Source organism: Pelophylax lessonae (assembly GCF_965119305.1).
Source record: "Pelophylax lessonae genome assembly, chromosome: 4".
Lineage (NCBI taxonomy): Eukaryota > Metazoa > Chordata > Amphibia > Anura > Ranidae > Pelophylax > Pelophylax lessonae.
The window spans coordinates 509,210,322-509,270,538 of NC_138771.1; the positions used below are offsets into that span (position 1 = coordinate 509,210,322).

At 43.9% G+C, this 60,217-nt stretch overlaps 1 protein-coding gene across 1 annotated transcript; it reads right to left on the bottom strand.

Moving 5' to 3' along the window:
• Positions 1 to 952: 952 nt before the first annotated feature.
• PRDM4 (PR/SET domain 4) lies at positions 953 to 39,887 on the bottom strand. Its single transcript, XM_082257178.1, has 12 exons — positions 39,717 to 39,887; positions 34,626 to 34,815; positions 28,642 to 28,775; positions 24,328 to 24,513; positions 18,113 to 18,886; positions 12,806 to 12,955; positions 12,546 to 12,664; positions 9,672 to 9,757; positions 9,457 to 9,584; positions 8,224 to 8,547; positions 6,169 to 6,337; positions 953 to 1,428 (listed from the first exon to the last, which is right to left on the bottom strand). Coding segments are annotated over exons 2-12 (2,358 nt in total). The 5' UTR covers positions 34,628 to 34,815; positions 39,717 to 39,887; the 3' UTR covers positions 953 to 1,142.
• Between the last annotated feature and the right edge of the window lie 20,330 nt (positions 39,888 to 60,217).

Here is a 60,217-nt window from a genome sequence, read left to right on the forward strand (position 1 = left end):
AGTGTTTCCTCTCTATCACATCTGAGCAGCCCGTGTGACTATAGAGTCACACATGTGGGCATACACACAGTGTTAAATGACAGCCCACTCCCTCCCTCCCTCCTCCTCCTCTATGCCTACTAATTAAAACACAATGGGGACAGGGTATTTCATGTAGATTAATGGAGGCTTCATCTCTCTCCTAGTCTAAGATACAGGATGGGGGGGCGTGACACAGCCTGTGACCCGCAGAATTCCACCCACACCATGTTATTTCCACAAAATAATGAAGATTATATTTCAAATATATCATTTGTATACCAATATTTAATTTTACTCTATATTCCAAAGACTTTTTTTTTTTTTTTGAATCGGTGACCAACACTGCGACTAGAAATAACATCCTGGCACCTGGGCTCCTTCAGACACAGCTGATTACAAATCAAGGTAAAGGGCCAAATCACAGCAGCCCTTTAGTGTGTCATCAGTTGTGTCTGATCACATTGTAAACAGATATGCTGGTTACTGGCAGTACTTTCCTCATGATTTATTTGTTAAAGCATATCCAAAACCGTGAACAAATTCGTAATGTATTGCAGCTTACCAGTCCTTAGATGTGGTTATCCAAATAAGTTCTCTTTTTTTAGGTTTGTTTTTACCTGGAGATCTTGTCAGTAACATACTTCCTTCACTTTACTGTATGTATGGAGGAGCACTGTTGTCAACCTGGGTTGCTCTCCTGATTAGAGCTGCAAACATTTCTTTATCTCCATTATATGGAGAATGCTGGGGGTGTTAGTATTCAGACTGCTAGCTTGGAAGGAAGAAAAATATTTCAGTTCAGGTTACAAGAAGTGACAAGGACACTGCAATTCTGGCAAGGATTTAAACACAGGAGGTCATTCTAATAAAGGCCAAGTACAAAACTTTTTTTCCAGTTGATTGTGTTGGTGCAAATTTACAAAGCAAGCAGAACTTTCACAATTTCCTTTATTTTTATATATGGATACTTGATTTATGTACACAAATTAACATTTAAGCCCCTTCTATACAACCTGGAGCCAGCATAAATCATGGTTTTCTTCCAATCGTGCAGTGAGAACTCAGTCCGACAAGATGGGCGCACACAATAAATAAAATAAATAGCGTCCACACCACTCATGTCACGTATGAGAAAGATTCCCGTCTGTATTAAACACATTACAGTCTGATCTTAATAACTTCTCTTCCTCAGAGTCATCATCTTCCTCATCCACATCAGTAAGTGGGGCCGTGGTGGGGCCTTTGCAGATCTTGAGGTGTCGTGTGAGGTGGTATTTGGTGAGAAAAGCCTTGGAGCACTTCTCGCATACATAGTCCCTCTTCCCTTCATGGGAATTCAGGTGTTTCTTCAGGCGGTTGGTCCTGCAGAACTGCTTGTCACATTTTGGGCACTTTATCTGACGGTCACTGGTAGAAGTAGGAGAGGGATAAAATATATAATTTAGTATACTGTGACAAATCTAGAAGCTGCACCTCATGCTAACTTACAGTAGCTCACAAAAGTGAGTACACCCCTCACATTTTTGTAAATATTTTATTATATCTTTTCATGTGACAACACTGAAGAAATGACACATTGCTACCATGTAAAGTAGTGAGTGTACAGCTTGTATAACAGTGTACATTTGCTGTCCCCTCAAAACAACAACACACAGCCATTAATGTCTAAACCGCTGGCAACAAAAGCGAGTACACCCCTATGTCAAAATGTCCAAATTGGGCCCAATTAGTAATTTTCCCTCCCTGGTGTCATGTGACTCATTAGTGTTACAAGGTCACCAGTGTGAATGGGGAGCAGGTGTGTTAAATTTGGTGTTAATCGCTCTCATACTGGTCACTGGAAGTTCAACATGGCACCTCATAGCAAACTGAGGATCTAAAAAAAAAAAAGAATTGTTGCTCTACATAAAGATGGCCTAGGCTATAAGAAGATTGCCAAGACCATGAAACTGAGCTGCAGCACGGTGGCCAAGACTATAAAGCGGTTTACCAGAACTGGTTCCACTCAGAACAGGCCTCGCCATGGTCGACCAAAGAGATTGGGTGCACGTGCTCAGCATCATATCCAGAGGTTGTCTTTGGGAAATAGACGTACGAGTATTGCCAGCATTGCTGCAGAGGATGGGGGGGGGGGGGGGGTTTGGGTCAGCCTGTCAATGCTCAGACCATATGCCTCGAATTGGTCTGCATGGCTGTCGTCCCAGAAGGAAGCCACTTCTAAAGATGATGCACAAGAAAGCCCGCAAATCGCTTACTGAAGACAAGCAGACTAAGGACATGGATTACTGGAATCTGATGAGACCAAGATATATATTTATGTATGCATTTGGTTCAGATAGTGTCAACCGTGTGTGGCGGCAACCAGGTGAGAAGTACAAGTGTGTCTTGCCTACAGTCAAGCATGGTGGTGGGAGTGTCATGGTCTGGGGCTGCATGAGTGCTGCTGGCACCGGGGAGCGAGCTACAGTTCATTAAGGGAACCATGAATGCCAACATGTACTTTGACATACTGAAGCAGAGCATGATACCCTCCCTTTGGAGACTGGGCCGCAGGGCAGTATTCCAACATGATAATGATCCCAAACATTCCTCCAAGATGACCACTGCCTTGCTAAAGAAGCTGAGGGTAAAGGCGATCGACTGGCCAAGCATGTCTTCAGACCTAAACCCTATTGAGCATCTGTGGGGCATCCTCAAAAGGGAAGGTGGAGGAGCACAAGTTCTCTAACCTCCACCAGCTCCACAATGTCGTCATGGAGGAGTGGAAGAGGACTCCAGTGGCAACCTGTGACACTCTGGTGAACTCCATGCCCAAGAGGGTTAAGGAAGTGCTGGAAAATAATGGGGGCCACACAAAATATTGACACTTTGTGCCCAAATTGGACATTTTGACTTAGGGGTCTACTCACTTTTGTTGCCAGCGGTTTAGATAATAATGACTGCATGTTGAGTTATTTTGAGGGGACAGCAAATTTATACTGTTATGCAAGCTGTACACTCACTAGTTAACATTGTAGCAAAAGTGTCACATGAAACGATAGAGTAAAAAATATTTACAAAAATGTGAGGGGAGTACACACTTTTGTGAGATACTGTAACTGCCTCCCATTTTTCGGTCCTGAAGAAGCTGCGCAATACAGCGAAAACGCGTTGACCTACAGAGGTGACCTCTACATACAAGAACTACATACGGGAATTACCTTTTACTATCCCTGTATGAGGGAGGTGCTAGTTTTGGGTCATATCTTCGTTCTGCTAGGTCTCTTTCTACAGGATTTTAATTATGTATTCATATGCATACTGGATGCCATGTGATACATTCTGTTTTTAACATGTTTAAATAAATATTATTGCTACTTTCATATGTTTGATTAGCACCAGTAATCCATGTCCTTTGACTGCTTGTCTTCAGCAAACTGTTTGGAGGCTTTCTTGTGCATCAGCTTTAGAAGAGGCTTCCTCCTGGGATGACAGCTATGCAGACCAATTTGATGCGGTGTATAGTCTGAGCACTGACAGCCTGACACCCCCAACCCCTTCAACCTCTGAAGCAATGCTGGCAGCACTCATGCGTCTATTATCCAAAGACAACCTCAGGATATGACGCTGAGCAGGTGCATTCAACTTCTTTGGTCGACCAAGGCCTGTACTGAATGGAAGCTGTCCTATTTAACCACTGTATGATCTTGGCCACCAAGCTGCAGCTCAGTTTCAGGGTCCTGGCTTCTTATAGCCTAGGCCATCTTTATGTAGACCAAACACTTTTTTTTTTAAGATCCTGAGAGAGTTTTTTGCCATGAGGCGTCATGTTGAACTTCCAGTGACCAGTATGAGAGGGAGAGCGATAACACCAAATTTAAAACACACCTGCTCCCCATTCACACCTGAGACCTTGTAACACTAACGCGTAACATGACTCCGGGGAGGGAAAATAGCTAATTGGGCCCAATTTGGACATTTTCAATTAGGGGTGTACATATACAGAACATCACAATAAGGGATTCAAGGACCACCGTGTCTCTGAACATTTCAAACGGTACCATCAGAGATCCGAGGGGCCATAAGTTTTGGGGAGTAGAAAGAGTTTTGCCTTCCTGGAGAGGCTCTAACTGGGTTAGGGAATTCCCCAAGTGCGAAACAAAGTGGATATACTTATTAAATACTTTAGAGCCTGCGGGCCTAAACATTGAATTGGATCTAACGGTTTTGTTAGTGATTATTCGATTCAGACAGTATTATTATTACTGTTATATTTTAGCACATACAATAAGGTTATAGGCTGGATACCTGGTGTTCTTTTTGTATTTTAGATTTGTATTTTAATTTAGATTTAAATTTTATTAATTTTTAGTGCTTAGTCCATTATATATATGACTACAGTGCTTAGTACATGGATTATGTATAGGCATTATTATTTGAAATTAAGGGTTATAGAGGTAGTTTTACTTGGAATACTCTTCTATTATCGGGAGTTCTATGTAACGTTCCAAGGCTATTTGGTTAGTGGATTATTGATTGGTGATGATTGCCAATATATTATATCTGTATTTTTACAGCTCTTCTTTTAGTGTTCTGAATAAAATGGGACAACATAGGTTAATGGAGCAGACGGATAGGGGTTATCCCTGTCAGTAATCATAGCTGCGTGACCATATATACAGTTTTCCATCATTAATTGGCATATAAAAGGTTAAGTGTGCAGACGGAAAGGTGGTGCTTCTGCTAGTGATTGCAGTTGCGCAATTATACACTCCGTCTCCCACTGAGTGCCTTGGAAGTGGTTAATAGCCCAGTGATGGAGTGATAAGCAGGTTGCCGAGCCATACTGTCACCCCTGTGACAAAGTCAGAAGTGACGAAACACGTCGGGGCGTGAGTGTACGGCAGCCGGAACAGCAGAGAGATTAAGTGATGGTCCCCGGATGATCTGTACTTCAGCGTGGAGGTGGTGAGACCAAAAGGGGGTCAGATCGCTGATCTAGGACATAAGTTTAATGCCGGTTACATTTTAACATGAGAGTGTATTGAAGTTTTTTTTATTAAACACTAGAGTGTGTAACTGTATTACACTAGTGGAGCCTCTCTTTTACATGTACCCCCACGGAATGTTAATTATTACAAGAGGGCTGGAGGAGCGGACAGGCTGACTAAAGAATCTTGTATTAACGTGTTTAACAAAAGCGCATTTGCCTAACCATGAGAATGGGAGACAATATCTTCTGGTGAGTTATCATCCGATGGGAGTTGGGACACAACGGTGGTGGAGTTTGTGGTGATTTTAATTCATAGAGGCGTCACTGGATTCACTATCTTTTGAATTTCTATGGACTCTACACTTTAACACCAGATAGATTATTTATAGGACAATCATCACTTGTTCACATACTGTGTATTTGCTTATGCTATATTTATTTTCTTTCATCACAGATAATGTATCTGAGTGTGGATTGATTTTTGATTAATTTGTGGTTGTTTGTGCTACTGGTGACACGTGGCATTGTCATTTCCACGTTTGATTTCACTTTAATGTTTTTATGACATACATATTGAGTGCCACCTTTTATAAATAAAATAAAAACATCTTACCAACAAACAGTTCCTGCTAGTCTCCTATTGTAGATAGAATAGGAGGAGAAGAAAAAGTGAAACAGTGATGCACACAATGCCCACAGGACATTAGGAGGCTTTTTGAACAGGATCGCTGGTGCAATGTCAGGCTCCTGCAGAATCTCAGTATCCTGTACCTCCCATACAGGCAGACAGTTACTAGAGTGCAAGAAGATCAATGGACTAATAGCCATCTGCTGCAGTGTAACATGTTAGATTAACTTATAATGAAAAGGGAAAGGCAAAGTGTTATTAGCATGTTGACTGGGAGGGGGAGAAACCAGGGAAGGAAAAAAATAACCCGTTTTAAACTTCAGCCCTAAAGCCCAACTCCAGCCAAAACAGACCACAACAAAACACAGACAGGGGTTCTACCCTAACCCACCTCCCCCCCCCCCCCCCCCCCCCAACACACACACACACACACACACCCACTCCACAATCCCAAAAGTTTTGGCTGGTTTGGTTAAGCTGTGCTTACTGGTACAGGTTGCTTATCAATAAGAAGCTGTTCAAGCAGCAGAGTGATGTGGCTACTCACCAGGTGTGAATGAGCACATGCTGTTTGAGGTCCTGCCTCCGCATGAACATCTTGTCACAGAAGTCACATTTAAGGTTTTTCTCCCCCGTGTGGGTCACCATGTGTGAGGCCAAGTGCGCTTTCTGCGTAAACAATTTGTCACAAAGACTGCAGCGATGATTCTTCTGCCCTGTTGGAAGAGCCATGCAACTGGCATTAAAACAGGTCCAATAATTCTATTTTTAGCTATGGAAAAATACGGCAAAATGTTCCAGGCTAAGTAATGCAGGCTACCAATGCTGATTTCTAACAATGCTAGCTGCCTGGCTATTACCATGAGTCAATAGTGTCAGTGCACATCTGAGGCACTAACTGGTAACATGCAGATTGGGAGCAAGTTATCAACTCTGTAGAAGCACCAAGCAACTATCATTTCTCAGACTGTGATCAGCAATTACTGCATTTGTATTTCCCAGTGGTTTTTACTTTAAAACCTGTTTTACATCCTTTGAAGTGTATGTATAGCCCAGTGGTTCTCAATTCCGGTCCTCGGGACCCACTAACAGGCCAGATTTTAAGTATTACCTTGGGGGATGCAGACTAGAATACTGCAATCACTGAGCAGCAAATGAGATCACCTGTGATGTAATTTAGTTATCTTGCAAACCTGGCCTGTTGGTGGGTCCCGAGGACCGGAGTTGAGAACCACTGGTATAGCCAAACGTTTTAGTTCTATGTGGAGTAGGGAAGGCACATTTATAGTTTACTCCTTTTCTCATTGGGGATAGTTCCTTTCACTTTCTTTCCCAGAGTTCCCTTCTTGGTTGTCGCAGGAACAGGGTTTGCATTAGAAGATTTCCCCTCATTTGTTTTGTAGACAACTAACATTTTGGAATTCTCCCCACTTCTCTTGCAGTGACAATGGTCACCAGCAGGGACATAGACAGCAATGAAAACCTGAAAGGAGGTTCTAACACTCCTCAAGGCTCGTACACACTCAACTAAAATCGGACAAAATATTGTCCGATTTTTCTAGCTCTTACTCAGTGGTCATAACTGTTTTTATTTGACGGTGCATAATGTTACATGAAATTTCTCATCTGATCCCTTTTTTTTTTTCTTGGGACGTTTGATCGTAAAGTGTGATGCAAGTAAGTATATGTGTGACCCCTGAGGCCACATTGGTGTATAGACTGTATATATCCCCTGTATGTGTGGCTAGAGATAGATAGAGAGAGAGATAGATAGAGAGAGAGATAGATAGATAGAGAGAGAGATAGATAGAGAGAGAGATAGAGAGAGATAGATCGAGAGATCGAGATAGATCGAGAGATCGAGATAGATCGAGAGATCGAGAGAGAGAGATCGAGAGAGAGAGAGATCGAGAGAGAGAGAGAGAGATCGAGAGAGAGAGAGAGATCGAGAGAGAGAGAGAGATCGAGAGAGATCGAGAGAGAGAGAGAGATCGAGAGAGAGAGAGAGATCGAGAGAGAGATCGAGCGAGAGAGAGAGATCGAGAGAGAGATCGAGCGAGAGAGAGAGAGAGAGATCGAGCGAGAGAGAGAGAGAGAGAGAGAGAGAGAGAGCGCTCAGTTCATATTAGTGCAACCAATATAGATACGAATTATCCATTTGTGTTTTTTATTGATAAACTTCCGGGTCGTCAGCAAGTTCCGATTATGAGCGATCTTTCGTATCCGATTTTTCGCAGACATATTGCATACACATTAAACGAAAACTGGTAGTGCTGAGGACGGACGATGAAAATTTTGGAGTTTGTCCCTCCATTTTTTTTTTCGCTGAGAATGTCGGAATTGGCTGCTGAAAGTTGTGTACACACTAGCCGAAAATCGTACGATCTTTTTCGGCCGATTTTCTACTAGTGTGTACCCCACTGTCTATCCAAAACAAAAATAAAAAAAAAAAAAAAACCCAGAAAACAAAAAAAACAAACCATATATTTTGATAATCATTTAAATTTTTTTCAATCAATAAACACTTAAGAAATGACAAAGGATTCCAAAAGTACTGACACATGTCCACCCAGGACAGGAAAAAGAGGGGGGTGGGGCTTACCTGTGTGTATGCGGAGATGAGTGCGCAGGTTGCTTGGGTCACTGAAGGCTTTGCTGCAGAACTCACATTTGTGGGGTTTCATGCCCATATGTCCCATGTAGTGTACATTGAGCTTAGAGGATGAAGAAAAGGAGCGCGGGCACACTGAGCACTTCCACTTGCGCTCTTTGCTAGGGGTCAGGGATTGGCTGGTGTCCTCACTGCTCAGGGTCTCGCTGGTGAGGTGATTGTTTACATGACTGTTCAGGTGAGCCTTGAATTCTGCGTATGACAAGCATTCCTTCCCACAGTGACACAGCAGCACCTCTGGCTGCTCAGGCAAACCTGTCAAAAAAAAAATAAAAATAAATAAAAACAGACAAAAAGCACAATTTTTTAAATGCAACCCTATGAAGTGCAATGCAAACTGAAGCATTATTCCAGTTTGGATGAACCAAAGAGTCTCCCTCACTGCCAAAAACAAGCAGCAGAGGGACCTCCAATATTTGTTCTAGCATGGATCCCACACATACAGTGCCTTTGAAATTTTCTACATTTTGTCATGTTACAACCAAAAAGATAAACACATTTTATTGGGATTTTAGGTGATAGCCCAACATAAAGTGGCACAGAAAATGTGAAGAGGAAGGAAAGTGATAAATAGTTTTCCAATTTTTTTACAATTATCTGAAAGGTGTGGCAAGCATTTGTATTCAGCCCCCTTTACTCTGATACCCCTAACTAAAACCTAGTGGAACCAATCGCCTTCAAAAGTCACCTAATTAGTAAACAGAGTCCAATTTAACCTCAGTATAAATACTGCTGTTCTGTGAAGCCCTCAGAGGTTTGTTAGAGAACCTTAGTGAACAAACAGCATCATGAAAGCCAAGGAACACACTTTTCAGATATTTGTAACAAAATTTGAAAACCATTTATCATTTTCCTAATCACTTTACAATTGTGTGCCACTTTGTGTTGGTCTATCACATAAAATCCCAATTAATAAATTTACGTTTTTGGTTGTAACATGACAAAATGTGGAAAATTTCAAGATGTATGAGTACTTTTTTCAAGCCACTGTACAACTGAGGAAAGGGGAGAGGGGGGAGAGGAGGTTTCTACCAGACCTGGTAGTACTGGGTATTTCTGAAAATACTCCCTGAACCAGAAAAGGGTCTTACTGACTACTATGGTGTGTGTGGGGTAAATAAATGCTATTTCACTTTGTGAGTCAATGCTATATATTCCCCCTACCCAGCTGCTGAGCATAGTCCCGACTGTAATAGAAGAGCAGCTCCTCCTGGGCGGGGATATCCTGGGAGGTGCAAAAATAGATTTTCCCATTGTGAGGGTACGCCACCAGATTCTGTTCCTCCGGGTTCCTGGAAGAAACAAACAGAACCCAACGTTAAGGTCTTCTGAAAAGAGATTCCATCTCCCTCAACTGGTTTTTCTCTATCCCTACATACCTTGCCTTCCGCACAAACATCATCCAGTTACATTCATCCTCGTCTGTCGTTATGATGCAGAATTCCATCACATTGTTGTTGTACATCTAAGAACAGAAGAGTGTTTTAAAACCCCCATGAAACAAATCAGTTTAACCACTTGCCTACTGGGCACTTTTACCCCTTTCCTGACCAGGCCAATTTTCAGCTGTCACACTTTGAATGATAATTGGGCAGTCATAAACTGAAACGAGAGCCTCTGCGCTACCACTCAGGTATAGGACATGGGAAAAAAAAACGGTGGGTATAGGGTAATATGCATAGGTATAAAGAGACAAGGAATAATAGGACAAAGGTCCTATACGAAACGGGCAGCCAATTCTGTACTATCACAAGGTACTATCAGTAATGAAGGTAGAGGGGTTGAATCAGCGCTAGTTTCATGTTCAAAAAGATATAAGGAGTTAGACTGGTAAGATATCGAAAAAACGTAGAAGACTCCTAAGGCTGAATATAAACTTACAATTGCTGATAGTAGCATGCAAAATTGCATAAAATCACAGTGCTGATGTGCAAAAATGCATAAAGTTACAAGTAGTTGAGACTGTGCAAGAATGCATTAAATGACAGATATAAGAAATATGTGTCCTGAATAGGGATAAGATGAAGTGTTTCTAGATAAGCGATGTGCAAAGTCACATAAAATAGAAAAAAAATATTAAATATAATAATTGTGCAAATTCACAAAAAATATAGGAGTGTGTATCTTGACACAAAGTAGTAGATAATGTTCAAAATGTGGCAATACCCATAATCAAAGAATAAAAATAAACGATGTAGAGATTGTCTGTCTGAGACAAAGAAAAATATGTGCAAGGCATGATAATAAGTAAATAGAAATAAGTAATAAATATGTAACAATAACGCTCAAATAATCAGTTCTCAATAAAACATCCATCAGTGACATGACATCAGAAATAACCATTACTCCAGTATGAAAGTGAGGTGACAAAAGCAGGATGTATAGTTCATGTGCAAAGATTGCTTCACAGTATGTGATTAGTAGTGATTCTTCACAAGTATTCAATGTCCATGTGTAATTATTGTTTAGAAGGGATGTGACTTATAGTGACTCTCCACAGATATTCAAGTGACTTTTGTGAGATTACAGAGATTGTGTCACCAGAAGTGAGCAAAATCCCCAAATAGGTGAAATGGCTGCTCACCTCCAATTACACCAATACAGGCGTTTTAGTGGTAATAACCACTTAAGCTGGCAATAATCCTCCTTCACAGGTGGGGGCTTCTAATGGGGCCTCTTTGGTATTCACTACTCATATGGGGCCTCTTTGGTATCCACTGCTCAAATGCGGTATTGGTATACCAGTATGCAATACTCCTCTGGATATTCACAATGCTCCTCCAGTGGCTTTTTGGATTTCCATTGCATTTATAAGGTTATGGAAATGCAAAAAGCCACTGGAGGAGCATTGTGAATATCCGGAGGAGTATTACATACTGGTATACCAATACCGCATATGAGCAGTGGATACCAAAGAGGCCCCATTAGAAGCCCCCACCTGTGAAGGAGGATTATACTATTGCCAGCCTAAGTGGTTATTACCACTAAAACGCCTGTATTGGTTTAATTTTTTACAAAAAAACCCAGTGGTGATTAAATACCACCAAAAGAAAACTATTTGTGTGGAAAAAAATTCACATGGGTACAGTGTTGCATGACCACACAATTGTCAAAGTGTTGCGATGAACAGCACTGAAAGCTAAAAATTGGCCTGAGCAAAAAGGGGGGTAAAAGTGCCGGTACCGAAGGTGAACTTCGCCTTTAAAAACCTCCTGGGTCTGTGGTCCACATAACTCCAGAAATTGAGAAAAGCTAGAGCTGTGGCCACTCACACAACTTAGCAAGTTACAGCTTTCAGCGATGGGGAGCAAGTACAGGCACAACATGCTTCCCACTAGCTGCCCATGATCTCAAAGCAGGGAAGCCCCAGAAAACAAACATATCCTGGATGCCTGGTTTAGGAGCTCACCTGATAACCATGTTATTAGCTATCCCAATTTCAGAAATTGAGTTAAAACATGAGCCTCAGTAAGCATTTTCATGACCATTCCATCTCTCCCTCAGCTTTTCTTTCTGTGCTAAAGATCACTTCCACCAGTTTAAGGATAAGCCCACCTAACACTAAAACCTCTACATCTATAGACATCCATGATTTTATACTAACATATCTAACCTTGTAAAGAAGAAATCGCCATACATAACTTTCCTGAAGCCCATCCGGTCCCACGCTGAGCTGTCAGTGGCAGCTTCACTGTGGTAGCGGGTGCAGAGGAGGCAGCCGATAACAGAAGCCCCATAGTGGGTGGTGTCACTTCCCATTAATTTCACAGCGGTTATCGGCTGTCTCCTCTGCAGAGATTCTGCTGCTGGAGACCGGAACCGGAGCGGCTTCAGAAAAAGTATAGCGATTTCTTCTTTATAAGGTTATAGATGTTAGTCTTAGGTTGTGGATGCCTGTAGATGTAGTGATTCCTGTAGATGTAGTGATTTTAGTGTTAGGGTGGCCTACCCTTTCAGGTCAATAACATAGGGATTGTTTTTTTGTAGCTCAGCAGTGAGAACTGGGCAGGGCTGACAACAGTGCTTGAGATTTCAGTACAACAGAGGCAGTGTTGTCAGTTCCCTGCAGAAAGTGAGCTCACTGCCTCTCAGGCAGATTAACAGGTATGTTTTTGTATTTGCAGCATTTTAAAGGAGAAAAAACATGGAAGTACTGCAGATACGTACTGAGCATGTTTTTTTATTTCTTTAACCCAAAAATGCACTTTTATTTTAAGACAATAACAGGCAACTCATAGCAAACATGCAGATACCTTCCAGATGTGATTGGCAGATTTGTCAGTCCAGCCTGCAACTTCCAAGGACTGACTCTCCTGTCCTATTAAAGGACCAAAGCAGGTTCTGACTGGGATATTTTCCTGGGTCCATACTCCTAAAAGTAAAAGTAGATGGGAAACCAAACAGACTCTATAGCTGAGGTTAAATTATCTACACTTTCTTCCACGAATATGAAGCAGAATCAAAAGCATGCTTTAAAAAGAGAGATAGCCACTTTGCCCATTCACATCCTTACCTACTTCTGCCCCCGTCACTGACTGCCTCAGGACCAGCTGCTTGGGAAGGGACAGGCGAGCTCGGCTCTCAATGGGGCTGTCAGGGATAAAGGTGACTGGTCCATGTTCTGGGCAGTCTGAGGGATACGCCCGGTTACACAGTGTACACCCTGCAAGAAGGAAGAATATTTTGCTTATGGTCACGTCTGGCAGAAGGATGGATACATACATAAAGAGCTTAAAGAGACTGTCACTATATTCAAGAAAACCCAGGTAAATTTTTAGAAAATTAAAGTATTTTAAATGCTTACTTGCAGGTTTTTCCTTTTTATAAAACCAATTTTGTTCACTTGCAATGTGTATCTGAAATTGCTAGATAATTTCACCTTTTTCAGGCACAGTCAGTCAATTCCTTAGCACAGCCCCTCCTTCCTGATATATTACATAGTAGGGTTGGGGGGGGGGGGGAGAGGAACACACACACAAAACTAGTCCATCTAGTAAACAAAAAACACACACACACACACACACACAAATAGAAAAGCACCACATACACAATTCAATCCTATACCAAAGCTTGATCCAGAGTTAAACTAAAAAACCTCAAAGCATGATCCAATTGGCCCCAGCGGGGGAAAAACCTCTTTCTAAAACCCCCATGAGGCAACCGGAAATTTTCTGGATTAAATACCCTTGTTATTACCGCTAAATATTTAAATCCAGTTTCATTTTGTACATTTAGAAATGCATTCGGCTCTTTTTTAAAACAAACAATCCACTGAGCTGATGACCAAAAGAAATGGGGGTTGGGACTTTGAATGAGGCAGTGGTAGGCAGCTGATGAGAAGTGTAAAAATCAAGTTTATTGAATCATCTGATAAAAGGACAGGAACATTGCAGGAACATTGTGGTAATGTTCCTGTCCTTTTAGCAGATGATTCAATAAACTTGATTTTTACACTTCTCATCAGCTGCCTACCACTGCCTCATTCAAAGTCCCAACCCCCCTTTCTTTTGGTCATTGACTCACAGGGATGGAGATACCGGTCGGATCGGACTAGGTGTCTCATTTAAAGTCCCAACCCCCCCCCCCTCCTCTTTGCAATCCATTGAGCTGGCCAGAACCAGCTCTTAAGGGAGTCTATTCCACACTTTCACAGCTCTTACTATGAAGAAGCCCTTCTGTATGTTAAGGTAATATTTATTTTCCCCCAGATGTAAAGAGTGCCCCTTTAGTGGCACCAGAGTCTCTAAAAATTTGAAACAATGGCTTAGATAAAAGTATAGCTAAACTCTCTGATGACACTTGGGTGTAAGCCATATTCACCTTTATTTTGTCTAAAGGTTTCTGAACCATCTCAAATTCAAGCCATTGTGGATCATTTGGGGCTAAGTAAATACTATCCCCATATTTACTTAATTAGCATTCTCTATGTCCTCTGTAACCAACCCAAAATGATCTAGTTAAGGGCCTACATACTCAGCCCTGAGCTTTTTACTGTTAATATATTTGAAGAATTTTTGGGGGTTTGTCCTACGCATTTTTTTCAACCTGTCATTCGTTTTCAATTTTTGCAGCCTTAATTCCCCTTTTACATATTCGGTTATATTCTTTGAAAATTTTAAATGATGATTGGGTGCCTTCCAGGTTTATATTTTTATTAACTTTGGCCGTGAGCCACATAGGTTTTATTTTTAACCTTTTAAACTTAATGCCCATGGGAATATATTTTATATCGATTTGAAGAATTCCTATTTCTGTTCATCGATGCCAACATTCCCTCTCAGTCTAAGTCTTGGAGAGCAGCCCTCATCCTTGGAAAATTTGCTCTCTTAAGGTTAAGTGTTTTCATCTTTCCAGTATGCGTTTGTGGTTTATAGCAAACATGAATTAAATCATGTTCTGGCCACTGCTACCCAGATGTTCCTTTATATGAACATTAGTAAATCTCCACATTGCTTGGGATTTACAGTTCTGGCAGAGAAGAATTTAGTTGGGGCCTATTTAAACTGTACCATAAAATTGTCTTGTAGTTTTTTTTGAAGTTCCTGCCCGTTTACTGTTCCAGCAGTGCCATTATTCCAGTCAATTTCCAAGTAGTTAAAATCCCCCATTATGATCTGTTCTAGCCCTTGCGGTCCTTTGCACCTGTGCAAGGAGCAGAGTCTCCACCTCCAAATTAACACTCCAATTAACTTTGAAGCATATGATAGCCCTCTCCCCTTCTAGGAATGTTTAACCACTTGCCGACCGCCCCAGGTACATATACTGCGGCAGTGTTAATTTCGTCGACTAAAACGTTTTCGTCGACCAAATTAACACAATTTTAGTCGACTAAAATACGACTAAAACAATTTAGATGACTAAAATACGACAAACTAAAATGGCATTTTAGTCAAAAGACTAACTAAAACTAAATCGAAATTTGCTGCCAAAATTAACACTGGTGCATGCTCAAAGCTTAATAGCATAAATAATAACATATTAGGTTTTTCACTCCAGGACCAGCATTAGTATATAATGAGTTTGGAAATTGTAGAGAAATGCTTAAATAATGCATTACAAATTACAATTGAACTACACCCATTCGATTATAGTCGACTAAAATGTACTGGAGTTGTAGTCGACTAAAATGTACTGGAGTTGTAGTCGACTAAAATGTACTGGAGTTGTAGTCGACTAAAATGTACTGGAGTTGTAGTCGACTAAAATGTACTGGAGTTGTAGTCTACTAAAATGTACTGGAGTTGTAGTCGACTAAAATGTACTGGAGTTGTAGTCGACTAAAATGTACTGGAGTTGTAGTCGACTAAAATGTACTGGAGTTGTAGTCGACTAAAATGTACTGGAGTTGTAGTCTACTAAAATGTACTGGAGTTGTAGTCTACTAAAATGTACTGGAGTTGTAGTCGACTAAAATGTACTGGAGTTGTAGTCGACTAAAATGTACTGGAGTTGTAGTCGACTAAAATGTACTGGAGTTGTAGTCGACTAAAATGTACTGGAGTTGTAGTCGACTAAAATGTACTGGAGTTGTAGTCGACTAAAATGTACTGGAGTTGTAGTCGACTAAAATGTACTGGAGTTGTAGTCGACTAAAATGTACTGGAGTTGTAGTCGACTAAAATGTACTGGAGTTGTAGTCGACTAAAATGTACTGGAGTTGTAGTCGACTAAAATGTACTGGAGTTGTAGTCGACTAAAATGTACTGGAGTTGTAGTCGACTAAAATGTACTGGAGTTGTAGTCGACTAAAATGTACTGGAGTTGTAGTCGACTAAAATGTACTGGAGTTGTAGTCGACTAAAATGTACTGGAGTTGTAGTCGACTAAAATGTACTGGAGTTGTAGTCGACTAAAATGTACTGGAGTTGTAGTCGACTAAAATGTACTGGAGTTGTAGTCGACTAAAATGTACTGGAGTTGTAGTCGACTAAAATGTACTGGAGTTGTAGTCGACTAAAATGTACTGGAGTTGTAGTCGACTAAAATGTACTGGAGTTGTAGTCGACTAAAATGTACTGGAGTTGTAGTCGACTAAAATGTACTGGAGTTGTAGTCGACTAAAATGTACTGGAGTTGTAGTCGACTAAAATGTACTGGAGTTGTAGTCGACTAAAATGTACTGGAGTTGTAGTCGACTAAAATGTACTGGAGTTGTAGTCGACTAAAATGTACTGGAGTTGTAGTCGACTAAAATGTACTGGAGTTGTAGTCGACTAAAATGTACTGGAGTTGTAGTCGACTAAAATGTACTGGAGTTGTAGTCGACTAAAATGTACTGGAGTTGTAGTCGACTAAAATGTACTGGAGTTGTAGTCGACTAAAATGTACTGGAGTTGTAGTCGACTAAAATGTACTGGAGTTGTAGTCGACTAAAATGTACTGGAGTTGTAGTCGACTAAAATACGACTAAAACTAAAACACTTGCAGAAGACTAAAATGGGAGTAAAACTAAAATGCCATTTTAGTACTAAGACTAAAACTAAATTTAAATTTGTGGCCAAAATTAACACTGTACTGCGGGCGGCGGATCCTACAGGCAAAATCAGGTACCTGTACATCATCGCCTCTTCCAGGTTGGCAGCCCAAGCGAGCTGCCAGTGACCACCTCCCACTGATCGGACACAGCGGGAGCCAATCAGCGGGTCCGGCAGACCATTCCCGATAAAGGCAGAATGGTGGTTTGTATGTAAATAAGGTAGATTGCAGTTCTGGAATAAGAGAAGACAGAGATCCTGTGTTTCTGCTAAGCTCTGTCTTTCCACAGTACAAGCACCCCCCACACAGTTAGCAAGCACTGCCTAGGGACATATTCAGCCCTTTGATTGCCCCAACATTAACACCTTTCCTGCCAGTGTCATTTGTATAGTGACAGAACATATTTATTTAGCACTGATCACTGTATTGGTGTCACTGGTCCCCAAAAAGTGTCACTTAGTGTCCGATTTGTCTGCAGCAATCCCACTATAAGTCGCTGATCGCCGCCATTACTAATAAAAAATAAATAAAAATATCCCATAGTTTGTAGACGCTAGAACTTTTGCACAAACCAATCAATATACGCTTATTGGGATTTTTTTTTTTTTTTTTACCAACATGTAGCAGAATACATAGTGACCTAAACTGATGAAGAAATTTGATTTTTTACCGGGTGTGTTTTATAGCAGAAAGTAAAAAAAAATATTGTTTTTTCATTCAAAACTGTCAAGCTTTTTTTTTTTTAGAAGGCAAAAAATAAAAACCGCAGAGGTGATCAAATGGGTACAGCGTCGCACGACCGCACAATTGACAGTTAAAGTAAACACAGTACTGTATTGCAAAAAATGGCCTGGTCATGAAGGGAGATAACCCTTCCAGAGCTGAAGTGGTTAATAACTTTGTGCTGGCCCATCTACTTCACCCCTCCCTTCCCCTTTCTACATAATGTTTTACGTAACTGCCCCAGGAAAAGCAAATGGGGATGTTATAGCATGTCACCTGAGTGACAGTCTTCTGGGGCTGCTGATATCACATCCAATCAGCAGTCTCAAGGCTTTTTAATGTCTACACAAGGGAGGTTTTACTGGCAACAGACTGTTGAAATAAATGGTCTGGTGACAGGTTCTCTTTAAATGCCTGAGCTGACACAAAGACCGGCACTGATTAAAAAAAAAAAAAAAATGGGAGACTGTAGTTAAATCATATTGCTTCCATATGTAATGAACAAATCTCTATAAAACACAACGGAAATTAAAAGTATTCCCAAAAATAACTATTGCTACGGTTAAAATGTGAAGTCCACAATTATATTCATAGCTTAACATTCTATCTGAAACCCACTCACAAATTGTAAAAAGAGTGGCCATGTTTTCCTTGTTGGAGTTTGAGTCGATCTGCAAGGAGGACGGGACGAAAGTCAGATTGCCAGCATCGACATGCCCGCCTGCCAGTGATACTTCCTGTGTGATGGAAGACACAGTGACTGGCTCCAAGCTCATGGTACCCCCATGTAGTGATACGGAGGTTAAAGAGGAGAGCTGATGCGAGGTAGAAAGCGCCACGCTGACAGGGTTACTGTTCAAGGCCACAGTGTGGATAGCATCGCTGAGCGAGTTTTCCGTCATTCCGGACCGAGCCCCCATATGGTGCTCGCTCTCCATGACCACGGGAAGCTCCAGTGACCCGCTGTGTAATGGCAGGACCCCAGCATGGCCCACAGCGTCCGGAGGTAGGTTGGCCTCAACAGCAAGAGACTCGTGGGAGCGCGACACACTGGAGATCTGCGAGTGCTCCCCGGTTACACCTTCTATGGTTAGTTCCTCTGTTATCCGGTCAGTAGTGATGGGACTGTTCACCCGGGACACGTTGTCCATACTGATCCCGGCATCCAGCGCTACCTCGTGCCCATCACTGGGGTGTAAGCTCTGACTGGAATGTCCACCCACTGTCCTGTCCAGAGACACCATTCCAGTCTCCAGCCCAACAGAGCCACCAGATTGGTATGGGTCTAGAGATGAAGAGTTGTTGGACACCGTAAGGCCTCCATTACCATCAACATTCAAAGAGCTGGGGTGTATGTATTGAGGAGGAGGGCGGTCTGCTAAATAGGACAAGATTCCTGGAAAAGAGCAAAAAGAGGATGCAAAAGGATTAGAGCAGGATCTTAACAGTGTAACAAGAACATCTCCGTAAAACAGCAAATTAGACAAAAGGTTAAAAAAAAAAAAAAATATACAAAATATGATGCAGTCTGTGACTAGCATTTACACAGCAGTATATTTTTGAGTCCCCCCCCCCCCCAATAACATTTTATTACCTGCTGATCCTGCCAGCAGATTCATTATTTTTCCTCTCCTTGTAACAGATTAAGCTACCCACCAATGTCCCATGCTCATCTGCTAAATGGTCAGAGCAGCCATCAGTCAACCTGCAGGCAGCACTGACTGCAGCAAAGTTGATAACAGCACAGCTGCTCATAGTTAATTGGAGAGTGATATAAATGCTGCACACTGGAAGCAGGGGTCAAGCTTTTAAAAAAGAGATCAGAATTTAGCAGGATCAACAGGTTTTTATAAAACATATAAAATAAAAAAAGCCATTTAAAACAACACTTACATGGGAAACAGGGGCCATTTAAACAACTTTATATACAATTTGAATAGCTAGTCATTCCAAATAATATTTTCATGCTGGTAGATACTGTAGGGTTATATATCCTGTTTTCTCAGGCACTCTTCTCTCCTACCTTAGCAGTTTTCTTATCTCCAATGTAAAAACAGAGCATGAGCTCTGGAAGGGGGAACCTGAACAGGAGGAAAGGCAGAGCAGGAGCACTGAGTGATTAGGTTACCGGTGGGAGTAGGGAGCAAGTACAGCCCAGCCCAGTGAAAAGCCTTACATAACTTTAGTGCTTCTGCTGGAAGCTTTGAGGATGAATTGCTCCAGAGTGCCTGCAGGTTACTGAAATCTTGTTTTAACCACTTGCCAACCAGTCACGTACTTGGTACCTCACTGGACTTCAAGTGGTTAGACCAGGATGATGCCTGTAGCTGCAGGCCTCATCCCTGTGCATATTTTATTTTTCTTAGAACTGACGGTTGGCTCTCTTGTAAAAGCAATCCTAGCGGCTACTTTTACAAGCAGTAGGAGGGGACGTTTCCCCCTCCTGCTATTTTACCGGGATCTCCTGTCCCACTGGGAGTCCTCACTGACCAGCCAGCACTTCTGCTGGCTGATCGCAAAGCCGAACAAAGATCGTACAGGCTTTGTTTGGTACTGGGCTATGGTAAACCATAAGCGATGATCAGACATCACTTATGATTTACCCGAATGTAAATGCCGCCAATTTCAAAAATCAAAGCATTCGAACACACAGATCTTTGTGTGATCAAATGCTTTTAAAAGGCAGAAGAGGATTCTAGGGTCTTAGAGACCCCAAATCTCTCCATAAAAAAAATACCGGTCACATGTCTATTGCTGTCACAAAGGATGTTTACATTCTTTGTGACAGCATAGAAGTGATAAAAAAAAAAAAAAAATTAAAAAAGCGACGGTGTAAAAATAGAAAAACGGAATTTTTGTAAAATTCCTTTCTCTGAGTCCTCCGACAGTCGCCGCCTCCTCCAAGTCATCACAATTGGGTATTGTCCACCTATCCGTAGGAATAGCTAGGCATATAGGCTTAGTAAAAAGACAAAAGGCATTAGCATGTACACACCCGCGGGGGCTGTCCCATCTGGTCAATACCCCCCCTTCATCACCACTCCCAACTCAGTTTGGTAGCATAGCAGTAGGTAATAAGAACCCCAAAAAGAGGGGCAGCGACTGTCGGAGGACTCAGAGAAAGGAATTTTACAGGTGAGATTTTACAAAAAATTCAGTTTTCTCTTACGTCCTCCGACAGTCACCGCCTCCTCTAAGTTATCACAATTGGGATGTCCCAAAGCAGTATAGACATGAGGGGTGGGAGACGCAACCGTAGAAAAGGCAACGCAGTACGCACATCAGAGAAAGGAATCTTACATGCACTGTAAGAACCAACTGGGCAACAGTAACAAACAATGCTCAACAGGAGCAACAGCCCAGGAAAGCAAATGCCAAAAGCCAGGGACCCAGGGAAAAAAACAAGGGTCCATCATGGCACAGCCGCACTTAGAACTTTGCGGCCAAAGGAAGCATCAGCTGATGCCAGAACATCTACCTTGTAGAACTTGGAAAAGGTGTGCACCGACGACCAAGTCGCCGCCTTGCACACCTGGGCCACCGAGGCCCGATGCCAATAGGCCCAGGAAGTACTCAAAGACCTGGTAGAGTGCGCCTTAACAGGGATGGGCGGAACCCGTTCCTTCAAGGCGTAAGCCTGCTCAATGGTCTGTCTGATCCATTTGGCAATCGTCGCTGCGGACGCAGCCATGCCCTTCCGAGGTCCCTCAGGAAGGACAAAGAGGGAATCCGTCTTCCGAAAGGATTCCGTAGACTTCAGGTAAACCCTGATCGCCCTAACAACATCCAAAGAATGCAAGGCAATCTCCTTTGGATGTTTAGGCTTCGTACAAAGCGAAGGCAGGACAATGTCCTCATTAAGGTGATAATCAGAGATCACCTTGGGAAGGAAGGATGGGGGTGGTCGCAAAACCACCTTATCCCTGTGAAGTATCAAGTAAGGGAAGCGGCAAGACAACGCCGCCAGCTCCGACACTCTGCGAGCCGAAGTGATCGCCACAAGAAAAGCAACCTTTTTCGACAGCAGAGGCAACGATATCTCCCTGATATTCTCAAAGGGAGCACGCTGCAATGCGGACAGGACCAAATTCAAGTCCCATGGAGGTAAAGGCTCCTTTCTGGGAGGAGCCAAATGTCGCACACCCTGAATGAATGTGTGCACCAAGGAATGAGACGCCACAGGGCGTTGGAAGAGGACCGCCAGTGCTGACACCTGGCCCTTTATTGTGGCCAGCGCCAGGCGCTGATCCACTCCAGACTGGAGGAAAGCCAAGATTCGACACCGAGTAAGAACGAGGGGAAAACCCCCTGGACTCACACCAGGTGAAGTAGGCCTTCCAGGTACGGTAATAGATCTTACCAGAGGAAGATTTCCTAGCCTTGATCAGGGTAGGAATAACCTCAGGAGATAGACCCTTGTCCTTCAAGACCTGGGTCTCAACAGCCAGGCCGTTAAAGCCAGCGACCGTAAAGCAGGGTGGAAGATCGGACCTTGAGACAGAAGATCTTCCCGCAGAGGCAGGCGCCACGAAGGTGCCACTGCCAAGTGAACAATGTCGGCGTACCAGGACCGGCGAGGCCAGTCCGGTGCCACCAGAATCACCATGTGCGGTTCCGAGGCCAATCTGCGAAGGAACCAGGATAGTAACTGAATCGGAGGAAAGGCGTACATCAGACGATACTGATGCCAAGGGGCCATTAATGCATCCGAGGAGTCCGCCAACGGATCACGCGTTCTTGCCATGAAGCTTTCCACCTTTCGGTTTAGCCGGGATGCGAACAGATCCACATCTGGGGATCCCCACTTCGCACACAGCATCTGAAAGACCTCCGGGTGCAGGGACCATTCCCCCTGGTCCAGGGTCTGGCGGCTCAGATAGTCGGCCTGCCAATTTTCCACACCCGGAATGTGAACTGCCGAGATCGCCGGGACATGAGTCTGGGCCCAAGACAGAATATCGGTCACCTCCCGGGCCGCTCGAGCACTCCTGGTGCCCCCTTGGTGGTTGATCTAAGCCACCGCGGTAGCATTGTCCGTCTGTACGCGAACAGGCAGGCCCTGGAGACGGTCCGACCACTGGAAGAGAGAGTTTTATTGCTCTTAGTTCCAGCACATTTATCAGGAGAGAGGATTCCTCCTCCGACCAAGTGCCCTGGGCAGACAGGTTGCCCAGGACTCCACCCCAGCCCGACAGGCTGGCGTCCGTGGTAACCACTGTCCACACCACCGGGCGGAAGGACTTGCCTTCCGCCACCGCCGGGGACTGGATCCACCACAGAAGAGCCAATCTGGTCTGGCGACTCAAGGAGACATCCAGATCCAAGGACTGAGGAAGTCTGTCCCACCTGGCCAGGATCTCCGTCTGGAGAGCCCGCGTGTGGAACTGGGCAAAGGGAATCGCCTCGAACGCCGACACCATCAACCCCAGGCCCCGCATGCAGGTCCTGAGTGACGAGGACGGATTGTCCCTGAGGGACCTGAGTTCGTCCCGCAAAGCCGCACAACACTCACGTCTGTACCCCCAAACATGCACCTAAGGTGACACAGGGACCCCCAGTAAAAAAACATTCAGATTTGTACAAAACGAACCCCGCAGGGATCACACAGGGAGTCACACAGGCACAGACATGGGGACACACAGCAACACAGACTGCCACCCCAGACAGAGGCCCCACACAGAAAAGTACTTACCTGTACCCGATGGCGTGGGGGAGCCTCTATGCACGGATAAACCTCTGTCCTCTCCTGACAGGGAGTGCCGTGAGCCAGGGACATGACGCTGCAGCAGCGCAGACGAGTCCTGTGAGGAAGCCACCTCACGGCTGCATCCCTGCAGCGAACAGGGATGGGTCGTTCATAATGCCAGGGCGAACCATAGCTGAACGCTCGATGGCGGGCTGGGGGTCCATCTGACCCTCAGTGCCCTGGAGAACCAGGGCGGCCAGTCCGAATCCCAGCACCACATGATCCATCTTCATTCGAAGAATAAACTAACACTAAAGCTGACAAAATAAACAGCTAGTAAATTGAGAGAAAAAAACTGACATTTTTCAAAGAAAATCAAATAAAAGATATAGGAAGGCTGAGACTGAAGCCCCAGCACAAGGTAGCCTGACTATTCCTGATTGCTAGGCAAACTAAAACTGAGTTGGGAGTGGTGATGCAGGGGGGGTATTGACCAGATGGGACAGCCCCCGTGGGTGTGTACATGCTAATGCCTTTTGTCTTTTGACTAAGTCTATATGCCTAGCTATTCCTACGGATAGGTGGACAATATCCAATTGTGATGACTTAGAGGAGGCGGCGACTGTCGGAGGACGTAAGAGAAAAAACATTTTAAGTACTTCCATCCTGCACACACGCAAACATCAGATCATGGACAGTAATTCTAGCACTTGAACTCCTGTACAAATCTAAAGCGGTAACCTGTAAAAGGCTTTTAGAATGTCACCTATAGATAGTAAAAATTACGTCGTTTGTCACTGTTGCATGGGCGTGCGCAATTTTAAAGCATGACAGGTTACGTATCTATGTACTCGACATAATCTTTTACATTTCATATAAATCTTTATATCTTAGTCAGTAATAGAGAAAAAGCCATGTCGTCCACCCTATTCAGCCGTTATTCACTTCCCTTTTGACTATAGAAAGTGAATAGGCCAGTAGGGAGCCAAGATGAATAGAAGAGGTAGGTCATGAGCAAGAAGAGATCTGAAAGGAGTGGCACTATTTAGAGCAATAATCATGTGGTGTACTTTTACCAACAGCCTTGAAATTTTTATGAAGTAAATAAAAAAAAATAAAAAAATAAAAATCAGAATATGAATATACGATACCAGGCAGTATGTGGCGGAAGTAGCTACTTTCAAGATGCGGATATGGCGGTGGTGGCAAGGTGTAATTTCTCTCTGGAAGGCCGCACATTACGCCTCTCTCTCCAATACCCATAGGAAGCATGACAGAAAGGGCAGAAGGAAGAGAGCTCAAAGATGGACCAATGTTGGGAATGGCCACAGGTAGACCTGCACAACAGAACAGAGAAGATAAAAATCAATGTTATGAATACATGCTTGTTTTGAAGGACAAACCTACACAAAAGTAAAGTTGTTGGTGTTCACTAAGGACAGAGTCTTTTCTGTCCCTCTCACATTATATAACAAAGTTTTAACTAACTTGTAGTTTGATATTGCTTTAGGTTATTGAGGTTTCAAAAGAAAGCATGACACAATCCTTTGGGCTTTAATGGCTGCTGCTCGGTAAACCAGAAGGGATATAAAGACACCAGCAAGTATTCAATTGCTAGGGAACAACACGATTGAAAACATCAGCCAATACGTTTTTCACCATTCGCTCAGTGGAAAGCAGAACTATGGCTTAAAAAAAAAAATAAATAAAAAAAAAGGGAAAAAACGAACACAACTAGACCTTGATTGCAAAAGTGACTAAATAAAAAAGGTACTTGCCACACAAAATAATACTGACGTTATAAAAAAAAAAATGCATATATCTTGCCTTCCCTGGTTTCTTTTATACCTTATTTTAGTCCCAGAGATTTTATCATTGGGTCTCTGTGCTTATCTATTATTCCAGGCATATCATGGCTGGTGGGAGGGGCTGGCAGGAGCTGTACATAGATTCCTGAACACATGACAGCACCTAGCCTCCGTACTCATCCTCAAGAGCCCGTAACCTTGATGCAAGCAGTGGGCTGGGTCTTGGGAGGAGTTTTGCAAATCAAAATACCTTAATGGGTGAATGTCAGTCTGGAGGAGTGGGCATTCCTAGGCAGGCTGTATTTGCACGCACACTGCCCTAGGTAATGCCCACATGTTATGCTTAGCCTCCTTAACTGAAAGAACTGGCAAGCCAGGGACAGTCAAAGCAGAGAGGAAGGGGCTAGATGCTGCTAGACATCCTCCAAACAGAAAATGATGCCTACAAAATTAAAAGTAAAGCTGAAATTCAGCTTTACGTTTTCTACCATTAAAATTAGCGTAAATCAGGGTAAAAAATAAAAAAACACATCAACCAGATCTTGACTCTAAAAATTACCAATTAGATCAAGGGTCCCCACCACCAATTGTTAACGGTGGATAGAAAAAGTCTACACACCCTTGTTAAAATGTCAGGTTTCTGTGATGTAAAAATAAAAAAAAAAAAAAAAAAAAATAAAAAAGGAGGAAACACACACACACACACACACACACAGATAAATCGTTTCAGAACTTTTTCCACCTTTAATGCGACCTATAAAAACTGTACAACTCAAATGAAAAACAAACTGAAATCTTTGGGGGGGTTGGGGGATAAAAAATAAAATAATGTGATTGCGTAGGTGTGCACACCCTCTTATAACTGGGGATGCAGCTATGTTGAGAATTAAGCAATCACATTCAAACAAGTTAAATAGGAGTCAGTACGCACCTGCCATAATTTAAAGTGCCTCTGATAAACCCCAAATAAAGTTCAGCTGTTCTAGGAGGTTTTTAACGACATTTTATTTGTTGCATCCTACAGCAAAAGCCATGGTCCACAGAGAGCTTCCAAAGCATCAGAGGATCTTATTGTTAAAAGGCATCAGTCAGGAGAAGAGTAAGGAAAGAATTTCCAAGGCATTAGATATACCATGGCACACATTGAAGACCGTCATCAAGTGGAGAAAATATAACAGTGACATTACCAAAAACTGGATGTCCCTTCAAATGCATGAAAAGACAAGAAGAAAACTGGTCAGGAAGGCTGCCAAGAGGCCTGCAGCAACATTAAAGGAGCTGCAGGAATATCTGGCAAGTACTGTGTGGAACACGTCACAACAATCTCCTGTATTCTTTTCGTTTGTCTGAACTATGGGGTAGAGTGGCAAGACGGAAGCCTTTTCTTATAAAGAAAAACATCCAAGCCCAGCTACATTTTGCAAAAACACATCGGAAATCTCCCAAAAGCATGTGGGAAAATGTGTTATCTGATGAAACCAAGGTTCAACTTTTTGGCCATACTTCCAAAAGATATGTTTGGCGCAAAAACATAGCACATCATCAAAAGAACACTATAACCACAGTGAAGCATGGTGGTGGCATCATCATATTTTGGGACTATTTTTCTTTAGCTGGAACAGGGGCCTTAGTCAAGGTAGAGGGAATTATGAACAGTTGCAAATACCAGTCAATATTGGCACAAAACCTTCAGGCTTCTGCCAGAAAGCTGAACATGAAGAGGAACTTCATCTTTCAGCATGACAACGACCCAAAGCATACATCCAAATCAACAAAGGAATGGCTCCACCAGAAGATTAAAGATTTGGAAGGGCCCAGCCAGAGGCCACACCTGAATCCTGTGGGGTGATCTGAATAGGGCTGTGCTCAGGAGATGCCCTCGCAATCTGACAGATTTGGAGTGTTTTTTCAAAGAAGAGTGGGAAAATATTGCCAAGTCAAGATGTGCCATGCTGACAGACTCCTACCCAAAAAGACTGAGTGCTGTAAAAAATTAAAAAGTGCTTCAAGAAAATATTAGTTTAAGGGTGTGCACACTTATGCAACCATAATATTTATTTTTACTTCCCTCCACCTAAAAGATTATAGTTTGTTGTTCAACTGAGTTGTACAGTTTACAGGTCATATTAACCACTTAAGCCCCGGAGGATTTGGCTGCTAAAGGACCAGGGTTTTTTTTGCGATTTTTTACTGCGTGACTTTAACGGACAATTGCGCGGTCGTGCGACGCTGTACCTAAACGAATTTGACGTCCTTTTTTTCCCACAAACAGAGCTTTCTTTTGGTGGTATTTGATCACCTGTGCGATTTTTTGATCACGCGCTATAAACAAAAAAACAGCGTAAATTTTGCAAAAATAATATTTTTCAAATTTTTTTATATGAAATTCCCCCAAAAAAAAAAAGTAAAAATCAAAATTTAACATTTTTCGGCCAATTTGTTTTATGCTACATATGTTTGGTAAAAAAAAAAAAAAATCGCAAAAAGCGTATTTTGATTGGTTTGCGCAAAAGTTATCGCGTTTACTAACAAAGGGAAAGATTTTTGTCATTTTTGGTGTTTTTTTTTTTTTAACGCGTAATGGCGGCGATCTGCGATTTTTTTTTCGGTACTGCGACATTGCGGCGGACAGATCGGACCCTTGACTGACATTTTTGACACTTTTGGGGTTACCAGTGACATTACTGCAGTAATCAGTGCTATACATATGCACTGTTACTGCAAAAATGACACTGGCAGGGAAGGGGTTAACTTTATTGGACAGGGAGGGGTTAAGTGTGTCCTAGGGGCGTGCTTTCTACTGTGTAGGGACATTCCTATTGGTGTAAAAGCAAAGATCAACCGTTCTACATAGTAGAACGGACAGATCTTCACTTTTACACAGGGAGAACTGACAGGCAGCTTGTTTACACAAGCTGCTCTGTCTTTCTCCCTTCACAGGAGCGATCGCAGTGTGACTGGCGGACATAGAGTCCGCCGGTCACACGCACTGACTTGCCTGTGAACGAGCCGCGGCGGGCGCCCGCCCGCGATAGGCTCGCAAGTCAGTGACAGGCGAGTGACGTACCGATACGTCACTCTGCCTGGCCGGGGCTGACCGCCGCAGTATATAGTCGTGCGGCGGTCGGCAACCGGTTAAAAAGGGAGAAAAAGTTCTGAAAGGATCTTTGTCTAATTTTTTTACATCACAGAGACTTCACATTTTACCACGGGTGTGTAGACTTTTTAATTCCTCTGTATAACAATATCTTTATGGTAAGGCCGGTGATACATTGACCCATTTAATCATAAACTAAATAAAACTGCATCAAAATTGCCATATGTATGGCCAGCAAAAGTATTAGTGTCTCACACCCTTTCAATATCTACCTCTAATACTTCTCTTGCAAGACAGCACTCTACCTCGTCTCTTGCAAGACAGCACTCTCTTGTAATGATGCCTCTCTTCTGTAACAGACAGCCATAAAAGCAAATCTTAGACAGGGTTGAACGTATAAACTCTGCAGGTAAGGTTAGGCAATGGGTTTGTTGTGGGTGCAGAGCTAGTCCAGATCTACAATGCCTCTACCACTGATCACATATTTAGAAAAAAAGACAAGCAAACATATACGGTTTCAGCATGGATAGCAGACCATAGCCCATGTTCCCCCTGTATACCTGATGTGGTAAGAGCATTGTGTGGCGGGGAAGCTGTGAGTCCGAGGTGGTTTCCTGAGACAGGCAGAGCATTGGCAACCGAGGAGGAGGTAAGCTGGTCCATGCCCACAGCGCTCAGATTCAACTCATTCATCCTGCAGCAGAAAAAACGCATTACCATTATTTTTATTCATAATAGCACAACAGACCTTTGTATGAAGGGTAAAGCTGATCTCTAGCCACTGACAACAAAATTACAGGGAACAGCAAGCCCTATATATTGCATAATGTACCATGCCAGCCCTGTTTATATATTACACAGTGATATATCCAAGGGGCACTAGGAAATCAATACTTATACAAAGAAGTGAGGGGAAAACAATAAATTTTGAAAAGCACAGCGGCTTTGGTTGGGCAGCTTGCATGCAAACAGGGCTAACCCTATATTGAGTATTCAGAAAGTAACAAAGCATAAACCAAAAGAAGGAGCTCGTTCGGGGGTCGAAAACCTCCCCCTTTTTCAGGGCTACAAGAAAGTATAAATAAAAACAGAGTTGGGTACCTGGTAACTTTTTCTAAGAAATCTTCCAGGGCAGCATCTGAAACAGGAAACACAATAGTCCAAAAATGTCAGTCATACCTTATTAAAGCACCAAAAGAACCCTCAGTAAGCACACGAGTCCGCAAACCCTATTTTGCCTTGATCTTTAGGGCGGGAACGAGTGCTGTCCTGTAAGTCTTTTTTTTCTAAGGAGTTTCCAGGTACCTAAAGCTGGATACACACTATACCATTTTCTTTAGATTTACCAAAACCATATAATATGAGGTCAAACCTAAACACTTTCAATTTGTATACAGTCAGGCAGGCCCTTGCACTCTTTTTGGATTTTTAGTCACCCTCTTCTCTGTGTGTGGCTCTCTTTGGGAATGTTGGTGTCATCTACCTTTTTCTTCTGGTTTTGATGACTCATCTATGGACTTTATGAATTTTGTAATATATATTTTTTATCTGTAAATAGCGCTGTACTATGTTACCTTTCACTACACTGTGGAAGGTAAATCAAAAGGTAAAGCAAACAAAAGTTGTATAGTGTGTATCCAGCTTAACTGTTTTCTCTAATCGTCTTCCAGGGCAGCATCTGAGAGGATGTACCAAGCAATACTTACTAGGGAGGGGATAAAGTCTAGAGCACCTTGCAAACAAATGTCTGGTTCTGACTGGACAGCTGATCGATGCGGTAATGAAGCTCGACCATGTCGATGCCCTGCGGATGGGCTCCGGTGTTGCCCCGCCTCTTTCTGCACTTAAGGATGCCCAAGCTCTGGTCCAGTGGGTCGAGACTGCTCGGCAGAGCAAGGTTTAGTGCTTGGTAGGCTGTCTGAGTAGCAAGCTTTATCCATCTGGCTATCGTACTTTGAGGCTGGCTTCCCCTTGTTGACTCCTGCATGGAGAATGAATAGTGTGGTAGTTTTTCGCCAATCTTTAGTTCTCTCGAGGTAAGCTATCAGGAGCTTTCTTACATCTAGCTAGTTGCAGGTCACTTTTCTTGCTATCCATTGAATTTGGAAGGGAGGGAAAAAAAAAACACATCCTGAATTCTGTGGAAAGTTGAGGAGACTTTTGGTAGGAAGGATGGGTCTAATGGGAGGATAATTGTATCTGTCAGAATTAAACAATATGGTTCTACCATGGATAGAGCCTGTATTTCGCTGACTCTTCTTGCTGACAAGCGCAACCAGGAGTACTGTTTTAAGTGTAAGGTATTTATCCGAACATTCCTCCAATGGTTCAAAGGGTGCGGAGAGGAATCCTTTAAGTACTGTAGAGAGGTCCCATGTCGGAGTTGTGCTGAACTTCATGGGTCTGGCTTTTTTCATCCAGAATGAATCTTCTTAGGAGCGTGACTTCTGCCAGCCTAATGTCTAGGTGGGAAGATAGGGCTGCCACTTGAACATTCAAAGTGTTATGGGAAATGCCCTTGTCTTGCTTCTTCCTGTAAAAAAAATCTAGGATTGCTGGAATAGTCCTTGTCAGGGTCTCCTTTGTTCTCATACCAGAGGACGAACTTTTTCCTCACTTTTTTGTAGATGGCTCTAGTCACTGGGTTTTCTGCTGGCTGAGATGGTGTCAATCACCCTGTTTGACAGACCTTTGTTCTGTTTCCTTACACTTTCAGGATCCAGGCCAAAAGCGTCATGACCTAGTGGTTCGGGTGGTTGGCTGGCCCTTGCGATAGGAGGTCCGGCATGTCTAGAAGTGTTAGATGTGGCTGAATACTGAGGTATTTTTTAAGTGACTGAACCATGGCCTCTGAGGCAAATGGGGGTGCAATAAGTATCACTGTAGCCCCTTCTTCCTTGATCTTTTGTACCAACTTTGATATTAGGGCAGTTGGGGGGGAATGCATAACACAGATGGGGAGCCCAGCTTTGGGTTAATGCATCTACCCTGATGTTGCCATCTGTAGGGTTTAGAGAGAAAAATTTTGGGAGTTTCATACTTATTTTTGCTGCCAACAGATCCACTTCAGGCACCCCCCAGACTCTGGTGATCCACAAGATGATTTGATTTAAGGACCATTTCATCTGTATTATGATTTTTCGGCTCAAGAAATCTGCAAGCGTGTTGTCAGTTCCACTCAGATGGATGGCGGAGATTGATCTGAGGTTTCTCTCGCCCCACGACAGTGTTGTTCTCATCAGGCCCATTAGATGGGTGGATTTTGTGCCCCCTTGTCTGTACAGGTATGCCACAGTTGTGGCTTTGTCTGACAGAATCCTGACATCTTTGCACTGAATCGCCGGTTGGAACGCTTTTAGCGCCTCCTCTGCGGCTTTTAACTCCCTCAGGTTTGAGCATGTTTAAAACTAGTGGGGGTTCGATTTTCCTTGTGCGCAGCAGTGCGCCATATGTGCTCCCCAACCCAGAGCGCTGGCATCCGTAGTGATTTGCACCAGATTGGTCTGTGTCCATCTGCGTCCTTCGAAGTAAATTAGCGGGCTGAACCACCACTGGAGCGTTCTTTTGATTGCACGAGGAACCAAAATATTTGCCTCTAGGAATGATGGGTTGCCATTCAATCGGGCCAAAATGTGATTTTGTAGAGGTCTCATGTGCAGCTGGGCCCAGGTGATGGCCGGGATTGAGGACCTCATTAGTCCCAACACTGCCATGACCCGTCTGATGGTCATGAACTTGGTCTCTATCAGGGATGCTTTTGCTTCCTTGATCTTCTTGACTTTTTCCTCTGTTAGGAGAATCTTGGGTTATTCTGGCATCTAGTATGCAGTATATGACTCTCTAGCTTAGGGTTAATTGCGATTTTTCTTCGTTCACAATTCATCCTAAGCCTTGCAAGTAAGAGATGCTCTTGTGTAGATTGGCATCCAGTCTGTCTGCTGATTTGGCAAAGAATAGAAGATAGTCTAGATATGGCACCACGCCTATGCCTCGCTGTCTTTTTTGTCAGTTTTTTAAGGCTTCTGCCATTATTTTTGAGAATTTTTGAGAAATTCCTGGGTGCGGAAAAGATGCTGAAAGGTAGAACTGTGTATTGGAAATGTAGAGAGTGGTAGCCAGACCCTTGACAGAAAATCTTAGGTATCTTTGATGACTATTTTTTATCGGTATAGGTAGACCTTTATCTTGCAGATCTACTGTGGCCATAAATATTCCTGCCGGGAGGATATTTCTGACCGAGTAGATGGATTCCAACCTGAATCTTTTGTACCTTATCTTTTAGTTCAATCTGATTTTATTGAGAAATAGGGGTTTTACAGAATATGGGGGAAAGCGAGGGGGCAAGTAACAAAACAGAAAAAAATCACAGTCGTGTCACATAGTGAACTTCAAGTAAGTGCATACTACAATCAATATCGATTAGTGTTGAAAAGAAACAAACTACCAAGTCTATTGGTTTACGATTGTATCGCAACTTAACAAACAGCAGCTTGGTTAACATGGGTCAATATAGGCTAGAGATAAGACAAATAAAGGATAACACTGGTAGAGACACTGCTACAGCTGGCGTCGCAGTAGATCCTGCGGAGCAAAGGTCAATAACCCCATTAGTGATGAATATGAAGCGGCGGCGACTGTCGGAGGACGTAAGAGAAATATACTTTTATCTATACTTAATAACCTACTTGTAGCCCCAATGAAGGGAGAGGTTTCAGTCCCCCGAAACTCAATGGATGTTTTATAGTGAGACAATAATGTGATTTGACCTCTTAAAATTTTGGTGTGGTGCTTCTTCTGTTGGTTTATGCTTTCTGCTCAACTATTAGGTGCCCACAAAAATTGGACTTTTCCTTTAGGACTCAGTTACACTTTTTTGAAGTATTTTTGAAGCTTTAGTGAAGCTTGGTAAATGCCCTTTGTAAGTTGATTTTCTATTTGTTTTAAAAGGGGACCAGTAGAACCCCTGGCTCAGTAGTACCCCCACCCAACAGATCCCCAGCTCATTAGCACCCTCGTTCAGCAGATCCCCAGCTCATTAGTAACCCCCAGCTTTGCTGATCCACCCACATAGTAGTAACCCCCAACCCTGCTGATCCTCCTCTCTTTGCAGTACCTGAATACCTCCCGCTATATTGCTCCCACGCTGCTCACCACGTGCGATATCTGCTAGTATCTCCAGCTCCGGCTGATCCTCTCCGCTTAGTCCTCTCTCCCTCTCTCTCGGGTCCCTGCTCACCTTCTGGTATAGCATTGCCATGTTGCACACCACTTGTGCGGCTTACGTCTGGACCCTCTTCACCTTACTGCTGCTATACGCTGCACACCAGATGTGACTTCTGCACTAAACTCTTCCAAAATATATACACATGAACCGGAAGTGACTACTGATGACATCTTTCCAGTTCACTTGTTGGTGTCCCAGTGCATCCTGGGATATCTCATACCAGCAATACCTCCAAAACCAAGCAAAGCTAAAGCTGAATAAAATCCCCTCAAAAGCTTCAGGTGCTGTAAGGGAGCATTGTCAAAGACTTCTATAGGTGCTTTGGAGAGGCTTTGAAGAAAGTGACATGGGGTCTAATTTTTGAAGAAAGCAAACAGTGTGAACAGGACTATAAAGCTCACCATTTTATTCAGTGACAGGTGCTTTGATTGGCATTCAGAGTGCTTTAATGTCAGTTTCAAATGGGCTTCAGCTTTTATAAGAGAAGTGTGAACAGCAACCTTTGATAACGCCTTTGTAGAGCTTTCAGCAAGCTTTGTTAAAGCTTTTAAAGTAACATTCAACTCCAGTTGGTAAATGTAGAACACAGATCCTAATAGGAGTGTTGATTGCCACTATAATCAAGTTGCTAGCAGGCTTCAGAACTACTTGAGGCTTGATAAAAGCCAGCTGAAGTCTGCTAGCAGCCTTCTTAGTGGCAATTAATACTTCCATTAGCAACTGTGTTAAATATTACTTTAAAAACAAGGGTAGGCAACCTTTGAGAGGTGGAAATCAATCTACCTGAACAACATGAAAGTGATCAAAGCACAGGGATTTGGCGCCCTTATTTTTGGAAAGAGTCAGCAGGGCAGAGGAAGGCCTCTCCGCCTTATAATGCAGCCAGAGCTACAGGAGAGGCATCGGCTGATGAAACCGCTTGCTCATCCTGTGACTGCCCTCTCCCTGACCAGGTACCTGCCGTGGAGATGACCGAAGAAGTCCCACTGCATTTGACACTGTGGGAACAGTGGGTTGGCAAGCTGAAGGCATGATCTACCAGTCACCTGGACACGGTTGACTGGTAGATCGCCATCGACCGACCAGTTGCCATCTCCAGCTTTAAAAGCTTCAACAAAGTTTGCTGAAAGCTCTGTTAATGTGTTGTTAAAGCTTGCTGCTCTAATACAAGTTAAGATCCATGTGAAGCAGGCCTAAAAAAAACATGTACAACGCCACATTTTGAAGCAAGTGTAAACGAGCCCTTAGGAGGATTATAAAAAGAACAATTCATAGAGCTGAAGTCCATAAAACATGGAGGAAGAATTTAAATATCCTTACATGAGGCACCTGTTTCACTTTGTGTCTGCTGCCAACTTCATTGTCGCATAAACCTTGCTGCAGAATATAGAGAAACACTCCACCTGTCATGAGCAGCCTCCATTTTCTGGGCTGGAGAGAAGGTGGTTAAGGTAGTGTGGCTGTAAGGTGAACTGATAACACAGGACGATAAATGCTCCATTGAAGTTCACTAGAACAAAAAAAAAAAAAAAAAAAGATACATTTACAGAAAACTGAAGCAAATACAAAAGATTAAAGCTGGGAAGATGCTACTTGTTGTTCCTGCAAACTCCCAGAAGTGACACACTGATGCTTTTATCAGTCTAGAGCAGGATTAGGCAATCTTAGCACTGGTTGTTGGAGCCCATGAGGCACATTGCAAGACTGACAGTCACAGGCATGACTCCAAGAGGCAGATGTATGATGGGATTTGTAGTGTCACCACAGATTAAGTGTCAATGCTGCCTACTCCTGGTTTAGAGTAAGCAGGACGGGTCATTTGTGTGGGCCATTTGTGCACAGAGTTGAGCTTGCCCCAGAAGCTTCTGACAGCTCTGTGCTGTCCTCTTCTCTAGGAAGGGCTAGCTGATAGGACAAACACCCCCTAGAAGTACCGGAGGGAGCACAGTCCTTATGAGCCCCACATTGTGCTCTCTGCTAAGCAGATCAGCTCGACAGCTGTGAAAGGAGTGCTGCAGCTGTGAAGTTCATGTGCAGCCCCTAGAGACAGCACTGTGCATGTGTAGGTCTCAGGACATTGCTTGCTCTTGTACCACTGGGGCCACTTGTTTGAACAGCTGATCCGTTCTGAAGCAGAGGACAGGACCGAGCTGTGAAAAGTTTTAGAAGCATTTGGGGCAGGCTTCACTCCAAAAAACAAATGGCATGCAGGTTTGGGAAGAGCATGAATGCATTATTTTAAAGCCAGATTAAAGCGGAGTTCCCAGGAGTCAATGCGCCTGCACTGGCCCCGCTCGTCACTTCCGGTGCAGGCGCGGCATTCCCTGCTAAACAGCTTCTGGGCATGCCGGTGCAGGGCATTCTGGGACTCCGACGTCACTGAAGAGGAGGCAGAAGAGGATGCGCTGGCTTCAGCTGCCCACACCTGAGATGGCAGCGCTGGAGAAGAAATTTTAAAGGTAAGTATTTCTTCTAAAACGTAAGTGCGACCCGGGACAGTACAGAGGCTATCTATTATGGAATGCACTAGCCCCGACTGTCCCGGGGGTATTTTTATCTAAAATTCACCCCCCAGGCCGGAACTCCGCTTTAAGTTAGCACTATGGAATGGTGGTTGTAAAATGCATAGGGTATTTTTTTTTTTTTTTTAAGTGAACTAACCTTTTAAAATGCTCATTTGTGTCTAGGGTAACATTTAAAGTAATTTAACTTACTTGTTTCCCAAGTTCAACAGCAGCCAGCACTCGCCTTCCCTTGACACTCCAGGTTGTGGCCAGGCTCTTGGGTTCCTCACTTACAATGCAGGACTACTTCAGGGAAATGATCTCATGGAAACAAGGAGCCTGCAAGAGTGAGGAAGAAGGTAGATAAAAGTGTTTTTCAAAGTTCCCCTAGACAAAAACGAGCATTTAAAGACTGAAGAGGATCTTCAAGCTGTATAAAAAATATTAAGAGTCAGCAGCTACAAATACTGTAACTACTGATTTAAAGGATACTTATGTGTCCAAGGATTCAGTGCCATCCCCCCCAGGCTGGTTCTTTACCAGTCTTTGGGTCCTCAGCGCTGACATGTTTGGTGTGGGAAGCCGGCTGTGACTCCATGCGGCTTCACAGCCGGCTCTCCACTGTGCGTGCATGAGCCATGCAGTGGTTTCTGAATGGTCGCAGCCTTCTGGGACAAGTCACAGGTTCCAGAAGGCTGCAGTGAAAACCAAAGTTCAACTAGGCAATCTGAGCAGAAGTGGGAGTAGGTACCTGTCAAAGGCAGGTATCCACTTCCCCTAAAAATGTAAAAATTTGCCAAAAGTGGGGAGAGGAGGGGGTTGGAGGTGAAAATGCGGAACTTCCCCCTTTTTGGTGAAGTTACGTTTTCAAGGAAATTAAAAATCATCCCTTGAAGTGGGGCTTTCCCTGCACTGCAGAGAGTAAAATTGTCTTTTAGGTCTAGAGCAGTGATGGCAAACCTTGGCACCTCAAATGTTTTGGAACTACATTTCCCATGATGCTCATGAACTCTGCGGTGTAGTTGAGCATCATGAGAAATGTAGTTCCAAAACATCTGAGGTGCCAAGGTTTGCCATCACTGGTCTGAAGCCTCAGGATCAGCAGTTTTACTAGCCTAATTCTCAAATCCCCCAATGCTCTCCTCTGCTCCAGCGGTGTGGACTGTTCCTTAACATCCTTTCATCCAGTGCAGGGCTATGGACTCTGCATTTTACTTCATGACTGCTTTTTCCAGTCCCATAGACCTAAATGACCATGTAGCTGGTGTGGGGACTGCTCCCCAGCAAGGGGGAATTTCCTTGAGCTCAGCTTTAACTCTTGCAGTGCAGAGGCAACCCCACTGCGAGGGTAGTTTTTAGGTTTTCCCGGAGTTAAATTCTCTTATTAGACCGTTATCCTCAGTTGAAGATTTCCCCTTACATTCAGTTCTAAAATTTTGAATTTCCTATCACTTTCTGTCTCAGTGACAGTCACCAGGACTAATACAGAGGTGAATATCCCCAACAGTCACAACACAGGGATCAACTCACTAAGAGATAAACGTCAGATATAATTTTTGCCTTAAAATATATTACATGATATTTTTCTCAAAAGTAGTCAATTTACAGAAGTGTTAATTTAGGTTTTGAGATGTTTAGAACTTATTAAATCTAGTCTTAGTTTTACTGCATTTTTTTTTTTTTTTCGCAGGCTAACACTGCTTTGGATGAAGAATTTTCTATGAAAGAAGGCACACAGAAAAATTGTGAAGGTGTAAAAACATCCTTAGGCCCAGTTCACACTTGTGTGGTTTGCGTTCTGCAGGTAGGGGAGTTCATTCATTTCATTGGGATGCCTCAACCGCAGAAATGCGGAGAAAGAAGTCCCGAACCATTTTTGAAAAACACAGACATTCTGTCGATGCATGGGGAAGCCATTAGGAATTAATAGTGCATCTGCTAAACAGCAGCAGGTTTTTCCTGCATGTCAGAAACACATGCGAATGTGTTCCTGGCACTCAATAGTGTGAACTTAGCCTAAGGGTGGGTTCACATGTGAGCAATGCCTTTTTGCCATGTCACATTTCCTAGGTGCGCTGCCACTGAACTCTATTAGAATGTGCGTGTTGATGAAAGTGGACCAAAGATGTAGCATGCAGGACTTTGATGCGCTTTCATCAAAATGTGCCTTCTAATAGGAGGTTAAATGGCAGCACACCTAAAATGCAAAACCTAAAAAAAAAAAAAAAAAGCAATGCGCCAAAAATGCACCACACACGTGAGTCGGCCCGAAGGCTAGGTTCACATCAATGTGTTTTTAGTGAATTTGCTGAAGTGCAGAAATGCATGAAGGTAAAAAAAAAAAAAAAAAAAAAAAAAAAAAAATGTGTGCTCCTCCCCCGACAGCCCCCACCTCCCGATCCAGCCATGTGTACAGGAGCCTCGGCTGTCCCAATTCTCTCTCTCCTCATTGGCTGAAACAGCAGCGTAAGCAATTGGCTACCACTGCTGTCAATCACAGCCAGTGAGCCAATGAGGAGAGAGTGGAGACGAGCCACAACTCTGTCCTATGGACACATAGAGCAGTGCTTGGGAGGGAGCAAGCACCAGTGCCCTCATAGCAGGCAGCTTGGTATTAGGGGCACTGGTCAAGGAGGACCAGTCAGAAGCGCCAATGGGTGACCCGAGAAGAAGAGGATCGGGGGGCTGCCCGTACAAAACAACTGCAAAGAGAAGGTAAGTATGACATGTTTGAGAAAAAAAAAAAAAAAAAAAAGCGCACAAACCTTTAATATCACTTTAACATTATTTCCTATGGGTCCCATTTACATCTATGCAGTTCCCTGCAAGTGCATATTTTGGAAAGGTGCAGGGACTTTCATGCAGAAGAGGCAATTGTTTGCTCTAAACTAAAGACTTCAATAGAACTGGATGAAAAACGCATGTATTGGTTTTTGGTAAGGTTGTGTGTTTAACAACAAGAGTCTCCTCCGCCTACAAAAAAAAAAAAAAAATGCATGAAGCATGAAAACACATCAAAAACACATTTGAAAATATGCAAAAAACGGCACATCTGTCAAAAAAAGAAAAAAAGAGCCACAAATGTTTACTAACATTGGTAAATATAAACATGTTTTACATTGTTAGGCCGAGAATCGTGAGGAAATCAATCTTTATTCTAAGCAAAAAAAAAAAATAAATAAAAAATTTGTGATTCTCATTTTATCCAGAATCGTGCACCTCTAAGTCCCACTAGAAGTCACAGATTGTCGCAGAAAGAAAACCCGAAGTTTGTAGATGCTATAATGTTTGCATAAACAAATCAATATACACTTATTGGGATTTTTTTTTTTTTTAAATATGTAGCAGAATACAAATTGGCCTAAATTTATGAAGAAAAACATTTTTTTTTTTTTTTTTTTTTACTGGATCGGTTTTATAGCAGATAACAGAAAATATTGTTTTTCAAAATTTTTGGTCTTTTTTCCTTTTATTAGTGCGATAAAATTAATAAATAACCCAGTGGTGATGAAATACCACCAAGAGAAAGCTCTATTTGTGTACAGCGTTGCATGACCGCACAATGGTCAGTTAAAGTAGCACAGTGCCATATTAAAAAAAAAAAGCCCTGTCTATGAAGGGGGCAAAACCTTCGGATGGAAGAAACGCACACATGTGGGGCTAACCCCTTCAAAGATAGGAAATGGGAAGTGCGGTAACCCATAGCAACTAGTAACTAGACAGCTGCCAATCATCTACCACCAGGAAATTGAAACCTAATTGGCTGCTAGAAGAGCCTGCTTTCTGTAGTAACCAATTGAATTGTGGGACTGCATTATTCCCAGCAGAACATAAGGATAGCAATTCACCCCGCCACCCTCTGTGACATGCACAACATTACAGGTATATGGTATGAAAGCTCACACACCTAGGACAGCAAGGCATGCTGGGATTCCTATCTCCACAACGTCTGACGACCGCCCGGCTCTTCTAAGGCCCACCAGACAGCGCAGACTGAATGCAGGGCGCCATACCGCTAGCTACTCACACCCCTCTCCAGCACAGCGACTCTGCCCTCATCCTCCGCTCCCAAGATGGCGCACACGGAAGCAACGTCACGTCTGAAGGCCCCACCAATCACTGAGCACCGAGGGGCCGGCCATGGAGGACTGGGTGGGGCCACCCTGGGACGCGCTGCGCAGGAATCTAGTGTGTTGTCATGGAGACGGGGGGATGCTGCGGCCTGTTCTGTGCTGCTGGTCCCCTGTGTGCCTGAAGGATGTGAGCAGCCAATGGCACTGTGCTGGTGAACATTAGAATAGGAAGAATATGGATGGTGGTATAGAGTGCACACCACTATAACGATTATAATGAATTATATATTATACATATATATTATATATACATTGTATAATATACAGCCAGGATCTGTGCACATTACAGGTGGACAATACAATGGATTTGTAGGGCAGTCAGTGTTCGCTGCCACTGGACCAATGAAGAACTTCTGTGCTCACTGCCACATCCTTCCATATTCAGCCCCTTCCATGACCAGCAACACTGCGGTCATATACAGCAGCAGCAATGCCATTATATACAGAGTCCTGACCTCCATATGTCACTATTCAAGTCCACATAGTCCTTTACATAGTGTGACAAAGGATAAGATCAATGAAAACAGGAGAAATGTGATGCGTCAGTTGTAAGGAGGTTTTGATTGGTTGTCACATCCTCCATGTTTCCCTCTCTTGTTGGGTGCCAAGCAAGGGTCACATGATAGGTTTCCCATTGGTGTGGGTTCTTTGGGTCAAAGGCAGTCATTGAATGGGGTCGCTGACCCTTAATGCTTTGCCCTAGGACATGCTCACCAATGCCTGGAGACCAAGCGGGAGCTACGGTCATGTTTCAAGTCAAACATTAAAGCGGAGTTCCACCCAAAATCCTGTATTGAATTGTATTGTAACTGTATTGTCTTCCCTCACATTGTAAAGCGCTGCGCAAACTGTTGGCGCTATATAAATCCTGTATAATAATAATAATAATATATGCTTCCTCCCTCCTCCGGTGCCACATTTGGCACTTTTCAGGGGGGAACGGGTACCTGTTTTTAAAAGGTAATCTCTACTTCCGGGAGACAGCGCAGTGGCGCCGTCCCTCAGATGTTCGGCCCCCCTCCTCCTTCCTCCACTGCCGGGCCAATTAGAAAGCACAGTGCGCTTCGCGTATGCACAGTAGGGTACCAGGTGGGAAGCCAAAAGGTTTCCTCTACCTCCAATAGTGGCGGCAGCGCGGATCCCAAATTCGGCTTCTGGTGCGGACATCACAGGAACCCTGGACAGGCAAGTCCTAATATTAAAAGTCAGAAGCTACAGTATTTGTAGCTGCTGACTTTTCATTTTTTTTCATGGGGGGTGGATCTCCTAACTCAATCATGAGCCACATGTGTGCAGTACTAGATAAAAAAGGATTTTCTTTAGCAAGGACCATTAAAGCGGAACATTACCTATAACAACTTGATAAAAAATAATGTTCTTTAGTAGGGAACATACATTCCACATTAAAGCGGGGCTCCACCCCAAAGGGGAAGCTTCACTTGTTTGCCTCCTCCCCCCTCCACTGCCATATTTGGCACCTTTCGGGAGAGTGGGTACCTCGTTTTGGCAGGTACCCGCTCCCACTTTCGGCTGACTTTGCCGCATTGACCTCAGCCAGAAATCCAGCCACCCTCCTCCTTCCCCCACTGCCGGGCCATTCACAAAGCACGGTGTGCTTCATGCATGTGCATTAGGGAACTGGCTGTGAAGTCGCAAGACTTGAAAAATCGGCTTTGGTGAAGACATGGCTGGATCCCTGGACAGGTGTGTCCTAATATTAAAAGTAAGCAGCTACAGTATTTGTAGCTGCTGACTTTTAATTTTTTTTCTGAAGGAGCCTGGATCTCCACATTAAAAAATATGCTACCAAAATGAGTGTGTGCTGCAAATTGCCTCCAGCATTGCTCTTGTTTCTTCTTGCTGGAGTCTGCCATTTTGCTGAAGCCGAGAGCCCCTGAACAGCAGCAAATCATAAAGTGGAACTAAACCCATCGATTTTAACAGTTTCAAAAGACAGTTACATTCCTGGAATGCCGTGATTGTTAACTGTCACATTTGATTGTGTCTTAAACCAAACTGTCAAATCATCAAATGGCTGGCTGAAGTCATAACTGATCACGTGTGCAGTACCATGGCAGTTGCAGGACAAAAAGAAGCAGCTTCCTTGGTTGTAAAGGATATGCTCTGGTCACCAATGTCACTGAGACAGAAACTAATGGGAAATCCAAAATTTTAGGGTTGCCACCAGAGCAAGGATAGAAAATCCCCCACTTAATCCTCTTCAATTATTCCTTTTAAACATGAGAATTTCACTCAGGAGATATTTCCTCTTCTTTTCTCTCGCTTCCTTAGGACTGGAAGCAAATAGGAATCCTCTAAGCAGGGCACAGACAGCACTAAATACGAGGTGGTATCCAAAAGTTTAGAGACTAGTTTTGTAATATGCCAACAGATGGCAGCACTATACACACAAAAGCAGTGACCACACTCTGATGTAGGAAGAAGCATTGAATTTATTCACCACTTGTAGATCCATACATAACTTGAAACATCACAAACAAGAACCAAAGGTTGACGCGTTTCACAAAATTACATTCGCTTACTCATAACCACACCAACCAGTGGTGGTTCTTGTCCGTGATGTTTCAAGTTATGTATGGATCTACAAGTGGTGAATAAATTCAATGCTTCTTCTTACATCGGAGTGCGGTCACTGTTTTTGTGTGTATAGTGCTGCCTGAGATTACGGATCTGGCACGCACCCGATAAGTATCTTCACCTGAGCGGCTTACCTGCCTTGTACAACAGATGGCAGCACAAGGCTGCACCCAAAGAAACAGGGAGCACCGATCTTCATAAGTCAGTGTGCCAAAAGACGTTGTTCTGTGTACATCGGAAACTGTGCAACTGGTGCTATTCTGACCACGTGCGTTAGCACGTCTGATATTTCATCATTACAAATGTGAGTTTCTCGCCGGAAACAACTTGATCTCACTTCCAAACCCACCCAACTCACCAGGTTTGGCTCCTGCTGATTTCACCCTCTTCCCAAAGAAGAAGATCCAGCTCAAAAGTTGCTGTTTGGACACCACTGTGGAGATCAAGCGCAAATCGCAGAAGGTGCTTGACACGCTTCGAAAAAATAAGTCTTCCAGGACACATTCCAGAAGTGGCAGGAACGCTGGGAGCGCTGTATTGCTGTGCAAGGGAACTATTTTGAAGGTGATAGTGTGTAAATGAAGATAAAGAAAGTACAGAGCTAGTCTCGAAACTTATTGATACCACCTCGTACAGTATGTGCTCTAATGTGACACTCAGCTGCTGCAGACAGCAACTACTAGGTGGTATAAACATACCACATGATAAACAAACACACAAATAAACAGTGTGAATAATAATGAAACCAAGTGTGAAGTTAGTGACAGTTTAAAAAAACAGTGTATTTATCACTCCAAAAACTCCTTTAGGCCCCTTTCACACAGGCAGTGCGCCCAACGGAGTCCGTTCTGCTCAGCACGGGATTGATCCGCCGATCCCCGCTGAGCAGGCGGATGACAGCTCCATCTCCGCTCTGTGTGCAGAGAAGGAGCTGTCAGATCCCTGCTGTCCTCTATGGGGAGATCGGATGAGAACGGACCTCCTGTCCATTCTCATCCGATCCTATCCGATCCGAGTAAATAGAGTTTCCATCCATCTGGATTTCACGGTCTGGATCGGATAGCAGCGGGTGTCAACAGGGATGTCTTCGCTGCCCCATAGGGATGCATGGACCATCCGATCAGGTCCCCCTAAAAAAACGGACAGGCGGATCAGATCGGATCGCCCATGTGAAAGGGGCCTTTTATCCTTTTCAAGTGAAAATTGTATCAGACCTGTGACACCAAAACTCTAGTGCTGCTCAGCAAACATCAGATCACACTGTGCTCCACCTCAGTGCTGGTTGTGCCCTCACCCTCCAATATTGATCCATAAAGATTACAGGTCAGATAGCCCCTTTAATCTGGGGTACCATGCGCTCAGAAATGCTTCCCCCAATTCCTCACTTCTGCCCATTTAAGTGCTTTCCCCTTTAAGGAGCCCAGCTGTCTACTTTCCCGCTGCAATATACTCGAAAGAGACAGTGGGCCGATATGGTACAATAATTCTCAAATATAAGAAATGTATACAAAGTAATGCACTCATATATTAATAATCATTAATAAAGTATTTAAAACAGTCAATAGGGATACCAAATAACCAGTCGGGGCTGTGCTTTCGGTAGCTCAGTGATGTCACCTGTAAACTTTCCCAGTGCATTTGTGGGAGTTGGAGCAATGATTTGAAGACAGATCCCTGTCAGGAAAACTGTCTGTTCTGCCCATGTTGGAGACTGCAGCCCCGTGGAAGAAAGATTCTATGCCCAAGGACTGGGAAAGGCTGGCCAGTTATGGGAGACTGAGGAAGCCAAACACCACTGGAGGGAGGATCTCGTTTCTCTTGAGCCCAGTGGATGGTCATGGTCACCAGCTCTGCCGTGCTTTGGGTTGGAATGTCCCATTTGATGTGAACTGCTATCTGTTTGCCCCTTTTAGGGATAAAGGCCCTGGCTGGGTATTAGCCACAATAGCTCAGCTTTAACATGTAAATACGGAACTGAAACTTTGCTGTAAAAAAACTGTGAGCAGGCAGGATTTTATTGCAATAGAGACATGCACTGTCTCTTCTGCAAAAAGATGATCCTACCTGCCTGCACGCTGTCATCATCGGAACTGTAAAGCGAGCTGCGCAGCTCAGCTTATAGTGCTGAGACGGTGTCTGAGAGCAAAGATGAGAGAGTGATGTCATCCCCGACCAGCGAATAAAGAGGCCCAAAGACCGGAACTCAAAAGAAGGTGCCAGTGTTGGACCACTGGACAGACTTTAATTCTGCTTTAAAACCTGTATAAGATTTTACTGATTAGGTTTACCTTAAAACTTTCTGAGGCATACACATTTGGATGACGAAACGCGTCAAGGGCGTGGTGGGATGGCATCATTACACTGACAGGAACTAGAAGTTGGCCATCTTGGATAGGTGTCTGAAGCCGAACCTTAAGGGGTAAATGCCTGTTTAAAAATGCAATAGTTTCTTTGTGCACTGGATGAAGTGCACTCATTTTGTGAGAAAGATTTTAACCCTTTGTTTTAATAAATATAGCTTGTAAGCTGATATATTGCGCAACGAGGTTCTTTTTGTTCCTTCGGGCTACTTTTGGAGGAAAGGTGTTCATATGTGGAGAAAGGCACAGATGAAAGTTTGCATGGAGACAAAGCCCTTTTAAAGGGCAAGGTGCATTTTGACCTAATTTTCAATAGGTCAAAATCTGACGCCCAGACGACGTCTTTTGATGACGAAACGTTGGCGACTCCAGACACAACGTCCACACGCCCCCCAACGGAGCCGGCTGTTTTCAATCTTTCATATGCCGATTTGGAGACCTACGGGACGCCGTGGTTAGATCCATGACCAGCTTAACTACATGCCTGTTTTGTCTCTTCATATTGTAAGTAGTTTTTTTTAATAAATATTGCCTAATGTTTACGGGATTACGCTATGGGCCTCTAATTCTTTCTACACATGCATCTATGCTCGATGGAGTAAATGAGGAGTTCCAAGCCTGACATATATTAATGTTATTGGTATAACAACCCACCGGGAAAGGCTGTCTTTCTGAGGAGTTTTGAAGCACTTGAGTTTGACATCCGCCGATTTACTGTTTTAATTACTAGCTGGGAGAGGCTGTCTCATTCAATTGAGCAGCCACGGAATTCCGGTAAGCTGCTTGCTATACCTGAGCACAGAGGTGTCCCTTTCTTACACTAATCCTTGGTGTCACTGGAAGGAATCTGAATACTTTGCACGTGGACTCATATTTCTGCACCTGCTGTTGGGACTGTACTCATTTATTTGGACACTATCCTTTTCTCTATATAATTTTTGGAGCTTTTTAGCATTTCTAATTTTTCACTGGTTTTAGCGCTGCACTTTTTGGATATATATCAAAATCTGAAGTAAGCAGCCTGTTTGGAAGGTGGAAGAAGCATTCGGTGGTGATTCATTCACAATATTCACTGATGACGTTTCATTTTTTATGGACTCAAATTGAAGTAGAAGAAAAAGAAGGTGGACTATTAATACTGTATATATATATGCTTTTTTTTTCCACTATATATTTTTTCACTATTCGATACATTTGCATATACGTGGATGCTACACTGCATTTTGGACTTGGCACTTAAAGGAGTTATAAAGTCAGAATGTATTTAATCTTAATGCAATCCATGCATGAAGAAAAAAAGCCTTCTGTGTGTAGCAGCCCCCCCAGCAACCCCTAATACTTACCTGAACCCAATCTCTGTCCAGCAATGTCCACGAGTCCCTCAGCCGTCCGGGACTCTCCCTCCTGACTGACACAGCCGCGGCGCCATTGGCTCCCACAGCTGTCAATCAAATGCAGTCGGCCAATCGGAAGAGAGAGCGGGCGGGGCCAAATGGCAGCTCTGTGTCTAAATGGACACACGGAGCTGCAACTTGGCTCGGGTGCCCCCATAGCAAGCTGCTTGCTGTGGGGGCACTCAACTGAAGGAAGGGGCCAGGAGCTGCAAAGAGGGACTCAAGAAGAGGAGGATCTGGGCTGCTCTGTGCAAATCCAGCTGCACAGAGGAGTTAAGTATAACATGTTTGTTTTTATTTTTTTTTAAAAACCAAGACTTTAACATCACTTTAAAGAGGAATTAAACCCTCCTCTGACACTTTTACCTATAGGTAAGCCTATGATAAGGCTTACCTATAGGTACTGTAAATATCTCCTAAACATGTACCGTTTAGGAGATATTTACCTTACATGCATCCAGTGACGTCACTGGCGCATGCCCTCTGAAGGAACGGCCGCTGGTGCCGTTTCTTCAGAGTCCCGTGCCGTGACCGTCGGCTCCTGCGCGCGTGCGCAGGAGTGACGTCACCGCGGCTCCGGCCAATCAGATGGCCGGATGCCGCGAACCCGGAAGACGGGCGACTGGACATGTCGCCCGTCATACAGGTAAGCGAGCTGCACGGCGGGGGCTCCTTCTAAGGTAAGTATTGCATAATGAGCTAGTATGCGATGCATACTAGCTCATTATGTGTTTCTCTTACAGGTTACCAAAAAAAAAAAAAAAAAACTTTGTACGGGTTTACAACCTCTTTAATATTTTGGGATCTAAGATATTCAGATAATAGTTTTTTTAGTCACACAGATCTATTATTCATGCATTTGAAAGAGATTGATATGCTATGTATATGGTTTAGTTTTGTTTGATTAAGTGGAGTTTTATTTATTTTTATTACTTTAAAATCTAACAATCACTGCCCATTCTGTCACACTGTAAGTGGATGGAACACTTTTTTCATTTCATTTTACAATTTCTTTGATTTCGCCATCACTCGGGATAAGGATAGCGCTCATTGAGCGGATGCTTGTAATCCTTTAATGCATTAAAATATCTCAGTCCCCTTGTTCTGTAATGTGGTCTGGCCCACTCTTAATAGAGAGATTCAGTAGCTGAAAAGAGAGGACTTATCTGCTCCGTCTGGTAGGGCAGAAGAGCTGTAGAAGAACACGATGAAGATACTGAACGGATCCTTTGATGTGAATAATTACTCTGAGGCCAAAATACCCAGATACAGCCTAAGGGAGTTTGTTTTAAGCCACTCACGTGGTTTCTCACTCACACACAGATCTCACCTGAGGCTATAAAGACCTTACCTGTGAGGCCATCACTGCTCAGTCTCTGTTTATGTTCGACTCATAGAAGAAAGAGGAAAAACTTTCACAGAAGAGTGGAGAAGCGGTATTCAAACTAGCAAGGTCAGTTCATATATTGTTATCTTATGTGTTGCTTTTAGTCTTTTGTCTTTTTTTTTGTATCTTGTTCTTGTATCTATGGCTTTTCGCTTCTCTTTTGCTTCTTTTCTGCTTTTTCCTTTTTGTTTTAATATCTACCTTTGCTTCTCATATTCTTCTGCCCTTGTCATATACTATAATGTCAAAAGTATTGGGACGCCTGCCTTTACACGCACATGAACTTTTAATGGCATCTGAGTCCTAGTTTGTAGGGTTCAATATTGAGTTGGCCCACCCTTTACAACTAAAACAGCTTCAACTCCTCTGGGAAGGCTGTCCACAAGGTTTAGGAGTGTGTCTATGGGAATGTTTGACCATTCTTCCAGAAGCGCATTTGTGAGGTCAGGCACTGATGTTGGACAAGAAGGCCTGGCTCACAGTCTCCACTCTAATACTTTCCTAAGGTGTTCTATTAGGTTGAGGTCTGGACTCTGTACAGGCCAGTAAAGTTCCTCCACCCCAAACTCGCTCACCCATGTCTTTATGGACCTTGCTTTGTGCACTGATGTGCAGTCATGTTGGAACAGGAAGGGGACATCCTCAAACTGTTCTTACAAAATTGGGAGCATGAAATTGTCTAAAATATCTTGGTATGCTGAGGCCTTAAGAGTTCCCTTCACTGGAACTAAGGGACCAAGTTCAACCCCTGAAAAACATCCCCACACCATAATCCCCCTTCCATCAAATGATTTGGACCAGTGCACAAAGCAAGGTCCATAAACATATGAATGAGCGAGTTTGGTGTGGAGGAACTTAACTGGCCTGCACAGAGTCCTGACCGCAACCCGATCAAACACCTTTGGGATGAATTAGAGTGGAGACAGCAGCGAGCCAGGCTTTCTCTCCAACATCAGTGCCTGTCCTCACAAATGCGATTCTGGAAGAATGGTCAATCATTCCCATAGAAACACTCCTAAACCATGTAGACAGCCTTCCCAGAGGAGTTGACGTTGTTATAGCTGCAGAGGGTGGGCCAACTCAATATCAAACCCTACGGCCTAATGCCTCGTACACACGCAACGATTATCGGTCGACTTTTGTCCAGTGTTGTTGTGTTGGTTGAAATTGGCTCTAGACTGCACACGAATTTTCTCGGCAAACAAAAACCAACTTCAGAAGTGATGTCATGTTCTGGTTTACTTTCCGTGTGTTTTTTCTTCTCTGAGCATGCCCAGTCTTGCTCATCAGATTTTTGTCTGCCGAAATCTGTACTGACTGATGGAAAATCGGCCGTTTTGTTGACGGCCAACAAAAATTTTATAGCCTGCACACCAGATTTTGTTCGGCCGAAAAGTCGGAGTAGGTTGTTGAAAGCATCATACTAACAAGCCGAAAATCGGCCGATCGGACGTTGGCCGAAAATTCACGGCCGATAATCGTTGCGTGTGTACGAGGCATAAGACTGAGATGTCATTAAAGTTCATGTGCGTGTAAAGGCAGGTGTCCCAATACTTTTGACAACATAGTGTATCTCTCCTCTTTTTTTTCTACTCTTCATTTTATTTGGCTTTTCTATAGCCCTCATAAGAATATCTTATATCAAAATGACATATCCAAAATAAGTTCACAAAGTTGTGTTTACTATACAGGAAAATTAGGTAGTTGATTTTGGGACTACACTGATATACGCTGTGATCATCGTTGCTTGTATTTTTTTCTTTAAATCCCCTTTACACTTTGTGTAAAGTGTTTTTCAGCCCCTTTCCCTATGTCTGACTAATCCTGACTATGCTCAGCTTGGAGAATCCCATTCTTTCTTATTGTCCCTGTTCACACTCTTACTCTTGCCAAACACTCTATGCTCAAAAAAGTACATGAGCTTTTTTTTTTTTAGCACATTGAGAAATTTTTAGTCCCATAGGAGTGCCTGTAAAATCTCAACATGCACCTTTTTTTAGGGGTTTTCACCCCTGGAGAAATCATCTCCTTCTACAAACGTGCTCTCCACCCCTTGCCAGCTCAGGAAACAAACTCCTGAAGCATGTGCAAAAATGATTGCAAAACATCAGAAAAACATGAATAAATGCTTAGGCTCCTTTCACGCGGTCCGCATTCCGTCGGCGGACTCTGTGCTGCTCAGCGGGGGATCGATACACAGATCCCGGCTGAGCAGGCAGGTGACAGCTCCCTCCCCGCTCTGTGTGCGGAGAGGGAGGTGTCAGATCCCCGCTGCTCTCAATGGGGAATCGGATGAGAACGGACCGCCTGTCCGCTCTTATCCGATCCCCTGGACGGATGGAAAATAGGGTTTCCATGCGTCCGGATTTCACGGACAGGATCGGATGTGGATGGCAGCGGGTGTCAGTGGACATGTCTCCGCTGACATCCGTTGCCCCATAGGGGTGCATGGAGGATCCGATCAGATCCGCCTAAAAAACTGACAGGCGGATCTGATTGGATAATTTGTGTGAAAGGAGCCTTACAAATCACTAGAAATGCGCTCTGCTCAGTTGTGAATGCAGGTTTGCACGTAGTCCATTTTGAATTTATTAGGAAGGCATAAAAGGGTGAATAAAAGGTGAATAAAATCATCCAATTCAGCCATTCAAACTAAAGAAATGTTAACAGTTTAATTCGAATAATAATACCTTAAAGTAGTATAACTCTACGTTTTGAGCAAAAGCCTACTTAAAATTAAAATGCAGGCGGATATAAAATCCACCAATTAATGCATCCCTCAATACATTGTTGAATGTAATATTAATAAAGCAGTGTAGGTACCTAAATTTGACTTTTTGACACAAGAGAGGACTTGTGCTAGGAGGGGGAATGGATATGAAATCTGACTGCACCAGTAGTTCAAAAGAATTCACAGGAACCGGATCACATGGTACTAACTGTACCATACAATCTGGTGCAGGAAAACGCATTACATTTGCAACATGTGCTTGGGGTGTCATTAACATTCATATCCACTGCAGATCACAACTGCAGTGCGTTTGAACTTGCGGTGCAGGAAACGCACACAGAATGCAGGTTTCCCGCACTGCCTGCTGGTGTGAACTGGCCCTGGATTTGCAGGCTTTTATTCTTTTCTTCCCACAAAAAGCAGGAGAGTTGAGATGTATCATTGATTGATTTGTAATTAAAGGGGGGAGGATTTGTGTTTGGGGGGAGGTTTTGTACTGGGAAGGGGGATTTGGGTGGGAGGATTTTTGACGGAACTGGGCAGCGGACTTGTGCTGGTGTGCGAGATTGTGGGGAAAGAGGATTTGTGCTGGAAGGGGATTTGTGTTGGGAGATGGTATTTAGGGGTAGAGGAAGATTTGTGCTGGGAAGGGGGATTTAGGGGAGACAATTTGTGCTAGAGATGGGGAAAAAATTTACACTGGGAGGAAGATCTGTGCTAGAAGAAGGATTGGGGGGATTTTTTTTTGCTGAGAGGGATTTGTTGTGCAGGTAAAGGGGGTTGGGGGAAAAGAGGATTTGTGTGGGGGGGATTTGGAGGGGGGGGGGTATTGAGTGGGAGAGAATTTGTACTAGAATGGGGTGTTGTGTTGGGAGAAAGGATTTGGGGGGTGGAAGAGGATTTATTCTGAGAGGGGTATTGGAGAGAAAGAGAGTTTGTGCATTGGGAGTCGAGAGGTGTGGGATAAGTGCTAGGATGAGGAAGAAAGGGGGGATTGTGCTGGGACTGGGAATTTGGGGAGGCTTGTCCCCTGCATTCTGTGCATTACACACTCCTGTCCCCTGTATTCTGTACATTAAACACTCCTGCCCCCTCCATTCTGTGCATTACACACTCCTGTCCCCTGTATTCTGTACATTAAACACTCCTGCCCCCTCCATTTTGTGCATTACACTCCTGCCCCCTGGATTTCTGTGCATTACACTCCTTCCCCCTCCATTCTGGGCATTAAACTCCTGTCCCCAGCATTCTGTGCATTACACTCCTGTCCACTGCATTCTGTGCATTACACTCCTGTCCACTGCATTCTGTGCATTACACCCCTGTCCACTGCATTCTGTGCATTACACCCCTGTCCCCTCCATGCTGTGCATTACACTTCTGTCTCCCTCCATTCTGTGCATTACACTCCTGTCCCTGGCATTCTGTGCATTACTCTCCTGCCCCCATCCATTCTGTGCATTACACTCCTGCCCCCTCCATTCTGTGCATTACACTCCTGTCCCTGGCATTCTGTGCATTACTCTCCTGCCCCCCTCCATTATGTGCATTACACTACTGCCCACACCATTCTGTGCATTACACTAGTCCTGTCCCCTCCCTTCTGTGAATTACACTCCTGTTCCCTGCATTCTGTGCATTACACTCCTGCCCCCCCCCCCCAGTCTGTGCATTACACTCCGGCCCCCTCCAGTCTGTGCATTACACTCCTGCCCCCTCCATTCTGTGCATTACACTCCTGTCCCCTGCATTCTGTGCATTACACTCCTGTCCCCTGCATTCTGTGCATTACACTCCTGTCCCCTGCATTCTGTGCATTATACTCCTGTCCCCTGCATTAAGTGCATTACACTCCTGTCCCCTGCATTCTGTGCATTACACTCCTGTCCCTGGCATTCTGTGCATTATACTCCTGTCCCTGGCATCATGTGCATTACACTCCTGTCCCCTGCATTAAGTGCATTACACTCCTGTCCCCTGCATTCTGTGCATTACACTCCTGTCCCCTGCATTCTGTGCATTATACTCCTGTCCCCTGCATTCTGTGCATTACACTCCTGTCCCCTGCATTCTGTGCATTATACTCCTGTCCCCTGCATTCTGTGCATTACACTCCTGTCCCTGGCATTCTGTGCATTATACTCCTGTCCCTGGCATTCTGTGCATTATACTCCTGTCCCTGGCATCATGTGCATTACACTCCTGTCCCCTGCATTCTGTGCATTATACTCCTGTCCCCTGCATTAAGTGCATTACACTCCTGTTCCCTGCATTAAGTGCATTACACTCCTGTCCCCTGCATTCTGTGCATTACACTCCTGTCCCCTGCATTCTGTGCATTATACTCCTGTCCCCTGCAATTAGTGCATTACACTCCTGTCCCCTGCATTCTGTGCATTACACTCCTGTCCCTGGCATTCTGTGCATTATACTCCTGTCCCTGGCATCATGTGCATTACACTCCTGTCCCCAGCATTCTGTGCATTATACTCCTGTCCCCTGCATTAAGTGCATTACACTCCTGTCCCCTGCATTAAGTGCATTACACTCCTGTCCCCTGCATTCTGTGCATTACACTCCTGTCCCCTGCATTCTGTGCATTATACTCCTGTCCCCTGCATTCTGTGCATTACACTCCTGTCCCCTGCATTCTGTGCATTATACTCCTGTCCCCTGCATTCTGTGCATTATACTCCTGTCCCCTGCATTCTGTGCATTACACTCCTGTCCCCTGCATTCTGTGCATTACACTCCTGTCCCCTGCATTCTGTGCATTATACTCCTGTCCCCTGCATTCTGTGCATTACACTCCTGTCCCCTGCATTCTGTGCATTATACTCCTGTCCCCTGCATTCTGTGCATTACACTCCTGTCCCTGGCATTCTGTGCATTATACTCCTGTCCCTGGCATCATGTGCATTACACTCCTGTCCCCTGCATTCTGTGCATTATACTCCTGTCCCCTGCATTAAGTGCATTACACTCCTGTCCCCTGCATTAAGTGCATTACACTCTTGTCCCCTGCCTTCTGTGCATTATACTCCTGTCCCCTGCATTCTGTGCATTATACTCCTGTCCCTGGCATTCTGTGCATTATACTCCTGTCCCTGGAATCATGTGCATTATACTCCTGTCCACTGAATTCTGTGCATTACACCCCTGTCCCCTTTGTGCTGACTTTCACGCTGCGCTCCATCACATTACGAGCACAACATAAAGGAGGTACCAGCGAGGCTGTAGACAGTGGGGGTGGGGGCACCAAAATGCACCTTTGCCTGTGTGGACAAAAACCCTTGCTCTGGCCCTGGATGGACAAGCTGTGCTCTGATCTTTTAGAGTGCAGATCACTTAAAAAAAATAATAAAATCAGAGCGCTCCATAGGAAAATATAATACAGCAATAGCAGAGAAGGAAATAGGAATCAGATGTCCATATTTCTATAGTTATCCTAACAACTGATATATTCTTAGGGTAAGTGAAGCAAGCTAGGTAATATATTAGGTATACACACATCAATATGAACATTCAGTGCAATTTAGATGAGTAAGTAAAAATCATAAAATATGGATCTTACATTTGATCAATTTAGTGAACTTCTGATCGATTTAGAACATGGCAAGGGTGGAAATGTATCAGTCATTTCCAAATGATCACATGAATACCTGCACATGTGGCAAACAACAGATCCTATTACAGATAAAATAAATGATTGCTTTTAATAAATCTGATAGATTGTATTTTCGGTCGATATTGTATGTCTAGCAACGTTCAACATTTTAATTGATGATGAATCGCTAAAACTCCACTTTTAGTTTACCCCTGCTATGTATTTATTACTTCTCACGGAGATCCCAGTACTCCCCCTGATAATGCATTCATCTACTGTTTTCTCCAGAAGGACAGAGCCATCTTTGTTCATACATCGTCCAGGTTTACCATTTACTACCTGGACTGGGATAGCAGCTCAGAGATGACACAATTATGTAAATTCTGGTGTCTGTGCAGTCTTTGGCTGTGTACGCAAATGTCTAACACAGATCAGCCCCTGCTGCAGTTTCTCACTATGTGACTTGCTATAAAGTTACAATGTTGCAGTCTGATCAGGGCCGGCGCTACCTGTAAGGCGAACCAGGCAGTCGCCTAGGGCGCCAACTCAGCAGGGGGCGCCAGCATCCTACCTGCTGCACCCCGGTCCCGGAATCAGTATGGACCGGCGGTTGCAGGCGGCGCCCCTCCTGTTGTGCTCCACCTGCACGGCGGCGCCCGCGGCTGCCTGGGCGATTTTGAGATGTGTGCGAGTCTCAGGGCTGACACCGGGCTCCAGCGTCGGAAATCTTCGTAGCGGCGATGCCGCGCATGCGCATTAGGTTTCCCCTGCAGATGACGTCAGCCGTCGGAGGAGAAAGGGCGGGGGGAGAACCAATGAGCGAGTCAGGAAGTTTGACTCAGCGCCGGGGTAGGGAAATGTGATAGAGGGAGCTGCTTGTGCTGCCAAGGAGTACTGCTGCCTGTCCGGGGAATCTGAGGCCTGCAACTCGGAGATCTGAGGAGACATGGACGCCAGCAACAAGACCCTGAGAATCCCCCCACACATGGCTGTGTATGTGGAGGAGCACCAGGGGTTCCAGATCATCCAGGTGAGGGGGCTGGGGGGGTCACATGACTGACATAAAACTACAACTCTCAGTGAGCCCCAAGCACAGCGCACACCTCGAGGGGGGGGGGGTCCAATAGGTTCTGATAAAGACTTCACTATTATAAATAGTTATAGGAGACTTACTCACTGTCTAAAGGGGTTTTAACCCCTCCACCACTGCTATCCATCATAGGTTTTCCCTGCACCACTGCTATCCTTCATCTTAGGCTCCCCTCCATCACTGCTATCCTCCATCATAGGTTTTTCTGCACCACTGCTATCCTCCATCATAGGTTTTCCCTGCACCACCGCTATCCTTCATCTTAGGCTCCCCTCCATCACTGCTATCGTCCATCATAGGTTTTTCTGCACCACTGCTATCCTCCATCATAGGTTTTCCTGCACCACTGCTATCCTCCATCATAGGCTCTCCTCCAGCACCACTATCCTTCATCATAGGCTCTCCTCCAGCACCACTATCCTTCATCATAGGCTCTCCTCCAGCACCACTATCCATCATAGGCTCTCCTCCAGCACCGCTATCCTTCATCATAGGCTCTCCTCCAGCACCGCTATCCTTCATCATAGGCTCTTCTCCAGCACCGCTATCCTCCATCATAGGCTCTCCTCCAGCACCGCTATCCTTCATCATAGGCTCTCCTCCAGCACCACTATCCTTCATCATAGGCTCTCCTCCAGCACCGCTATCCTTCATCATAGGCTCTCCTCCAGCACCGCTATCCTTCATCATAGGCTCTCCTCCAGCACCGCTATCCTCCATCATAGGCTCTCCTCCAGCACCGCTATCCATCATAGGCTCTCCTCCACCACCACTATTTTTCCCCATAGACTCTTCTCCACCACCTCTATTCTTCATTAATAGGCTCTCCTATGGATAGTGGTGCTGGAGGAGAGCCTATGATGAAGAATAGAGGTGGGGGAGGAGAGCCTATGATGGATAGCGGTGAGGGAGGAGAGCCTCTGATGAAGGATAAAGACCTAAGACAATCTTGCTGCCGAATACAAACAGGGAGCACAGGATTTTCCCCCACATTCACTAAACTAAGGGAAAAGGCTATTTTTCTTATCCAAGAGGTAACAATATTTTTTCCCCTAATAACAACACACAGTATATGATTAAAGAAAGAAAAATTTCCCTTCATATTGTAATTCTCTTTTCACATCGTGGGCCGAGCATATGGGGGGGCGGCAATTTTTATTTTGCCTAGGGCGCCAAAAATCCTTGCACCGGCCCTGAGTCTGATCACTGGGGGAGAGGAGACCGAGGAAATGCTTCCTCCTGCATTATATGTACTGCTCCTTATATTGTGACATGTCAGGAATAGATTCTTGCAGAGTTGTAAAGTTACTGAGAGGTTCAAAGTACTTGTCTTACAGTAGGCCTGTTTCATTTAAAAAGAAAAAAGTTTTTTGACTGCTGCCTTTGATACTTACATAGTAACATGCCCATTACTAATTTGTATGTATGTTGTGTGAATGGAAATACATAACATAGATAATACAGTATTATCAGGGGTTTCTCAAATTTGACTGCAAGGCTACATGCACAAGGACTTATTGGTAATTCTGTGTGCATGCACATGTTTACACGTATCCACTAAAGCAGTGGTCCCCAAACTGCAGCCTGCTGCTTACCTTTATCCGGCCATTGAGGCACCATTCCATCCACTGACACCAATGTTAGGGCACTGTTCCTTCCACTGACGCCAGTCTTGGAGCACTATTCCTCCCACAGACACCAAAAATAGGGCACTATTCCTCCAACAGACACCAACAATGGGGCACTATTCCTCAAATACTAACAATAGGGCACCATTCCTCCAACTGATGCCAACAATGAGGCACTACTACTCCCACTAATGATGGGACATTGTTCCATGTTTTTTAATCCCATTGGCCACAGTCTGGTCTCCCAAAAGCCTGAAGGACAGCCCTCTGTTTAGAACGTTTGGAGACCCCTGCACTAAATAATTGGTGTTTACTGCAATACAGCCACCTATAGACATTCACTTATATGGTCGGCTGTAGGTGCCAACTGTAGCTTCCCAGGCTTGGAAAAACTTCAGGTTTTTTTTCTAGACATATTTTTATGCCTCAATACGTTTGTGTACATCTAGATTAAAGGTGGAAATACGATTTGAATTAACCAAACCTATCTAGGCTGCGAAACAATAAAACAAGCATCTAATTAGGTGTAGCACCCTCCAAGGTAGGTGCTAAGTAAAGTGTAGTAGGTCTTGTCTGCTTATCAGCAGGGCCATTATTTTCAGCTAGGCTGGCATGTGCTCCCAGGTGTGCCTGTTGAGTTGGGGAGTCTCCCCACTGTGTCCCAATGAGGGCTCTCATTGGGCAGTGGAGGAAACCTAACCAATAGCACACCAGGGCTTGTATCCATCCTGGAAGGGCAGATTCTGCCGCAGAGCATTCTGGGAGGAGGTATAAGTCTGTGGGGAGCACATGACAGGTGGTCTTTGGAGGGAAGCAGAGTCCCAGGAGGGAGGGTACGGCCGTCTCTCCTCCTGACAGGAAGGATCGGGTATCCCAGGCAGCTTGCCTGAGGGGATACAGGGCTGAGCTGAGCTGCAGAGAGGATCCGGTGTGCCGAGGACCAGCAGAGCTGAGAGGGGTCAGGTTTCAGGAAAGCATTCCTAGTGGTGAGTATTGCAAACTGCCCCTGGGGGACCACTCCAGAGAAGGTCAGAGGGATCCAGGAGCTAGCTAGCCAGTGCAGGAGCAAAATAAAGGGGGTGACAGTGTTGACCCTGAAGAGTAAAAGGGGGTGCCAGTGGTTGGGCCCTGAAGTGTACAGTGCAGTGTGTACAGTGCTAAGAGTTGCAGCAGCATTACAAGAGGCTACCTCAGTTAGGAAGGATTGGAGGGAGCAGTGTCAAAGACTTTGGAGCTAACCAGAGCATCAGAAGTCAGTTTTCAATACAGTTCAGCAAGTTAGTGATTTCAAGTGCCAGCAAGCGTTGGTCAGCATCCAACCGGCGTCAAGTCAGCGCTGAAAGGCATTTTTTTCAAGTGTCCCAATTTGTACCTAGTTGAGCCAGCGGAGTATCCCACTCATTCCCTTCTCCCATCCCCATATAAAACAAACAAAACAAACCAAAGATGCTGGACTGTTCATTGTCTCAGATCTCACACTTGGGCATTTAGCTTAAATGTGCTCTTGGTGTTACCGGTGACCATGGCAGATCCACATCAGGTTCAATGCCTGGAAATATTGCTACATAGGGAATTAAGAAGCATATCAAGTTCAACCATCTCGAAACAAAGTTCTTGGTTGACCAAACAAGTGCTGGCCATACAAATAGCAATTTTCAAGCAACTTTAATTGCAAAGGCCACCTACATTTTTGATAGTAGGATGCAGATCCATTGAGTCATTTTTATCACTGAATGCAAGTTGAAAACAGGCAGCAGAATAGTCATATACAAGTGGAATGCTAGGAAAATGAAGGAACTGTGTGTGGCTACCCATTCAGATGATGCTTCTGTCATAGATGTAAAGCTGTCATTTAGTTGTACAGCTATTTAACTCCTGCCACTTAGGACAGTAAGTTATAAATAAGGGTGGATCCTCTCCAGGTGGGAAACCTCAAGTCTGTTTGTGTTAATACCTTGAGTTGTCAGCACAGATCATCATTTTCGCCATGTTAATGGCATTTTTCTCCAGCTTTGCAGTAGGTGTGTGTCAAACATTCCCTGCAGATGTGTAATGAATGACATGATGCACATACACTTGTATATATGAGGACACAGTTCTATCCAAAACCTGCTTAATTGTCTCTCTAATTGCATCTACATAGCTGGATGCGAAAGCTCTTCGAAAAGTATACATCTAGTGATAGGTAAATGCAGTTTAAAGGTGAATTCCAGGTAAACAGCTAAGTGCAGAGGTTACATTTATATATAGGAGCTGTTTTTAACTTGTAAATTATTTCTATTTGTCTATTCAGTCCTGGAATTTACACAGCTCTGTTGCACAGTACAGCCCTGCCTTGCAGGACAGGAGATCTAATTTTTCTCTGCTGCAGTTCAGTAACGCTAACAGGTCTTGTCCCTGTAAGTCAGGCATGTCCAAAGTCCGGCCCACGGGCCATTTGCGGCCCCCAGGCCGCTTTAATATGGCCCCACAGATAATTTGGAAAAATCTATTGTTGTGGCCCCTGTGAATCCCAGAGCGCTGGGATGTTAACATCCACCGCCCATCCCCACCAGCTTTATATCCCTTGCTCAATATGGTCTCAGACTTAAGGCCCGTACACACGATACGAAAATCGGAAGTAAAATTTTGTCCGACGAACGATCTGCTAGTTTTCGGATCGTTAGTATAATGCTTTAAACAGCCGATAACGAATTTTCGGAAGACAAAATCTGGATGTGCAGGCTATAAAATTTTTATCATATGTCAACACAACGTCCGATTTTCCTTTAATTAGTAGTTATTGTCCGAAAAAAAACGTAATAGAAAGACTAAGCATGCTCAGAAACGAAAGAACACACAAAACAATTCAACACATGACATCACTTCTGAAGTTGAATTCTGTTGTACGGGAACTTTTGTATGAAAGTAACTTCTTCACTTTCCATATGAGACTAGCATGCAACAAAAATCTGACGCAAGATCGTTCGATAATCTGATCGTGTGTACGAGGCTTTAGCCTGATAAGGGAGCACTAAAAAACACAAATTTGGTGCTAGTATGGCAGGACCAGCGCCCTCTCCATGATAACTGGCATAACACCTGTTTAGATTTGTCATCCATGTGACAAAATGAAAAGTATGCCGTTTGCAATAAACTTTGCATAAAATAGTTAATTTGCATTTCATTTTAATGGTCCAAAGAATGTCAGGCAAAATGGTCGGCCCTCGCGCATGTTCACTTTATCAAATCTGGCCCTCTTTGAAAAAAGTTTGGACACCACTGCTGTAAGTGAAGTCTTTCCATGGGCACAGTTCTGATAACCATCAAAAGTGGAATTTCTGGAAGTCTTTGGAACATGAAGTGATATCTCCCTTATGGGAGCACACATACCAACACAATTTGGCAGGTTGGACCCCCTTACCATCCTGTCCAACATAAGAAAATAAAGTTTTGCTGGAATTCAACTTCAAAGTAAAACTATCCACTTGCCGATGGCGA

Coding starts and splice junctions, on each gene's coding strand:
- PRDM4 (XM_082257178.1), bottom strand. Junction 9,758..12,545: donor CTGCCAATCACATCTGGAAG/GTATCTGCATGT, acceptor TTCTGTTCTTAG/ATGTACAACAACAATGTGAT. Junction 6,338..8,223: donor TCATCTCCGCATACACACAG/GTAAGCCCCACC, acceptor CTCTTCCAACAG/GGCAGAAGAATCATCGCTGC.